The sequence below is a fragment of the Pelobates fuscus genome, chromosome 13 (assembly GCF_036172605.1).
Source record: "Pelobates fuscus isolate aPelFus1 chromosome 13, aPelFus1.pri, whole genome shotgun sequence".
NCBI classification, from domain to species: domain Eukaryota; kingdom Metazoa; phylum Chordata; class Amphibia; order Anura; family Pelobatidae; genus Pelobates; species Pelobates fuscus.
Genome location: NC_086329.1, coordinates 107,031,047 through 107,103,135, shown reverse-complemented (window position 1 = coordinate 107,103,135; position 72,089 = coordinate 107,031,047). Strand labels below are relative to the sequence as shown.

Below are 72,089 nucleotides of genomic sequence, written 5' to 3'. Positions count from 1 at the left end.
TTGGAAATATTGGTATCATTTTGAAGATCAAATGATACTGCCTCCACTCCTAGGTTGTGTTTTATAATTGTATACTGCCCCAAATCAGAACTTGCCAATTCTAGGGTAGTAGGGAGGTCTGCACAGGGAGACTGGGGCACCATAATCACTGCAGAAAGCAAACGTTTTTACATTCCTCATGGGCTATGTCCCTCCCACCCCCCCAATTACGCCCAACTCCCAATCACACTTTTCACCCCAATGCAGTGGGGGAACTAAAGTAGAGCGATTCAAAACATACTTACACAGCCATATACACTGACCGACATATTGACACAGCCATATACACAGACAGACATTGACACATACACACACAGACAGTCAGACATATTGACACATTCGCAGATACATACTGACACACACACACACTGACACAAATATATACTGACAGACATATTGACACACATTCAGACATACTGACACACACACACACACACACAGACACATACACTGACAGATATACTGACACACAAACGTATACTAATAGAAATACTGAAACACAAACAGAACCAAAAACTGACAGACATACAGAGACACACACACAGGCATACTGACATACACACAAACATACTGACACACACAGACATACTGACATACGGACACATACACTGACAGCTATACTAACACACAAACACACACAGGCATACTGACACACACACAGACATACTGACACACACACACACGTATACTGATATACACAGACATACTGACACACAGACATACGGACACATATGTCTCTATACTGACACACACACAGACATATGCTAACAGAAATACTGAAACATACAAATACACTGACACACACACAAACACACAGGTATACTGACATACACATACTGACATACTGACACTGACAGACATACTGACACACAGGCATACTGACATACACACACACACTGACATACACACACAGACTGACATACACAGAAACACTGACACACACAGGCATACTGACAGACACACACTGACATACAAACACAGACATACATACTAACACACGCAGACATACTAACAGACATACTGACACACAGGCATACTGACATACACACAGCCACACACACATGCATACTGACACACACAGACAGACATACTGACACACAGGTATGCTGACATACACACATACACACACTGACACACACAGACAGACATACTGACACACACACAGGCATACTGACACACACACACACGCGTGCACACACACAGACAGACATACTGACACACATGCTACATTTAGCCACCCTCCAGGTTCTTACCTTTTTCTGGAGGGTGGTTTCCCTGGGGTCCAGTGGCAGGCTGAGGTAGTTGTGAGTTATCTTCTGGAACTCCCCTCCTCAGTGCTTTCCTCCTCCCGCCCGGCTCTGATCTCCGATGGAAGGAAGTGACCCGCGGCACTCACTTCCTCCCAGCCGGCTGCCGAACAGGAAGGGGACCGGTCGCGCTGTTTAAGCGCCACAGCGCCGACCGGGCCCGTGCTGACACATGCCCACCGGGTGGCCCTTTGTGCATGGCGCCGCACCGCGGTCCATGGGAGCTACACAAATCGTGAGGCCCAAGGGGCACCTGCTCTAGGGACCCCCAGGAGTAACTGGGCCTGGGGCAGCTGTCCCGTTTGCCCTGCGTTAAAGACAGCCCTGATTATGTGGGGAATAAATGTCTTTCCAGGATACTCAAATACTTGGATACTGGTGGTGTTTTTTTGTTTGTTTTTTTTATTTTTTATTTTGCTTGGCAGTGAGGGGGTTAATAAACATACTCTGGGAGCCTTATTACGTTATAAGTGAAACGTGTTTGTGCTTAAGGCACACATTTCACTTCCTCTGTAACCAAGGAGATCTGGCAGAAAATGTGTCACATGAAATGTTCATAATCTGATTAATCTGATTGCAGTGTCATACATGTAAGGCAAATCATGTGCTGCAATAAATGTTTAGTTTACCTTACTTTGGAAACCGTAGAAACTGACCCTTATACACTGACCAGCCACAGCATTAAGACCACCGCATAATATCGTGTATGTCCCCCTCATGCTGCCAAAACAGCTCCACGAGCCCTCTGAAGGTGTCTTGTGGTATCTGACATCCAGACATTAGCAGCAGATCCTTTCAGGTGGGGCCTCCATGGATCACACTTGTTGTTCCAACACATCAGTCGGATTGAGATTTGGGGAATTTGGAGGACAGCACCTTGAACTCTCTGTCATGTTCCTCAAACCATTGCTGAACAATGTTTAGCAGTGTGGCAGGGTGCATTATCCTGCTAAAAAAGACCACTGCCACCAGGGTACACCATCGCATGTAAGCACGCATGTGGTCTGCAACAATCTCTAGGTAGTTTGTAATTAGAAGTGATATCCACATGAATCCTAGGACTCAAGGTTTCCCAGCAGAACATTGTTCAGAGTATAACACTGCATTCACCGGCCTGCCTTTTTCCCATACTGCATCCTGCTGCCATCTCTAACCTGGGTTAATTATGCACACGCCCCCGGCAATCCACCTGATCTACAAGAAAACATGATTCATCAGACTACTTCTTAAATTGCTCCATGGTCCAGTTCCAATACACAGCAAACTGTGATGCCCTGTCTGTTTTGGCATCTTTCTATCATCACCAGCATTACGTTTTTTTTCAGCAATTTGAGCTACAGTAGCTCTTCCGTGTGATCGGACCAGATGGGCTAGCCTTTGCTCCCCATGTACATTAATGAATCTTGGGTGCCCTTGATCCTGATGCCGGTTCAGCAATTGTCCTTCCTTGCAGCACTTATGGTAAGTACTAACCACTGCATACCGGGAACACCCCCAAAACGTGCTAACCTAGTCGTCTAGCCATCACAGATATTTTAACTTGCAACACATGAATTCAAGAATGTAATGGTCACTTGCTGTCTAATATATTCCACCCCTTAACAGGTGGCATTGTAACCATATAATCAATGTTATTCACTTCACCTATCAGTGGGTTTAATGTTCTGGCTGATCAGTGTATATGTCTGTTTTGGTGTTCATTATTGGGTTAGCTGACACAAAACCATTTAATATACATGTAGCGAAAGTAACCTTGCCACTTGTACTTGGAGGGGCCTGCTTGCCAGCCTCCTGCCCACAGACTATGGGCCCTGCAGGGAAACCTGTAAAAGACTACCGAACTTGACCGACTGTTAGCACTGATTTCCCTGGAACTGTTTTGGGCATAGGACCATGTGCACGGTCGGTCAAAGCTATGACTTCCAGGAAATTCCTGAACCCCTGAACCGATCTGGGTGATTTTTGGATATGTTGTTAACCTAGATCGGGGCTATTAGGGGATGTTTTATGGGATTTTATGTGTTTTTAAGGTACCGTATATACTCGAGTATAAGCCGAGTTTTTTAGCACATTTTTTGTGCTAAAAAACCCCAACTCGGCTTATACTCGAGTCAATAGTCTGTATTATGGCAATTTACATTGCCATAATACAGACAGGGGCTGTGGGGGCTGTAAGAGAGTTTACTTACCTCTCCTGCAGCTCCTGTCAGCTCTCTCCTCCTCCGCGCCGTCCGTTCAGCACCTCGGTCAGCTCCCAGTGTAAGTCTCGCGAGAGCCGCGGCTCTCGCGAGACTTACACTGGGAGCTGACAGAGGGAGCTGCACGGACGGCGCGGAGGAGGAGAGAGCTGACAGGAGCTGCAGGAGAGGTAAGTAAACTCTCTTACAGCCCCCACAGCCCCCCACTGAACTGCCAATGCTGGACCACCAGGGAAGGAGAGCCCCCCTCCCTGCCATGTATCAAGCAGGGAGGGGGGACGAAAAAAAAATAATTAGTAGTAATAAAAAAAAGACAAATTAAATAATAATACAAAAAAAATAAAAAAAATAATTAAATAAATAAAAATAATAAATAATAATAATAAAAAAATATTAAAATAATTATAAAAAAAAAATTGCCCATCCCCCACCAAGGCTCTGCAACACACACACACACACCACTCATACACACACACTGCATTCATACACACACACACTGCACTCATGCGCTCACACACTGCACTCATGCGCTCACACACTGCACTCATGCGCTCACACACTGCACTCATACGCTGCATTCATATACACACGCTGCACTCATACACACACGCTGCACTCATACACTCACGCTGCACTCATACACTCACGCTGCACTCATACACTCACGCTGCACTCATACACACACGCTGCACTCATACACACACGCTGCACTCATACACTCACGCTGCATTCATACACTCACGCTGCATTCATACACTCACGCTGCATTCATACACTCACGCTGCACTCATACACTCACACTGCATTCATACACTCACACTGCATTCATACACTCACACTGCATTCATACACTCACACTGCATTCATTATACACACACTGCATTCATTATACACACACTGCATTCATTATACACACACTGTAAATAAATATTCAATTAATATATTTTTTTTAGGATCTAATTTTATTTAGAAATTTACCAGTAGCTGCTGCATTTCTCACCCTAGTCTTATACTCGAGTCAATAAGTTTTCCCAGTTTTTTGGGGTAAAATTAGGGGCCTCGGCTTATATTCGGGTCGGCTTATACTCGAGTATATACGGTACTTTTTGGGGTTTCATAAAATGTTATGTTTTTCTGTGCTTGGAGATAATTGAGTTAGATTAGTACAGTTCCTGATTCAATTATCTCCCAAGCACAGAGGAGGGATTCTATTGTTTGTGTATGGGAGTGTCTCACTGTATGACTCTGTTTTTATTGGTTTATTCACTTTGTGTCCCTGTGCCCAACAAGGTCCACCTGGGTGTCACCCTTGTTGGGAAACTTGCATAAAAGGCCAGTGTGCCTCCATTAAAATTCTATTCCTGCTTACCCTCAACAGAGTCTCATTTTGTGTGTGGGGGAAACGGCTGTATCTATCCTGGGGATTGCAATATCACTATACTCCCCAGGTATTATAATCACTAGCTCTTATAAGAGCTGTTCCTGCTACGCTCTCTGGGAATAGGAGAGGTCTGCCCACTGGAAGCTGGATCCCGGGCTTGGGTCCAGGGTGGGTGAAGGACACAGAGACCCTGATGCAGCTGGTGGAGTGCACTAGGAGCATCAATTGGCGAAGGCACTCGGTCGGAGTGCCAGGCGGTCCATCACAATACATTTACAGCAAAAGGATGGTTCAGCACAATACGTGCAATATAGTTAACATTTATGTGAAAAAAACTTCCCAAGAATCAAATTCAGCTTATGGATGGGTCCCAAAAATAACCAGTCAACACATACCTGCTGTGATGGAGATAATGGGGTGTTTTTCATTTCAACAAATAAAAATATCTAGATAAAAATATCTATTGTATTGATATTATTTAAATATATATTTAAAAAAATAGTTTTGTTAATTTAATAGGACTTTAGAATGAAAAAGTGCAGCAAGGGGGTTCAATGCAGATCAAAATATTGTTTGATTGCAACACTCAGGAAATGTGGAAGAAGTGAGCAGATTTTATAAAGCGTAGAATGATTTGAACGTCATTCAAAATGGCAACATGCGTCTTGCTCCGTTTAGGTGGTACAAGAAGACTCGGTGTATAATATCCAATTCTTCATACATGACAAGACCATAAAGGTTACTAACATTTACAAGGACTATTTCATAAAACATGAAAACCACAAAGAGAGAATTCCACTTTTTTGATTCAATGATTCGTTGATTTTATGAGATTTTGCATATACACTATTTTTCAAGAAAAATTCCTCCGTATTGATCCTTTGACATCTTTGTTTCTTATGCTGTAGATAATGGGGTTCAGCATTGGAGTTACGGCTGTGTAGATAATGGACACTGTCTTGTCTATCTCTGGGGAGTAAATAGAACGAGGTCGCAGATACATGAACATGATGGTGCCGTAGTAGAGAGCTACCACTGTGAGGTGGGAAGCGCAGGTGGAGAAAGCTTTATGCCGACCTTGGGAAGAGCGGATCTTCAGTATGGTGGAAATAACATGAACATATGAAATTAAAGTTAAACAAAACGAGCACATTGCAATGATCCCAGCAGAGATATACATTGCAATCTCATTCATTTGAGTATCCCTGCAAGATATTCTAAAGAAAGGTGGCATCTCGCAGAAGAAGTGGGTAATGTGGTGGGACCTACAATATGGCAGCTGGAAAGTGAGGACAACATGGATGGCAGAGTTCATAAAACAGACAGTCCAAGAACCAGCAGCCAGAGACCAGCACAATCTCCTGTTCATGATAAGATTGTAGTGTAATGGTTTACAGATGGCTGCGTATCGATCATAAGCCATTACCGCTAGTATCACACATTCAGTTGCTCCCAACGCTAAATGGAAGTACATCTGAGCTGCACATCCCAGCAAGGAGATACTTCTATCTTGAGACAAGGTGTTTATCAGGATTTTGGGAACTATGGTGGAAGAGAAGCAGATATCAATCAATGAGAGGTTACTGAGGAAGAAGTACATCGGGGTCTGTAACTTTGTATTGATTCTTACCACTATGATCAACAGGAGGTTTCCAGACAATGTGATTACATACATCACCAGGAATACAGAGAAGCAGATAGCTTGTAAAAGAGGGATATTGGCGAGCCCGAGGAGGATGAATCTAGTCTTAATGGTTTGGGTGGAGTTCTCCATGACACTCAACTGTCCAATTGGGGAGAAGAAAGTTAGAATCTTAATTAGAAGATATTTTGATGATTTTTGTCAAGAAATAAATATATAATGTGTAGATCTCACTTCCCATAATATTTCAGACACTGCCCGCTCATATAGTGCGTTCTTATATAACATGATTTTGTAAAATGTCATATCCGGTCTAAAAGTGTTTACGTCACCTAAACAACCCTGTTCTTGTACTTTTTGAAGTCGCAGGGATAATGGAGACCAATCATAAGTTAAGCAAGCCAATATAATTACAAAAAGAGAAGTCCTGCGCTCACTCCCATCACCACTGGGACGGCAGCAAGGACCACCGTACACATCAGCCCCAACACACAGCAAAAACCAAAGAAAAGAAAAAGTTACCTGCGCTCTCTCCTTAATCCCTATGTATATTTAGACAAATGGAGGTCATTTAGTTGCTCCAATGGCCATTGGAGGGAATGCCCGCCTGCTAATGTCAAGGCAGACCCCCCTAAGCGGGTCTTAACACTGACCCTTCAGCCTGCTTCCTTGAGCTTCTGGCAAAGATATCTCTAATGAGACAGAGAGGGGTATTTTTTATATACACCCCTATATACTTATTAACCCTTAATAGGGAACACATGGGATGGGCAGCAGCATTGTAACCAGGCTGTGTGATACAAAGTAAATACAAATACAAAAAGAGAAGTCCTGCGCTTAAGCAGCAAGGACTACAATACACATCAGCCCCAATATATAGTAAAAACCAAAGAAAAGAAAAATGTTACCTGCGCTTTCTCCTTAATCCCTATGTATATTTAGACAAATGGAGGTCATTTAGTTGCTCCAATGGCCATTGGAGGGAATGCCCGCCTGCTAATGTCAAGGCAGACCCCCCTAAGCGGGTCCTAACACTGACCCATCAGCCTGCTTCCTTGAGCTTCTGGCAAAGATATCTCTAATGAGACAGAGAGGGGTGTTTTTTATATACACCCCTACATACTTATTAACCCTTAATAGGGAACACATGGGATGGGCGGCAGCATTGTAACTAGGCTGTGTGATACAAAGTAAATACTGATACAAAAAGAGAAGTCCTGCGCTCACTCCCATCACCACTGGGCTGGCAGCAAGGACCACAGTACACATCAGCCCCAGCACAGCCAATAAAATACTTGTTGAGGCCTTTGTTCAGTGTTCTATCTTGGTTTAAGTCTCTCAGTAAGTCTGTCTTTATTATATTGACCTTGACTTGTTTGTTTACTTTGTGTACTTCTGGAATCCTGACCCGGCTTATTTATTCGTACATGCGTATTTTCTTGGCTATTTGTGACTTTGTCTCTATCTATAACGTTCAGTTTGGCCACTCTGGTAATACATCGATCTCTAACACTGCGTTTGTGGGTTTCCTATATCCTGTAAGTTAGGCTAATCACCTGTGACACAATTTTCAAAGTTTGCAAAGTTTCTGATAATTTATAAACCCACCAAAAATGGGTCTTTTCCAGAACTTCTACTGGACTTCTTTTGTAAATGTATTGGACTTGATCTTCACGAAGCTCTTTGTTTAAACACACCCTCTAACAAACTTTTCAATCTTCCAGAAATATAACTTTTTTCAATTGGAAATTTGTGACCATTTAATTATAGAAATGTTGGAATGCTCCCTTGTAATATTTTTTTCCAAGCTTTTAAAATGATTTAGTATTCTTGAATAAACTTTTTTTGGAACGTGTTTTATTAAAATATATAAAAATATATAAAATATATATAAAAAAAAATCAACATATCAAATTGTATCAACTGTAAAATCTTTATAATAATAATTTGCAATTTTTATAGCGCTATTCTCCCTGTGAGACTCAAAGCACTTTACAAATATACAAACATAAAGATATAAAAGTTAGGAGTTTCTGAAGGTCAGCTGAGCGGACTGAATGCCTGATGGAAGAGGTGGGTCTTTAGCTTTTAAAAAAAAAAGTCTATAAGGACGGTGCCTCTCTGATTGCGCATGGTAAAGAGTTCCAGAAGGTAGGGGCAGCGTGGTTGAATGCCTTGGAACCTGAGTCTGTCTTTATTCTGGGCACTGACAGGAGGGATTTGACCGAAGTCAACGGGATGGAATGTAGGGTGTCAGGAGCTCTTTCACGTACTGTGGGCCTTGATTGTTTAAGGCTTTGAAGGTCAGCAGGCCAATTTAAAAATATGTTCGCCATTTAATTGGAAGCCAATGCAGGGAGTGGAGAACAGGTGTTATGTGGCAGGAGTGAGTTTGATTGGTCAGTAGTCTGACTGCTGCATTTTGTACCGTCGGAAGGCGATGGAGTTCTTTTTCAGATGAAAATAGGCAGATTTTATTACGGAGGAAATCTGCTCTTTATAGTCCAGAGTCAATCAGAACTCAGAGGTTTCGTACTTTTGATGAACTAATGATTTCAGAGTCTCCAAGCTCCAAGCCAGTTGAGTTTTTTTTAAATATTAAATCATTTTAAAAGTTTATACAAACATATGTATGAAATAATTTGAAAAACTTATCCAAACACATTAAATCGAGGTTAAATGTGACTTCAGAAGGAAACGGATAGCTCTAGAGTTTATTTCAATGTTACACACCGAGGGCGCTGAATACAACAACCAATAAATGTATTTTTTTTTTTTTTTTTTTTAACCGTAAAAAAATATTTTGTACCTTCAACATATTAGTGAACCAAACGATAATATGCCCTTTTCCAAATGTGGAAATTTCTAAAGAGGTACATTATTATTATTAGCTGTGTGTGCCGTAAAAAATGATTTAACTCCTATCAGAAAAATAAAAATATCACTAAAAGGCTTATTTTATACATAAACAAAATGTCATAAAGAATTGGGATTGATATACAGTATAATTAAACACAAATCACTGTAGTGTTGTGAAGTGGAAGCTGAGGAGGACAGCACGGGATAAGCTAAGTAGGTCCAGTAAACAAACTCCTCTACAAAATCCGTAGAGATTTGTATTCAGCGTTGGTAGAAGAGAAGCGGAAACTCACCCCATAAATATATACAGGGCTTAACTTTGTAGTTTTACATTACTTAGAGGGTTTCCATGGGGGGATTTCCACTTGTCTAAATTTTCACTCATCGGTGGCTAGGGAGAGTGGAAACGTTGAGACTGTTTGTTTGTAGAATATAATAGAATATATAACCAAAAGACCTGCACACATTATAGGTTGCTGCTGGGGCCAATTCATACAGCATACAAGATCTAGCGCACTCATTCACTAAACCGCAATCTCAAATCTTACAGATTGTAATAATTTAAAAAAACCTCGCCTAGGCAAAAAATAATGGGGGTTTAGTTACAGTATAGGATCATACAGTGCATAGGCCTGCCACAACACCAATGCACCCCATTCTTGGCAGGTCCTACTCTAGCAGCTTAATACCTGCTTTTATGATCTCGATCTCTTACTGAGGAAAGACCTTATACTGATGAAGGTTTTGTGGTAAAGCCAAAGTGTCGGCATTTTTATCTGCAAAGTTAAACAAATGCTAAGTTTTTTGTTTTTTTGTTTTTTTTTATCCTGAAAACAGGAGTGCTATAATTTTGTGCTTATTTTATTATTTGTGGATCAGCACTTTGCAGTTAAAGCTTTTCTACCCTGGAGTGCAGGTACTTTGAATTGCATAAATCTATATAAACACACAATAAATCACGGGAAAATAACTCTCTAGAAGAGTGGGAATACCAGGAGCTGGCTCGGTGACTAATGGCTAAAATACTACTAAATAAAGAATAAAAATATAAAAATATAAATATGTGGTACTATGCCTTTAAATCTGGAATAGACAAAGTATCCCTATAAATGTGCAAAAATGTGAATAAAGGTGCTATGAGTGGAGATCTCAAATAAACGTAATATCCCTTTAAATGTGCAAAAATACAAAGAGAATGCTGCTATACCTTTAAATATCCTTTAAGAATGTGCAAACATGCAAAGCAGTGCTATATAGGGGGGTGATAAATAGAAAAAAATCATATATATATATATATATATATATATATATATATATATATATAAATAGATACAAAAATACAAAAAGGAAAAAATGAGAGACCAAATTCTCTGCTGGATGACCAACAAATATGTATGAAACTGTATGTATGATTGTGATGATTCAATATACAGCTGCCGGTGAGGATGGCTTGTGTCTGTGAGCATGTCCCGAGCAGGAGCCTCACTTCAGGGGACGTGCAGGACAGATGCCTCCGGTGGCGGTACTTTCCAAACAGGTCCTGCGTATGGAGATTAGTGGTGCTGCTGGTACATGCGTCTGATCCCGTGTGTTGCTGGGACGCCTGTCTTACGCGTTTCGTAGGGAATGGGCCCTACTTCATCAGAGACATATGTGGGACGTGCTCACAGACACAAGCCATCCTCACCGGCAGCTGTATATTGAATCATCACAATCCGTATCCATCCTTAACAATCCGAAGGTCCTTGCTGTTATTTTTCTATGCATCAGTCTGGTAATGCACTTCTGAATCTAGTGTGACCTGTATTTTTATTATATTTAACTTTTTCCAAGTTATTTTAATATATTCAATAAACTGGCATTTTTTATATGAAGTGATCCAGTTTTATGCTTCAGTTTTCCAGCGATATATTGTTTCCATTTTTATTGCCTAAAGCTAACAGTTCCTTGTACTGTATAGCTTATTTGTTACTTCTATCTTTTACTAAGTATATTATTTGCAACAGGTATCATTTATCCCTCATGTTGTTTGGGATATAGACACCAGTTTCATACATATTTGTTGGTCATCCAGCAGAGAATTTGGTCTCTCATTTTTTCCTTTTTGTATTTTTGTATCTATTTATTTATATATATATATATATATATATATATATATATATATATATATATATATGATTTTTTCTATTTATCACCCCCCTATATAGCACTGCTTTGCATGTTTGCACATTCTTAAAGGATATTTAAAGGTATAGCAGCATTCTCTTTGTATTTTTGCACATTTAAAGGGATATTACGTTTATTTGAGATCTCCACTCATAGCACCTTTATTCACATTTTTGCACATTTATAGGGATACTTTGTCTATTCCAGATTTAAAGGCATAGTACCACATATTTATATTTTTATATTTTTATTCTTAGTAGTATTTTAGCCATTAGTCACCGAGCCAGCTCCTGGTATTCCCACTCTTCTAGAGAGTTATTTTCCCTTGCTTTATATAGGTTTTTAGTGAATCCCTATCATTACCAGTTTTCGAGCAGCTTAGTGCTAGTCCGTCTCCCTCTCTCCTGTGTGGTACATTAGGTACACCAGAACCGTTCTACTTACACAATAAATCACCCACATCATGCAGCTACTAAACCGGTCCCTATTGTGCCTTCAAGTACATGATCATTGCACTAAATCTATAAAATACTCTGTTTATGTTGTGCCTTCGAAGAGACCTAGGAGTAAAAAGAAAAAAATTCAAGACAAAAAACAATCACTGTAAATTGGATGCTGACAAAAGCCCCAGCATACTTTTTGGCGGACAGTAAGCTTTCCTCCCAACTCTCACTTGTCAACGCGAGAGTAGTTTATTGTTTCTATTTAGATATCAATCCCAATTCTTTATGATATACCGGGGATTAGTCAATGATACATTGCTTTTTTTTTTTCTTTTTTAAATTGTGTAAATAAAAGTTGTCTTAAATTTAGGCTGGTTGTCTTTTTTTAATTTAATCAATATTTTATACAAACCCAACTTAATTTAACATCAATAATCTTAATATTCCCTCAGTAGTGGTCTGTAAACATTAAAGTAGGCATTAAAAAAATTCGAAAATAAATGGTTTACCTCCGAGATGGAATTTTCAGTAGAACTCCTGAGCCATACGTGCAGAATTGATCATTATTATATTATTTTTTTGATTGCGTTGGACATTTTGTGAATTCGATTCGTGACAATGGCTTGATGTTTTTGTTTTTTTTCTCCTTTGTCTCAAAATATCATGCAATCTTCTCGCTTGTTTGGCTCGATGTGCGAGCAAATTTTACCACTGCTACTCCATATTTTAAATAGGATGTGATAAACAAAATCATCGATCCCAGGTGTAACCGGTGTCACAAGAGCCTGGGCTGAAATTCGATTAAAGATGTTATTGTCAGAAGAAGCGAAATGCTAAGTCGTTTATTTTTGGATGTTTTCAGTAGTTTGACTCTGGCTTTTTACATTTTTGAAAGTTTTTTTTTTTTAAATGTTTTAATAAAGTGACAATGTGGTGCTTCTTACAAAATCATTTCAAGACACAATTGCAACTTCTTAAAATTTGATATATTGGGGTGATGACGTTCTCCCCCTAGGGAAAAAAAATGTAACCTGTGTAGTCAGAAAAAGTAGATTTTACGAATATACAAAAGTTAGTGGAGCTTTTTTTTTTGTTCAAAATACTTTCTTAAATGTGAGTTTTTATTCAAACTTGCAGATTTCTGTGTCCTTGAGGTGGAAGCAAAACCTTCTTTAATGATGGTGTAATAAAACCTTAAACATAAAAAATATTAAATCTAAAAAAGGAGAGCCGAATGATGCAATATTGTTTGGTTTAAAAAAACACTTAAAACAAATAATCTCGATAAATTCCTGCTCACCTTAGTTAGGAGCCCATAAAAGGCTCCAAGTTTGTAGACTTCCTGTCAGATTTAGGGTGACTATGCCCTTTCAGGAACCCAGGGTGCTGTTTCCAGGAAGGCGTCACTAGTAGATGTTCATTTCTGCAAAGATTTATTAACTAATAGTTACAAAGTCATTATTTAAAAATAGTAATAAAATCAATAATAAATGCTGAAATCCTCCCTCCAAGACGCGCATCATCTGTCCACCAGGCTTCAATCGGTAACCTGCTTGTTCTGGGTTTCGCCTCTTGTAGGATTAAACTAAGTGGCCCACCAATCAGGGCACTCCTTTGGGGGCGTGGATGTGGGGCTGTGTTCTGTTGTCATCCACCTCGCTTCCGAGTGTCTCTATCCACTTCTCCGAACCGGAAGTGACATATTGGGAAGAGTCCCATTGCGTCACATCCGGAAATTTGAAAAATTAGATTTTTGTTAGATTGTTTTTTTTTTTTGTTTTTTGTTTTTTTAAACCTTATTAATCCTCAAAGGCTTCTTTGTTTATTTTTACTTTTTTTAAATGTGATAATGGTCTAGAAAGCTAACAGCCAGTTTTTTTTAACCCAGGCTTAGATTTGAAGCATTGGGGTCCAGATTTAGCTATCTGGAGATGTTCACTTCGAGTAAAATCCGGATCTAATTCGGGCTCATTTAGATCCTGAATGATAAAATCTGGACATTATTAAATAGTGTGAATGTCTAGATTTTACATTCCGAATGGCCCCATAGGTGGTGGATGGTTTTTCCCCGTTTGGAGTTCGGAGTTTAGGGAATTACCCTAAACACTATTATCACTGGCTATTGCTAGGGACTGGATCTCCAAGTAGGACCCTGAAAGACCTTTCTTCTCAATTCTTAGTCTTCCTTTTTTCATGCGATGTGGGACTTTCTGGAGTGGTTGCACTAAAAAGCCAAGATTTAGCAACAGAAGGGGATTTCCAATTCTTATTGAGGTCTTCTACTGAACATTGGGTATTTGTGGCCTTTATAATATGTAAGGAGAGCTGAGCACATGATTTGAGGTTAAACTGGGGTTTTTGTTGAGCAATCTGTAAGACAACAGACAAAAGGAGAAATGTGATTGTCTGAAATTAGATAAATATTTGAATCCAGAATCAGCAGTTTTATCTTTGTTTTATAGAAATATGGTCTCGAAAACCCACAGGCTTGTCTTTGTGAGAGAAAAGTGATAAAAAAATGTAATAAATTATAACTATTTATATTTTCTTAAAATGTTATTCCGGTATTTGTATTTAAAGCCTAGGAGCTAGTATTACGTATTTTTATATTTTTGGCGTTTTTCGATGTGTTTCTGTAATAATTTATATTATTATGGGAAGAAGGAACATCTGTTATAATTGCCTTATCCGGGGCTAACCAATACAGGGTTAATAATAACAATCCTGATCTCGCAATTCAAAGTATTCATTCCAGCTACAAGATATCGATGACTTTATGAAGACAGTCTAGTCCTGATGCCATTAGAACAAAGAGTTTCTGGAAATTAAGTATTCAAACTTTTTTTATCGTCCCTGAACTAGCTAGAAAATAAAAAAGTAAATAAAAAATACTAAATAAATTATATGCACCTCACATTCGTAACCAGAAATTTTTTAAACTTTTCTTTATTGCTGAGTGTATTTCTCATGATGAATCAGTTGGGTAAAAGAAGAATGGTTCTCCCATATTTTGACCCCTCCTAACATTTCCTATAAAGTTTCTAGTATCATGTCAACACTGATTGCACACATCATGTATTTAAGTTCACATTGAAAACAAAAAAGACGGGCAGAAGGGGTTTCTTAATATGTGCTAACAGAGCCTCTGATAAGCCTTACTTGGCGATACACACATCTCAGAGGCTCATGGTGTATTCCCTTATTGCACTGAACATGAATTATATTACTTTTGTTTCTGTTTATGCAGTCCTAGCCCCACCTTCCCTGAGTTTGACTTACACAGCCAGCATGAAAGAATATATTTTAAATTTTCAGTCAGGTGTTAACTTGCTCTAAAAGTTTTAATCTCCTGATCTGTACGTTGAACTATAATCACACATAGGAGGCTCCTGCACGGTCTAGCAGGTTATTAACAAATTGCAAATTAAGCAGACTGTGCAATAAAGGAAGTGTAAAAAATTAGATCTCTTTACACAGGAAGTGCTTAGCGATAGACATGTGCAATTCGTTTCTGTCCTAATATGAATTCGGACGAATTTCGGGCAATTCGGACGAATTTCGGGCAATTCGGACATTCGGGTACTTCCGAATGTCCGAATTGCTGAAGTTCCGAAGTTGCCGAAGTGTCAAAGTTCCGAAGCACAGTATTGCCTAAGTACTAATATACTTACCCAGTTAAAGAAGAAAAAAGTTACATTGTATACAATTTTAAATAAAAAGTATACAAACCTAGCCAGGATTCAGCTGTATGCATTTGCAACACTTACAACAGTCAAGTAACATACATTCATATAAAATGTAAGTTACTTGGCCAGTCAATGTAATGACAGGAATGAATAAGTAGATAACTCCCTAATTCCCACGGCATTAGGGAGCTATCTACTAAAAGGTTACTTAGTGTTAGTAAATGATGCTCCTACTCGCTATACCGCAAGTAGGGGCATGTCTATTAAACAGTGAGCAGCCTGTGGGACCTAATGTCCTCCCCCTGGCCCCCACCCATGAGCGGCGGGTGGGGGCCCTAAATCCTAAAAAAGGGGGGGGACCTAAGGCCCTCCACCCTGGTCCCCACCACTGAGCGGCGGGTGGGGGCCCTAAATACTAATAAGGGGGGGACCTAATGTCCTCCCCCTGGCCCCCACCCCTGAGCGGCGGGTGGGGGCCCTAAATACTAATAAGGGGGGGACCTATTGTCCTCCCCCTGGCCCCCACCCTTGAGTGGCAGGTGGGGGCCGTAAATACCAATAGGGGAGACCTATTGTCCTCCCCCCTGCCCCCACCCCTGAGCGGCAGGTGGGGGCCCTAAATACTAATAAAGGGGGGGTACCTAATGTCCTCCCCCTGGCCCCCACCCCTGAGCGGTGGGTGCAGGCCCTATATACTAATAAAGGGGGGGACCTAATGTCCTTCCTCTTGGCCCCCACCCCTGAGCGGCGGGTGGGGGCCCTAAATACCAATGGGGAGGGACCTATTTTCCTCCCCCCCCGGCCCCCACCCCTGAGTGGCGGGTGGGGGCCCTAAAAAAATTTCCCCCCCAAGTGACTAGGGGTCCCCAAACCCCTAGTCACCCCCTCCCCGCCCCCAAAAAATTATCCCCCTACCTACCCCCCTCACCCTAAAAATAATGAGGGGGGACCTTTAACTAAGAACCTGTAAAAAAAAAACTTCCCATTCGATGTTTTCTTTCTTCTAAAATCTTATTTTTTCAGCCCCAAAAAAGGCCAAATAAAAAACTATAATAACCGACGCTATTTAAAAAAAAAAAAAAAAACGAGCGCAAAAAATAATAATCCTTCTTCACCCATGGAGGGCTCCGCACAGACTGAGCTCAGCAGGGCGGGGGAAGGCTTATAAAGCCTTGCCCCGCCCTGCAATTAGGCTCAGAGCACTCTGGTGGGTTTAAGCCATCCAATCAGAGGTAAGTCTCTACATTTACCTGTCACAGCACTCTGATTGGTTGGTTTGAAATCCACCAATCAGAGTGCTCTGTGTCATTTTACACAGCGTGGGAAAGTTCTTTGGAATTTTCCCACCCTGTGTAATTTGACTCATAACTCTGATTGGTTACTTAATCCACCAATCAGAGAGTTATGAGTCAGGGGTGGGGGCCAGGGGGAGGACATTAGGTCCCCCACCTGCCGCTCAGGGGTGGGGGCCAGGGGGGAGGACATTAGGTCCCCCCCCTTATACCAATTTAGGGCCCCCACCCGCCGCTCAGGTGTGGGGGCCAGGGGGAGGACATTAGGTCCCCCCCTTATTAGTATTTAGGGCCCCCACCCACCGCTCAGGGGTGGGGGCCGGGGGGAGGACAATAGGCCCCTCCCATCGTTTTACTTTAGGGCCCCCACCCGCCGGTTACAGGCTGCTTACTGTTTACTAGACATGCCCCTACTCGCGGTATAGCGAGTAGGGGCAAAATTTACTAATACTAAGTAATTTTTACTTAGTATTAGTACATTTGTCTGAAAGACCAATTTAGGTCTTTCAGCCTTCTGGTAGATGACTCCCTAATACCGTGGGAATTAGGGAGTTATCTACTAAGCGGCTGCAATAGAAGTGCCGAAGTCCCGAAATTCCGAAGTGCCGAAGATGCTGAAGTTCTGAAGTGTCGAAGTGCCAAAGTTCCGAAGATGCCGAAGTTCCAAAATGTCGAACTGCCGAAGTTCTGAAGTGCCGAATTGCGAAAATTCCGAATTTCGGAATGCCGAACCGAACCGAAAATTTTTCCCATGCACATGCCTACTTAGCAATGTGTAAGTCACATGCAGGGAGGTGTGGCTAGAGCTGCATAAACAAAGTGATTTAACTCCTAAATGGAAGATAATTGAGCAGTGAGACTGCAGGGGCATGATCTATACACCAAAACTGCTTTGTTAAACTAAAGTTGTATTGATGACTATAGTGTCCCTTTAAATCCTTTTTAGCATTACACTGTTTAACATATAGGGGAATCCTGGGCATACAATTTGTGTTTAACCCCTTAAGGACCAAACTTCTGGAATAAAAGGGAATCAGGACATGTCACACATGTCATGTGTCCTTAAGGGGTTAAATTGGTAGCTACAAGTCTGCTTGTTGCAACATTGTTGATTCCCTTGTCCTGAAGTAACTTCTATTCACTGAATTACTTCTGAATAATCAGAATTCTGTTTACTATTTTATTGCTAATGGCTTTGAGTTCTTAAAGAGGTAAATACCTTATTCTGTATCTATGTGACTGATCAGTGTCATATTGGCAAGAGCATTTGATTTTGAACATTCTATACTGAATATAGCTCTTTCTAATCAGTGAGGTAATTGGAAATGGTGATCCAATTATTTAATCTTATTATTAAAGGACCACTATAGTGCCAAGAAAACATACTCGTTTTCCTTGCACTTTAGTGTCCTGAGGGGGCCCCACCGGGCTCTAGGGGGAGGAAGGGGTTAAACTTACCTCTTTCTCCAGCGCCGGGCGGGGAGCTCTCCTCCTCCTCTTCGCCTCCTCTCCTCCTCCTCGGCTGAATGCGCATGCGCTGCAAGAGCCGCTCGCGCATTCAGCCAGCCTCATAGGAAAGCATTTACAATGCTTTCCTATGGACGCTGGCGTCTTATCACTGTGATTTTCACAGTGAGAAGCACGCTAGCGCCACTAGCGGCTGTCAATGAGACAGCCACTAGAGGCTGGATTTACCCTAATATAAACATAGCAGTTACTCTGAAACTGCTATGTTTATAGAAAAAAGGGTTAATCCTAGCTGGACCTGGCACCCAGACCACTTCATTAAGCTGAAGTGGTCTGGGTGCCTATAGTGGTCCTTTAATAAAAGTTGAGTTTTAACTTTAAATTGAAAAATTAACCTCTTCCACTCCCTTCACCTCTGTTAGCACATATTAAAGGGACTCTCCAGTGCCAGGAAAACAATCAGTTTTCCTGGCACTGCAGGTGCCCTCTCCCTCCCAATCCCCGGTTGCTGAAGGGGTGAAAACCCCTTCAGTCACTTATCTGAGACCCCTGCTGATGTCCCTCGGCGGTGGTTTCGGGTTGCCGCCGCTCCTCCTACTAATTACGTCAGCCGGTGGACGAGACTGATCACGCCCGCTGGCCGCGGAGACCTAATGCGCATTAGAGCTCTCCATAGAAAAGCATTGAAAATGCTTTTCAATGCTTTCCTATGGGGAATTGAGCGACGTTGGAGGTCCTCACACAGGTTTTCTCTGCTATGGACTAGGAAGTGCCCTCTAGTGGCTGTCTAGAGGTGGAGTTAACCCTGCAATGTAATTATTGCAGTTTATAAAAAAAACTGCAAACATTACAGTTGCAGGGTTAAGGGTAGTGGGAGTTGGCACCCAGACCACTCCAATGGGCAGAAGTGGTCTGAGTGCCTGGAGTGTCCCTTTAAGAAATACCTTCTTCTGTTCTGTTTTATTTTCAATTTAAAATGCCCCCCTCTTTTGTGTTTCTTGTAAAATTACAAAATAGCTTGAATTCTCCCTTTTTTTATTTATTTAATTTTTTTTATTTTAGTTTCTTTGTTTAACCCCTTAAGGACACATGACATGTGTGACATGTCATGATTCCCTTTTATTCCAGAAGTTTGGTCCTTAAGGGGTTAAGGTCACAGAGTTTTATATAATTATTCTCAATCGTTGTTCTGCAATATCTGGGTACCCGTGAATATATACTGGCCATGCAATTGTCCTCTGTTCTGGTGGACGTGTCATTTACATGTCAGTCAGTGTTCCTTTTGCTATTGTTTGGTTTATTAGATTAGAAAGCACAAAACAATGCAATATAGTTCTAACGGAAGGATGACGCAGCGCAAAGTGGCCAATTAATCTCATGCTTATGGACGAGTCGACTAAAATATCCATCCAATTTGTACCTGCCAGAGATTACAGTATTTTTTTTTAACGCAACAGATAGAAATAACTATTGTAATATTATTTGATTTTAAAATATTTATTTCAAAAATATTTTCATTGGTTCATTAGGGCTTTAGAGTGTAAAATAAATGAGCAGTGGGTTAAACACAAATCATACTAACATTTGGTTGCAACGTTCATGAATTGTGGACATAAAGAGTCGGACGTTTTGAACATGTGGACATTCAAAATGGCAGCATGCGTCTTGTCCAGTTTAGGAGGTGGTAGAAATCCGATTATATATTATCCACAGCGGGGGCGTGGCTTGGAGGCCGAGAGGAATGGCAGCTTAACCTGAGAGCTCCCCGCAGGCTTATCTAGAATCCTCGTCCATCCACTCCCTACAACTACAAAATGGGCAAAACGCACCGCTCATCACAAGCTGGTAAGCCCGCAGACACAACCAAGGGCACCCCGGCGTCCACATTACACAAATACCTGAAAACCCCGGCGGACCTGGCTTCACAGGCCTCGACGGATTCCGGGACCTCGTGCTCTCGCGCCCTCATTCCCCAAACACAGAACCATGCACGGAATCCCCCGACATCAACCCCCACCCAGAGCCCACACCGGACTGGGTGACCTTAATCCGGGCACTACCCACCAAGGCAGACCTCAAGGAGGCGAACTCTGAGCTCCGAAACTCCATCACGGCAGAGCTCCACTCCCTCCGAGAAGAACTGCAGGGCCTGCACCACAAGGTATCCCAGCTGGAAGCGGACAGTGACCATCTGACTGCCACACAAAACGCCACTACAAACACCCTGAAGGTACATGAGGCACAACTACGCCAGATGGCCTTGCACCTCGAAGACCTGGACAATAGGGGACGCAGACAAAATATCCGGATTAGGGGGATTCCGGAAGAACTGGATCAGACTACTCCGATCCGCGTAACGCTCACGGGACTATTTAACAGGCTCCTCGGACGGCCTGAAACCACGCACATCGAATTTGTACGGGCACACAGGGCCCTGAGACCCAGGGGCCCCCCGGAGTCCCCTCCCAGAGACACAATCTGCTGCCTAGCGAGCTACCAACTAAAGGAGGACATCCTGAGACAGGCCCGTGAAACAGACCGGGTCCTGTTGAACGGCACACCCCTACAACTGTACCCTGACCTGTCGCCAGCAACACTGGCCTACAGAAGGACACTTAAACCCCTGACTCGGGTCCTTCAATCTAACAAAATACGCTACCGATGGACTTATCCCTCAGGACTACAAGCTTCCACTCCCAGCGGCCTATTTGTGGTGAGAACCCCAGAGGACCTAGCAGACCTGGGGGAGGAGGGAGGGGGGGGGATGGGGGGAGGGAAGCTACATGCCCTGAGGCAGCCTGGGACCCCGCTAGAGGTACAACTCCGTGAGAGACAGGTAGCTCACATTCGAGCACATCCTAACCGGCCCACCATCACTACCCCCTAGTCCAGACACAAGACCTAAGTCGACTTTAGCGAGCCCCCCCCTGGCGGAGGGGCGAGGGGGGCGTCCCTGGCTGGACCGTACCGCGGAGGCGATACCGCCCTGTGAGGAACCGGTGGGGGAGCAGAGGCGGGGGCCGATGCTGGTGCGGTTCACCCGGGGCACGACCCCCCTCCTTGATAGCAATAGGGGAGTTAATCCGACACTAAAACCAGAGGACGGAGGACGAGTATAGGGCCTACCTCGACCTAGGGATGGGTGCAAGACACTAAGGAATGCAAACTTGGAATCTGAACCCACCCCCGGCAACCGCTAAAATCCCGGACGGGGTACCCCCTCCCACCCACACCATGAGAGTCGCATACTGTCCTAACCTCCACACGAAATCAGGGAACAAAATAGAACTTATAACCGTAGAGTAGCATGGGAAAGCCGAAACCAATCCTGAGGAATGGGGAAGCGGGACTTTTTCTAAGGTAGACAAATTGCTCAATATGCTTGTTTAATATGTTCATTTAAACTGTTATACTTGCTTAATGTGTTCATTTCACCTGCTATTGTTTGTTGATGCTCACCAAATTGCCCACCGGGCCACACGCCACACCAAAACCAAACGCCCAACGAAACAAACCCTACCCACTAAGAGCCTCAGGCCGATACGAGTTTAGGACGAGGATGAAACAAACAATCACTCACCCACCACCCACATTTGAAGACGCAGGGGAGTTGGAGGTTCCAGGCGAGACCCGACACACGAGAGCCAGGGGTGTGAGGGCACGGGAGGCCACACAACCCCGGGAATCCCGGGCGGGACTCGCACGGAGACCCTCGACCTCCTCCGCTTTCCCCAATAGGAATAGAGCGCCCACAGATAGGAGGACGGCACTTGGTGGACCACTGGTGGACCCCACCACTCCTTGTCCCCCGACGCTCGACCTTAAACAGCCACCACCGAGTGGCTGCTTGGTTCACTGTACATAGTTTCCCCTCCTAGTTTCCCTTCCCCTTCCTGCCCAGTACCTGTCCTCCCCCACCCCCCTTTTCCCCCTCCCTCCTTTCCCTCCTCTACCGGACGACCCGACTGACCCACGACACGCACGGACCGGACCCGACACAGACAAGTGCACACGCCCCGCGATGACCGACGGATCACTACTACCATACGACCTCACTGTCCTCTCCATAAATGCCAAAGGGCTTAACAAACCGGAGAAAAGGTCAGGAGCACTGAGAGACTTTCACTCGCAGAAAGCATCCGTAGTAATGATACAGGAGACCCACTTTAGAGATGGGGACAGGCCCAAGCTGACCAACCATCACTTCCCAACAGGGTACTACAGTGACTTCCACGAGGGGAAATCCAGGGGGGTGGCGATACTGTTTAATAAGAAAATACCGTTTGTGGAGAAGGCAAGCATGACCGACAGGGAAGGGAGATACCTCTTTGTAAAAGGCACAATATCCGACCACCTTTACACCTTTGCTACTTTGTACGCACCGAACTACAAACACCACCGCTACCTTAAAAGCACTCTGCGGAAACTTCACGCTTTCACTGAGGGGGTCCTCATAATAGGGGGCGACTTAAACGTTGCCATGGACCCAACCTGGGACAGCTCCACGGGCACCTCTCACCTTCCCAGACAACACCTTAGAGCAATAGCCTCCTTACTGAATAGACACAGACTAATTGACTGCTGGAGGGCACATCACCCGGACGAACGGGATTGCACATTCTACTCCCATCCCCACCAGACATACACTCGCATAGACTACTTTCTCACCACACACTATCACCTCTCCTTAATACGAGACGCAAAGATAGGAGTAGCGACTTGGCCGGACCACGCCCCAGTCCTTATCACCCTCCGATCCCCGCTTCTTAGACCCGCAATAGCCAAATGGAGACTGAACGAATACCTGCTGTCACGCCAAGACATGACCACACACTTTGACAGAGTTTTGACCGAATACTTCCAGGACAACGCACCAGAGGACACCTCACCGACAATCAGATGGGAAGCACACAAAAGCGTCATACGGGGACACTTCATACAAAAGGGTACAGAACTCAAGAAACAACAGGAAGCCCGAATCACAGAACTCATAACTGACATACACAAACACGACACGCTTCACAAACAAAAACAATCCCCAACCCATCACACACAACTCCTACAACTGCGACGAGACCTGACCTCCCTGATCCAGTCCAAACATCATAGAGAAGCCCTTAGACATAGGGCCTTTTTTTCCCTACACGGCAATAAGAGCGGCAAACTCTTAGCCAGGATGCTGGCGAAACGACGCCAAATGACATACATCGATAAAATACGAGACAAACAGGGAGTGACGCGCCGCCTACCGTCCGAAATCATGCAAACGATAAGAACCTACTACTCAGAACTCTACTCGCTTCCCCGACCGAAGTCGGAGATAGCGGCCGCCCACTTAAAAGACTCCATCCGACAATATTTGCTGACCCATAAACTACCCACACTAGATCAACAGGTGGCCGACCAGCTTGATGAACCCTTCTCAATTGAGGAGCTGTCGAGGGCGATTAAAGGAACTAAACCTGGCAAGAGTCCGGGCCCCGACGGCCTGCCTCTCTGCTACTACAAGCACTTCGCAGATAAATTGTACCAACCTATGCTGGCCTCCTTTAACGCGATTAGAGAAGGTCACCATTTCCCCAAACAGGCGTTGACAGCACACATTACTATCATTCCAAAGGAGGGCAAGGACGCGGAGCACTGCGGGAACTACAGGCCCATCTCCCTCATCAATTGCGACATTAAGTTGATGGCGAAGATGCTCGCCGGTCGCCTGCAACCACACATCCCCGCACTGGTGCACCCCGACCAAGTCGGATTTGTCACAGACCGTGAAGCGCGAGACAATACCATCCGAACCCTTGCCCTTATGCACAACAAGACCTGTGACACCGGAGGCCTTCTCCTTCTGTCCACGGACGCGGAGAAGGCCTTCGACAGAGTGAGATGGGAGTACCTATTCCAGATCCTGGGTCAAATAGGACTGGGACCCCACATGCAGGGCTGGATCACAGCCATGTATGATGGGCCCACGGCTCACGTCATAGTAAACGGGGCACTGACGGACGAATTTCCGATATACAACGGCACCCGCCAGGGTTGCCCACTTTCCCCACTGCTCTTCGTCCTTGCCCTTGAACCCATTATGATAGCCATCAGGGAGCACCACGACATAACGGGCATACGCACAAGAGACACACACCACAAGGTGGCCGCATACGCGGATGACCTCCTCTTTTACGTCACGAAACCAGAGATCTCTCTCCCCAACATTCTGCAAACCTTCAAGACATTCGGACACATCTCCAACCTTAAAATAAATTACTCCAAATCCCACATACTGAACGTGGACTTACCTGACAACAGAACTACCCCCATCCGCCCTAGCTTCCCATTCCAATGGGCAGAACATAAAATACGTTACCTAGGTACATGGCTAACTAGACAGAAAGAAGACATATACAGAGAAAACTTCTCCCCTATGCTGAACACTTTCAAAAGGGAATTAGCCGAATGGTCCCACCCACATATATCGTGGCTGGGAAGGGTTCAGGTAATTAAAATGAACCTTCTCCCACGATTACTCTACTTATTCCAGACACTCCCTATAACAATCCCTAAAAGATTCTTCACTGCCTTACGCACGCTGACTAGCACATATATATGGAACGGGAAAAGACCACGTCTCAAGTACCAGACCCTCACTCTACCTAAGGAGAGGGGGGGGTTGGCCATCCCCGACTTCTATCTATATTACACGGCAGGACACCTACGGAGGGTCCTAGACTGGACCAAGACAAATGTCCACAAACAATGGAAAACGGTGGAAGAGACGGAGACAGCAGGGCCGGTGTCGACCCTACCATGGTGCTCCGGAGGGGGCCTGGGCCGGGGATGCTCCTCTCTGGCACAACACACCCTACGGGTATGGCACATAGCGTCCCGGGTACATGGCCTCACCCGACACCCCTCACCCTTACTACCACTCATCCATGACCGAGACTTCCCACCCGGGCTGGATCCAAAGGCCTTCAGAGACCTCATACACCACCCCATCCCCAGACTACACCACATACACACACATAACGGACGGAAAACACTCACACAACTGACGGAACGTACACACTCCACATTCATGCAAACTTTCAAATACAAACAACTTTCGAACTACATTGACTCACTGCCCGGAGGACAGAACTACGCTAGGGAACCGACCACCTTCGAGGACTACTGTATCCAACCAGACCCCCTTCCCCACAGCATTTCTATCCTGTACTCACTGCTACAGAGGGAGACCCCCACAGAGACCCCGGCCTTTAAGGGAACATGGGAAACGATCCTGGGGAGAACATTTACAGAGACAGAATGGGACAAAATTTGCTATCTAACACACCACTGCTCCACCTTTTCAAAGACGCAAGAGACGGCATTTAAACTATTGAGCCACTGGTACCGCACCCCACACAGACTACATGCCATAGACCCCTCACACTCCGACCTGTGTTGGAGATGTGGAGAGGCTACAGGCACCACACTACATCTATGGTGGGACTGTCGTAAGATAACACCATTCTGGAAGTCTATCCACGATATCTTGTCGCGGCTGTCAGATGCACCACCACCGCTGGACCCAGCGGCGATGCTGTTACACCACACGACAACACCCAGATCTAGATATAAAAAATCCCTGACAATTAGGATCCTCAACGTAGCAAAGCAGATCATCCCTCAATATTGGAGACAGGACAGACCCCCTCCCCTAAGAGCCTGGTTCAACCAAATGGAGGACCTCAGGGCTATAGAAGAACTCCACTCAGGAGCCACCAATACCACTGTGAAATATATGGAGACCTGGACACACTGGATGGTATCCACCATACAGACAGACTTCACCACTCACCTGGAGACGGGAGACTCACACGACGGGACGGACTGACCCCACCACCCCACCTACCCAACCTACCTCAGAGCTCCTACCCCATCCACCTTCAGAATCCCCCCCACCCCCTCATTCCCCCCCCTCTAATGCTTCCCACATCCCCCATTAAGGCCGTAGGCAAATACCCCGACAGCATGGAGACACGTATGATTACTGCACGAAGGCCCAGGCGATCACGTAGACACACAATGCTCACCTGCGGTGACTTAGAGATGTTTGGAACACTTGGTTACCCAACCCCCTTATCCGATGAACAGCAGCCACATCCATTTTGTATCTAAACACCACAGGGCCGCCATCAGGGGGTGACAACCATGACGGTTGTCACGGGCCCGGCGGTCCTGGGGGGCCCGGACTGCACAGGTAATCCTCTGCATGCCCGGGCCCCCAGCCCTTCAATTTGCATATATACATAGCGAGTACCGCTATGTATATATGCCTCTGCGGTCTCTGCTGGCTTCCAAGCAGGGCCCAGGATATACTTACCTCCCCTCCAGCACTCTCGCAAGCCACAGCAGTAAAGCGTTGCCGCGGGTTGTCATGACAACGCTCCGCGGCGCGCAATGCATGCTGGGCTAGAGCAGTGGCTGGCAGGAGGGAGAACATGGAGGGAGTCTGCTGGGCTCCTCCTTGCTGCCCCAATAAGCGGAGCCAACGGACCACCAGGGAATCCAGTGTCCCCCCTCCCTGGCTACAGGTAAGAGGCAGGGAAGGGGGAATACATATTTTTTAATTATACAAATTCTACATAAAAAAAAAAAAAAAAAATCCCAGCAGCATTTGTCACACATCCAACACACACACACACACACCAAACAGACAAACTGCATCCACTACACAACCATACACTTCATCCACTACACAACCACACACATCATCCACTACACAACCACACACATCATCCACTACACAACCACACACATCATCCACTACACAACCACACACATCATCCACCACACAACCACACACATCATCCACTACACAACCACACACATCATCCCCTACACAACCACACACATCATCCACTACATAAACACACAGACTGCATCCACTACACAACCATACACATAATCCACTACACAACCATACACATCATCCACCACACAACCATACACATCATCCACTACACAGCCACACACATCATCCACTACACAGCCACACACATCATCCACTACACAACTACACACATCATCCACTACACAACTACACACATCATCCACTACACAACCACACACACATCATCCACTACACAACCACACACACATCATCCACTACACAACCACACACATCATACACTACACAACCACACACATCATACACTACATAAACACACAAACTGCATCCACTACACAACCATACACATAATCCACTACACAACCATACACATCATCCACCACACAACCATACACATCATCCACTACACAGCCACACACATCATCCACTACACAGCCACACACATCATCCACTACACAACTACACACATCATCCACTACACAACCACACACACATCATCCACTACACAACCACACACACATCATCCACTACACAACCACACACACATCATCCACTACACAACCACACACACATCATCCACTACACAACCACACACATCATCCACTACGCAACCACACACATCATCCACTACGCAACCATACACATCATCCACTACACAACCACACACATCATACACTACACAACCATACACATCATCCACTACACAACCACACACATCATCCACTACATAAACACACAAACTGCATCCACTACACAACCATACACATCATCCACTACATAAACACACAAACTGCATCCACTACATAAACGCACAAACTGCATCCACTACACAACCATACACATCATCCACCACACAACCATACACATCATCCACTACACAGCCACACACATCATCCACTACACAGCCACACACATCATCCACTACACAACTACACACATCATCCACTACACAACCACACACACATCATCCACTACACAACCACACACATCATCCACTACGCAACCACACACATCATCCACTACGCAACCATACACATCATCCACTACACAACCATACACATCATCCACTACACAACCATACACATCATCCACTACACAACCATACACATCATCCACTACACAACCACACACATCATCCACTACATAAACACACAAACTGCATCCACTACACAACCATACACATCATCCACTACATAAACACACAAACTGCATCCACTACATAAACGCACAAACTGCATCCACTACACAACCATACACATCATCCACTACACAGCCATACACATAATCCACTACGCAACCATACACAATACCTCCACTACACAAACATACACTCTGCATTAACTATACACACACACTACATAAACACACACTCTGCATTCACTATTCACATACTACATCCAGTACACAAACACACACTCTGCATTTACTATACATACACACTCTGTCCACTACACAAACATACAATCTGAATCCACTATAAACAGCGTATCCACTTTACTCACGCACTTTGTATCCACTACACACATTTTATAGCCACTATACACACACAAACAAATTCAGTACACAGACACCTCATCCTTGTGGGTAGACTTAAGATGGGCCCTGTGGGGGCATTTGGGGGCGGGTTATGTGGGCGGACTTGGGGCGGGTCATGTGGACTGACTTGGGGGCGGGCCCCGGGGGGCCCAGACCGTAGGCTGTGTCAGGGGCCCCAAAATTTCTGGTGGCAGCCCTGAAACACCATGACAATTACCAGTGGCAACCTCATATGAAGTTAAACCCAGAGGGACGCACGAATGTTTTATCAAAAACTTAACCAAGGTTCACCTTTCTTAGGACCTGCGTGTCCACCACTGTTGGGGGCCTGCGTGCTCCACTTCCTACTTATATTTTCTAGCACATGTTGTGCTCTGTTTTTGCCAATCTTAAGGAGACCTGCGAGTCTCGATTTGTATGTTGTTTACAGCGATTGAGACCTGTGAGTCTCACATTGAACATAAAAATGACAATAAAAATATATTTACAAATATATTATCCACAGCTTCGTACATGACAGAATCATAAACATTACTAATATTTATTGATGTCAATATTCTAAAAAACTTAAAAAATAGGAGGTGGTAGTTTGTCTTTAACATTTGACTCGATTTATTATTTGTCGATTTGTAGGAGTCTTTATTATGCATATATTTTGATTAGTGACTTTCTTTTGCATGGATTCTTTGACATCCTTGTTTCTCATGCTGTAGATAATGGGGTTCAGCATTGGAGTTACTGTTGTGTAGAGAATGGACACCGTCTTATCTGTTTCTGGGGAGTAAGTCAAACAAGGTCGCAGATACATGAACATAATGGTGCCTGTAGCGAAAGCCACTTCGCCACTGTGGTTTGGAGGGGGCTGCTTGCCCGCCTCTTACCCTGTGACTACGGTCCCTGGGCGATTTGGCCCTTTATGCATGGTATTTGGGCATACTGTGGGTTATTGGGCTGCCCCAGGATTATGGGCCCTCTCATCAGCCCATACGAAACTTAAACCCCATGGCGTTTGAACTGTATTTGTGGCATCTAAACGCTGTTTGGATATGTTGAGCGCTCAGATCCAAGCCATCTGGGGATGGGTTGAATGTGGGGGTTCTGTTTAGTATAACAGGAGTTATGTATTTTTATGTCTTTTGGTGGTTGCTGGTAACATGTGCTTAATGGAGGCTGTGTTTGTCCCTGGATATAATTAAATCAGCTTCTCCATTGTCTCCAGGATAGAGGATTCTGGGGAACTAGTTTGAGCTTCTAAAAACCATGCTTCCAGAAGGTCAAATGCACATTTGTACTAACTTTTGAACCCCTGGTCCAATTCGTATGAGTTTTGAGTATGTTGTTCCCCCGAATGGATTGATTGCGTATATGTATTTTTATGCGAATGTGATGTATATTTTGGGAGTTATGAATGTTGTGTAAAAACTGTATTTTCCCTACCTAGGATAATTGTATTTTCCTGTGTGTACAGATAATTAGTTTACAGGTAGAGGGGAGGGCTATGTGTGGGATGTAACTATTGTGTGATTGGTTAATGTACGTTACTGTGTGTGTCCCTCCCCTTCATGGGAGCACCTAATAAAAAGGGCTGCAAGCTAGCAGCCAGAGAGTTCTATTTTTACCCTCAACTTGAGTCCTGTCTCTTATTGGGGGAATCTGCTACAAGGGATTGCTATGCTAGACATATTCCCTTGCTATAATCACTGAGCTCTTGTAAGAGCTTGTTCCTGCTTCGTTCTGAAGGGAGATAGCTGCAGCCTGCGGTGCTTATGGTGTCTGGTGGAGTGCTTGGAGTCCTCTGGAAGCGCTAGGAGCATCTTTCAACGGAGGTACCCAGTCGGGGTGCCAGTGGATCCGTTACAGTGCCATAGTACACCGCCACCACTGTGAGGTGGCAAGCGCAGGTGGAGAAAGCTTTGTGACGTCCTTGGGAAGAGCGGATCTTCAGTATGGTGGAAATAACATGAACATATGAAATTAAAGTTAAACAAAACGAGCACATTGCAATGATCCCAGCAGAGATATACATTGCAATCTCATTCATTTGAGTATCCCTGCAAGATATTCTAAAGAAAGGTGGCATCTCGCAGAAGAAGTGGGTAATGTGGTGGGACCTACAATATGGCAGCTGGAAAGTGAGGACAACATGGATGGCAGAGTTCATAAAACAGACAGTCCAAGAACCAGCAGCCAGAGACCAGCACAATCTCCTGTTCATGATAAGATTGTAGTGTAATGGTTTACAGATGGCTGCGTATCGATCATAAGTAGTGTTGTCGCGAACCCAAAATTTTCGGTTCGCGAACGGCGAACGCGAACTTCCGCAAATGTTCGCGAACCGCCATTGACTTCAATGGGCAGGCGAATTTTAAAACCAACAGGGACTCTTTCTGGCCACAATAGTGATGGAAAAGTTGTTTCAAGGGGACTAACACCTGGACTGGGGCATGCCGGAGGGGGATCCAGGGCAAAACTCCCATGGAAAATTGCACAGTTGATGCAGAGTCTGCTTTTAATCCATAAAGGGCAGAAATCACCTAACATTGACACCTGTCCTCAAAGCCCCTGATACACACTGACACAGAGCAGAATAGAGACTGTTCCCCGTCCTCGGAGACCATGATACACACTGACACAAAGCAGAATAGAGACTGTTACCCCTACATAGGGTCACTTGGCAGATATGGCGGGGTCGTGGGAGGGGGAGGATGACTTTCACCTCTTCCCCTGTTACATTCCTGTTGTGCTGTGACATCACCCTTATACGCTGTGTAAAGCATACTATTTAATTTGATCAGCATGGCCACTTGAGTTTTTATAGTTTTCACGCTGCTTGTAGTTTATATATGGTTCACAAAAATCAAACAAACGATAAAGTAAACATGTAAGGATTCAGAATATTCTTTCAAACCCTTACACATTGTGTGTACGTATTTTTTGTCTTAAGTTTGTGGCTTTAAAGAGGTTTACGTTGTTTCTATGATGTGCATAACATGTTCTTGTAAATTTTGAGTGATTTGGCATCCATTGGGGTAACACGCTGTGACTCTGTATTCTTATTTTCATATTGTATTTACATCCTCTCTCAGAGCCAAGCGTTTATTGTGTACAAATGGCATTCCTGGAAAATAGGAATTACCGTATTGAGAATATTGACATGTGTTTTATAGGAAGGAAAGACAGTTCCCTAGCACAAGACTATAACAATGTTGATAAAAGTAAATATAATTTAGAAAAGACACTAATCAAGGAAATGAAAACAAAATGGGAGATAGAAACGTTAAATAAATACGTTAATGAGAGAATTACCCCGAGAGGGCTTAGATTCACAAAAGAACCAACCTCGGATAAAGACGATCCACACTTCATGACAGGTTGGAACCAAATGTTGGACGTTTTTTCTTTCAGCCTTATGGGCTACATTGCCATTCGGCACCTGCTGCACCATTCGGCACCTGCTGCACCATTCGGCACCTGCTGCACCATTCGGCACCTGCTGCACCATTCGGCACCTTCGGCTCCATTTGGCACCTTCGGCTCCATTTGGCACCTTCGGCTCCATTTGGCACCTTCGGCTCCATTTGGCACCTTCGGCACCTTTGGCAAAATTCGGCACCTTTGGCAAAATTCGGCACCATTCGGCACCATTTGGCACCTGCGGCACCATTTGGCACCTGCGGCACCATTTGGCACCTGCGGCACCATTTGGCACCTGCGGCACCATTTGGCACCTGCGGCACAATTTGGCACCTGCGGCACAATTTGGCACCTGCGGCACAATTTGGCACCTGCGGCACAATTTGGCACCTGCGGCACAATTTGGCACCTGCGGCACCATTTGGCACCTGCGGCACCATTTGGCACCTGCGGCACCATTTGGCACCTGCGGCACCATTTGGCACCTGCGGCACCATTTGGCACCTGCGGCACCATTTGGCACCTGCGGCACCATTTGGCACCTGCGGCACCATTTGGCACCTGCGGCACCATTTGGCACCTGCGGCACCATTTGGCACCTGCGGCACCATTTGGCACCTGCGGCACCATTTGGCACCTGCGGCACCATTTGGCACCTGCGGCACCATTTGGCACCTGCGGCACCATTTGGCACCTGCGGCACCATTTGGCACCTGCGGCACCATTTGGCACCTGCGGCACCATTTGGCACCTGCGGCACCATTTGGCACCTGCGGCACCATTTGGCACCTGCGGCACCATTTGGCACCTGCGGCACCATTTGGCACCTGCGGCACCATTTGGCACCTGCGGCACCATTTGGCACCTGCGGCACCATTTGGCACCTGCGGCACCATTTGGCACCTGCGGCACCATTTGGCACCTGCGGCACCATTTGGCACCTGCGGCACCATTTGGCACCTGCGGCACCATTTGGCACCTGCGGCACCATTTGGCACCTGCGGCACCATTTGGCACCTGCGGCACCTGCGGCACCTGCGGCACCATTTGGCACCTGCGGCAAAATTCTGCACCTTTGGCAAAATTCGCCACCTGCGGCACCATTCGGCACCTGCGGCACCATTCGGCACCTGCGGCACCATTTGGCACCTGCGGCACCATTTGGCACCCGCGGCACCATTTGGCACCCGCGGCACCATTTGGCACCTGCGGCACCATTTGGCACCTGCGGCACCATTTGGCACTATTCGGCACCTTTGGCAAAATTCTGCACCATTTGGCACCTGCGGCACCTGCGGCACCATTCGGCACCATTTGGCACCATCGGCACCTTTGGCAAAATTCGGCACCTGCGGCACCACTCGGCAACATTAGGCACCATTCTGCACCATTAGGCACCTTTGGCACCATTCTGCACCATTAGGCACCTTTGGCACCATCGGCACCTTTGGCAAAATTCGGCACCTTTGGCACCATTCGGCACCATCGGCACCTTTGGCAAAATTCGGCACCTTTGGCACCATTTGGCACCATTTGGCACCTGCGGCACCATTCGGCACCTGCGGCACCATTTGGCACCCTTTGGCACCCTGCGGCACCCTTTGGCACCCTTTGGCACCATTCGGGACCTGTGGCACCATTCGGCACCTGTGGCACCTGCGGCACCATTTGGCACCATTTGGCACAATTCGGCACTTTTGGCACAATTCGGCACCTTTGGCACCATTTGGCACCTTTGGCAAAATTCGGCACCTTTGGCACCATTCGGCACCATCGGCACCATTCGGCACCATTTGGCACCATTCGGCACCATTTGGCACCATCGGCACCATTTGGCACCATCGGCACCATTTGGCACCATCGGCACCATTTGGCACCATCGGCACCATTTGGCACCATCGGCACCATCTGGCACCATTTGGCACCATCTGGCACCATCGGCACCATCTGGCACCATCTGGCACCATCGGCACCATCGGCACCATCGGCACCATCGGCACCATCGGCACCATCGGCACCATCGGCACCATCGGCACCATCGGCACCATCGGCACCATCGGCACCATTTGGCACCATTTGGCACCATTTGGCACCATTTGGCACCATTTGGCACCATTTGGCACCATTTGGCACCATTTGGCACCATTCGTCACCTTTGGTACCATTTGGCACCATTCGTCACCTTTGGCACCATTTGGCACCATTTGGCACCATTTGGCACCATCGGCACCATCGGCACCATCGGCACCATCGGCACCATCGGCACCATCGGGCACCATTTGGCACCATTTGGCACCATTTGGCACCATTTGGCACCATTTGGCACCATCGGCACCATCGGCACCATTTGGCACCATTTGGCACCATTTGGCACCATTTGGCACCATTTGGCACCATTTGGCACCATTTGGCACCATTTGGCACCATCGGCACCATCGGCACCATCGGCACCATTTGGCACCATCGGCACCATCGGCACCATCGGCACCATCGGCACCATCGGCACCATCGGCACCATCGGCACCATCGGCACCATCGGCACCATCGGCACCATCGGCACCATTTGGCACCATTTGGCACCTGCGGCACCATCGGCACCTTTGGCAAAATTTGGCACCTTTGGCAAAATTCTGCACCTTTGGCAAAATTCGGCACCATTCGTCACCTTTGGCAAAATTCGTCACCTTTGGTACCATTTGGCACCATTCGTCACCTTTGGCAAAATTCGTCACCTTTGGCACCATTCGGCACCATTTGGCACCATTCGGCACCTGCGGCACCATCGGCACCTTTGGCAAAATTTGGCACCTTTGGCAAAATTCTGCACCTTTGGCAAAATTCGGCACCATTTGGCACCATTTGGCACCATTCGTCACCTTTGGCAAAATTCGTCACCTTTGGTACCATTCGGCACCATTCGTCACCATTTGGCACCATTTGGCACCATCGGCACCATTTGGCACCATTTGGCACCATCGGCACCATTTGGCACCATTTGGCACCATCGGCACCATTTGGCACCATCGGCACCATCGGCACCATCGGCACCATCGGCACCATCGGCACCATCGGCACCATCGGCACCATCGGGCACCATCGGGCACCATCGGGCACCATCCGGCACCATCCGGCACCATCCGGCACCATCCGGCACCATCCGGCACCATCCGGCACCATCCGGCACCATCCGGCACCATTTGGCACCATTTGGCACCATTTGGCACCATTCGGCACCATTCGGCACCATTCGGCAAAATTCGGCACCTTTGGCAAAATTCGGCACCTTTGGCAAAATTCGCCACCATTTGGCACCATTTGGCACCTTTGGCAAAATTCGGCACCATTTGGCACCATTTGGCACCATTCGTCACCATTCGTCACCATTTGGCACCATTTGGCACCATTTGGCACCATTTGGCACCATTTGGCACCATTTGGCACCATTTGGCACCATTTGGCACCATTTGGCACCATTTGGCACCATTCGGCACCATCGGCACCTTTGGCAAAATTTGGCACCTTTGGCAAAATTCTGCACCTTTGGCAAAATTCGGCACCATTTGGCACCATTTGGCACCATTCGTCACCTTTGGCAAAATTCGTCACCTTTGGTACCATTCGGCACCATTCGTCACCATTTGGCACCATTTGGCACCATTTGGCACCATTTGGCACCATTTGGCACCATTTGGCACCATTTGGCACCATTCGGCACCATTTGGCACCATTCGGCAAAATTCGGCACCTTTGGCAAAATTCGGCACCTTTGGCAAAATTCGCCACCATTTGGCACCATTTGGCACCTTTGGCAAAATTCGTCACCTTTGGCACCTGCGGCAACATTTGGCACCTGCGGCACCATTTGGCACCTGCGGCACCATTTGACACCATCGGCACCATTTTGCACCATTCGGCACCTGCGGCACCATCGGCACCTTTGGCAAAATTTGGCACCTTTGGCAAAATTCTGCACCTTTGGCAAAATTCGGCACCATTTGGCACCATTTGGCACCATTCGTCACCTTTGGCAAAATTCGTCACCTTTGGTACCATTCGGCACCATTCGTCACCATTTGGCACCATTTGGCACCATTTGGCACCATTTGGCACCATTCGGCACCATTCGGCACCATTCGGCACCATTCGGCACCATTCGGCACCATTCGGCACCATTCGGCACCATTCGGCACCATTCGGCACCATTCGGCACCATTCGGCACCATTCGGCACCATTCGGCACCATTCGGCACCATTCGGCACCATTCGGCACCATTCGGCACCATTCGGCAAAATTCGGCACCTTTGGCAAAATTCGGCACCTTTGGCAAAATTCGCCACCATTTGGCACCATTTGGCACCTTTGGCAAAATTCGTCACCTTTGGCACCATTCGGCACCATTCGGCACCATTCGGCACCTGCGGCAACATTTGGCACCTGCGGCACCATTTGGCACCTGCGGCACCATTTGACACCATCGGCACCATTTGGCACCATTTGGCACCATTCGGCACCATTCGGCACCATTCGGCACCATCGGCACCATTCGGCACCATTCGGCACCATTCGGCACCATTCGGCACCATTCGGCACCATTCGGCACCATTCGGCACCATTCGGCACCATTCGGCACCATTCGGCACCATTCGGCACCATTCGGCACCATTCGGCACCATTCGGCACCATTCGGCACCATTTGGCACCATTTGGCACCATTCGGCACCTTTGGCAAAATTCGGCACCTTTGGCAAAATTCGCCACCATTTGGCACCATTTGGCACCATTTGGCACCATTTGGCACCATTTGGCACCTTTGGCAAAATTCGTCACCTTTGGCACCATTCGGCACCATTCGGCACCATTCGGCACCTGCGGCAACATTTGGCACCTGCGGCACCATTTGGCACCTGCGGCACCATTTGACACCATCGGCACCATTTTGCACCATTCGGCACCTGCGGCACCATCGGCACCTTTGGCAAAATTTGGCACCTTTGGCAAAATTCTGCACCTTTGGCAAAATTCGGCACCATTTGGCACCATTTGGCACCATTCGTCACCTTTGGCAAAATTCGTCACCTTTGGTACCATTCGGCACCATTCGGCACCTGCGGCGCCATTTGGCACCTGCGGCACCATTTGGCACCTGCGGCACCATTTGGCACCTGCGGCACCATTTGGCACCATTTGGCACCATCGGCACTTTTGCCAAAATTCGGCACCTGCGGCACCATTTGTCACCTGCGGCACCATTTGGCACCATCGGCACCATTTGGCACCATCGGCACCATTTGGCACCATCGGCACCATTTGGCACCATCGGCACCATTTGGCACCATTCGGCACCATTCGGCACCATCGGCACCATTTGGCACCATTTGGCACCATCGGCACCATTTGGCACCATCGGCACCATTTGGCACCATCGGCACCATTTGGCACCATTTGGCACCATTTGGCACCATTTGGCACCATTTGGCACCATTTGGCACCATTTGGCACCATTTGGCACCATTTGGCACCATTTGGCACCATTCGGCACCATTCGGCACCATTCGGCACCATTCGGCACCATTCGGCACCATCGGCACCATTTGGCACCATCGGCACCATTTGGCACCATTTGGCACCATTTGGCACCATTTGGCACCATTTGGCACCATTTGGCACCATTTGGCACCATTTGGCACCATTTGGCACCATTTGGCACCATTTGGCACCATTTGGCACCATTCGGCACCATTCGGCACCATTTGGCACCATTTGGCACCATTTGGCACCATTTGGCACCATTTGGCACCATTCGGCACCATTTGGCACCATTTGGCACCATCGGCACCATTTGGCACCATCGGCACCATTTGGCACCATTTGGCACCATTCGGCACCATTTGGCACCATTCGGCACCATTTGGCACCATCGGCACCATTTGGCACCATTTGGCACCATTCGGCACCTTTGGCAAAATTCGGCACCTTTGGCAAAATTCGCCACCATTTGGCACCATTTGGCACCATTTGGCACCTTTGGCAAAATTCGTCACCTTTGGCACCATTCGGCACCATTCGGCACCTGCGGCAACATTTGGCACCTGCGGCACCATTTGGCACCTGCGGCACCATTTGGCACCTGCGGCACCATTTGACACCATCGGCACCATTTTGCACCATTCGGCACCTGCGGCACCATCGGCACCTTTGGCAAAATTCGGCACCTTTGGCAAAATTCGGCACCTTTGGCAAAATTCGGCACCTTTGGCAAAATTCGGCACCTTTGGCAAAATTCGGCAGCATTTGGCACCATTTGGCACCATTCGTCACCTTTGGCAAAATTCGTCACCTTTGGTACCATTCGGCACCATTCGGCACCTGCGGCACCATTTGGCACCTGCGGCACCATTTGGCACCTGCGGCACCATTTGGCACCATTTGGCACCATCGGCACTTTTGCCAAAATTCGGCACCTGCGGCACCATTTGTCACCTGCGGCACCATTTGGCACCATCGGCACATCGGCACCTTTGGCAAAATTCGGCACCTGCGGCACCATTTGTCACCTGCGGCACCATTCGGCACCATTTGGCACCATTTGGCACCTTTGGCAAAATTCGGCACCTTTGGCAAAATTCGGCACCTGCGGCACCATTCGGCACCTGCGGCACCATTTGGCACCATTCGGCACCATCGGCACCTTTGGCACAATTCGGCACCATTTGGCACAATTCGGCACCTTTGGCACAATTCGGCACCTTTGGCACCATTTGGCACCTTTGGCAAAATTCGTCACCTTTGGCACCATCGGCACCATTTGGCACCATCGGCACCATTTGGCACCATTCGGCACCTGCGGCACCATCGGCATCTTTGGCAAAATTCGGCACCTTTGGCAAAATTCGCCACCATTCGGCACCTGCGGCACCATTTGGCACCATTCGTCACCTTTGGCAAAATTCGTCACCTTTGGCAAAATTCGTCACCTTTGGCACCATTCGGCACCATTCGGCACCTTTTGGCACCATTCTGCACCATTCTGCACCATTCTGCACCATTCTGCACCATTCTGCACCATTCTGCACCATTCTGCACCATTCTGCACCATTCGGCACCATTCTGCACCATTCTGCACCATTTGGCACCTTTTGGCACCTTTTGGCACCATTTGGCACCATTTGGCACCATTTGGCACCTTTGGCACATTTGGCACCATCGGCACTTTTGCCAAAATTCGGCACCTGCGGCATCATTTGGCACCATTCGGCACCATTTGGCACCATTTGGCACCATCGGCACATCGGCACCTTTGGCAAAATTCGGCACCTGCGGCACCATTTGGCACCATTCGGCACCTTTGGCAAAATTCGGCACCTTTGGCAAAATTCGGCACCTGCGGCACCATTCGGCACCTGCGGCACCATTTGGCACCATTCGGCACCATCGGCACCTTTGGCAAAATTCGGCACCTTTGGCAAAATTCGGCACCTTTGGCAAAATTCACCACCTGCGGCGCCATTTGGCACCTGCGGCACCATTTGGCACCATTTGGCACAATTCGGCACCTTTGGCACAATTCGGCACATTTGGCACCATTCGGCACCTTTGGCACCATTTGGCACCTTTGGCAAAATTCGGCACCATCGGCACCATTTGGCACCATTTGGCACCATTTGGCACCTTTGGCAAAATTCGTCACCTTTGGCACCATTCGGCACCATTTGGCACCATCGGCACCATTTGGCACCATCGGCACCATTTGGCACCATTCGGCACCTGCGGCACCATCGGCACCTTTGGCAAAATTCGGCACCTTTGGCAAAATTCGGCACCTTTGGCAAAATTCGGCACCTTTGGCAAAATTCGGCACCTTTGGCAAAATTCGCCACCATTTGGCACCATTTGGCACCATTCGTCACCTTTGGCAAAATTCGTCACCTTTGGCACCATTCGGCACCATTTGGCACCTGCGGCACCATTTGGCACCTGCGGCACCATTTGGCACCATTTGGCACCATCGGCACTTTTGCCAAAATTCGGCACCTGCGGCACCATTTGTCACCTGCGGCACCATTTGGCACCATTCGGCACCATTTGGCACCATCGGCACATCGGCACCTTTGGCAAAATTCGGCACCTGCGGCACCATTTGGCACCATTTGGCACCATTCGGCACCTTTGGCAAAATTCGGCACCTGCGGCAAAATTCGGCACCTGCGGCAAAATTCGGCACCTGCGGCACCATTCGGCACCTGCGGCACCATTTGGCACCATTCTGCACCATCGGCACCTTTGGCAAAATTCGGCACCTTTGGCAAAATTCGGCACCTGCGGCGCCATTTGGCACCTGCGGCACCATTTGGCACCATTTGGCACCATTTGGCACAATTCGGCACCTTTGGCACAATTCGGCACCTTTGGCACCATTTGGCACCATTTGGCACCATTTGGCACCATTTGGCACCATTTGGCAAAATTCGTCACCTTTGGCACCATTCGGCACCTGCGGCACCATCGGCATCTTTGGCAAAATTCGGCACCTTTGGCAAAATTCGCCACCATTCGGCACCTGCGGCACCATTTGGCACCATTCGTCACCTTTGGCAAAATTCGTCACCTTTGGCACCATTCGGCACCATTCGGCACCATTCGGCACCTGCGGCACCATTCGGTAACATTTGGCACCATTCTGCACCATTGGCACCATTTGGCACCATTTGGCACCATTTGGCACCATTTGGCACCATTTGGCACCTTTGGCAAAATTCGGCACCTGCGGCACCATTCGGTAACATTTGGCACCATTCTGCACCATTGGCACCATTTGGCACCATTTGGCACCATTTGGCACCATTTGGCACCATCGGCACCTTTGGCAAAATTCGGCACCTGCGGCACCATTCGGCACCTGCTGCACCATTCGGCACCATTTGGCACCTTTGGCTCCATTCGGCACCTTTGGCACCATCGGCACCATCGGCACCATCGGCACCATCGGCACCATCGGCACCATCGGCACCATCGGCACCATCGGCACCATCGGCACCATCGGCCCATTTGGCACCATTTGGCACCATTTGGCACCATTCGGCACCTTTGGCACCATTCGGCACCATTCGTCACCTTTGGCACCATTCGGCACCATTCGGCACCTGCGGCACCATTTGGCCCCATTCGGCACCTTTGGCACCATTCGGCACCATTCGGCACCATTCGGCACCATTCGGCACCATTCGGCACCATTCGGCACCATCGGCACCATCGGCACCATCGGCACCATCGGCACCATCGGCACCATCGGCACCATTCGGCACCATTCGGCACCATTCGGCACCATTCGGCACCATCGGCACCATCGGCACCATCGGCAAAATTTGGCACCATTTGGCACCATTTGGCACCATTTGGCACCTTTGGCACCATTTGGCACCATTTGGCACATTTGGCACCATTTGGCACCATCGGCACATCGGCACCTTTGGCAAAATTCGGCACCATCGGCACCATTCGGCACCATCGGCACCATTTGGCACCATTTGGCACCATTTGGCACCTTTGGCAAAATTCGTCACCTTTGGCACCATTCGGCACCATCGGCACCATTTGGCACCATCGGCACCATTTGGCACCATTCGGCACCTTTGGCAAAATTCGGCACCTTTGGCAAAATTCGGCACCTTTGGCAAAATTCGCCACCATTTGGCACCATTTGGCACCATTCGTCACCTTTGGCAAAATTCGTCACCTTTGGCACCATTTGGCACCTGCGGCACCATTTGGCACCTGCGGCACCATTTGGCACCATTTGGCACCATCGGCACTTTTGCCAAAATTCGGCACCTGCGGCACCATTTGTCACCTGCGGCACCATTTGGCACCATTCGGCACCATTTGGCACCATCGGCACATCGGCACCTTTGGCAAAATTCGGCACCTGCGGCAAAATTTGGCACCATTCGGCACCATTTGGCACCATTCGGCACCTTTGGCAAAATTCGGCACCTTTGGCAAAATTCGGCACCTTTGGCAAAATTCGGCACCTGCGGCACCATTCGGCACCTGCGGCACCATTTGGCACCATTCTGCACCATCGGCACCTTTGGCAAAATTCGGCACCTTTGGCAAAATTCGGCACCTGCGGCGCCATTTGGCACCTGCGGCACCATTTGGCACCATTTGGCACCATTTGGCACAATTCGGCACCTTTGGCACAATTCGGCACCATTTGGCACCATTTGGCACCATTTGGCACCTTTGGCACCATTTGGCACCATTTGGCACCTTTGGCAAAATTCGTCACCTTTGGCACCATTCGGCACCATCGGCACCATTTGGCACCATTCGGCACCTGCGGCACCATCGGCATCTTTGGCAAAATTCGGCACCTTTGGCAAAATTCGCCACCATTCGGCACCTGCGGCACCATTTGGCACCATTCGTCACCTTTGGCAAAATTCGTCACCTTTGGCACCATTCGGCACCATTTGGCACCATTCGGCACCTTTGGCACCATTCGGCACCATTGGCACCATTCTGCACCATTGGCACCATTCTGCACCATTGGCACCATTCGGCACCATTGGCACCATTCGGCACCATTCGGCACCATTCGGCACCTTTGGCACCATTCGGCACCATTGGCACCATTCTGCACCATTGGCACCATTCGGCACCATTGGCACCATTCGGCACCATTCGGCACCATTCGGCACCATTCGGCACCATTCGGCACCATTCGGCACCATTCGGCACCATTCGGCACCATTCGGCACCATTTGGCACATTTGGCACATTCGGCACCATTCGGCACCTTTGGCACCATCGGCACCATCGGCACCATTCGGCACCATCGGCACCTTTGGCAAAATTCGGCACCTGCGGCACCATTCGGCACCTGCGGCACCATTCGGCACCTGCTGCACCATTGGCACCATTTGGCACCTTTGGCACCATCGGCACCATCGGCACCATCGGCACCATCGGCACCATCGGCACCATCGGCACCATCGGCACCATTTGGCACCATTCGGCACCTTTGGCACCATTCGGCACCTGCGGCTCCATTTGGCACCATTTGGCACCATTCGGCACCTTTGGCACCATTTGGCACCATTCGTCACCTTTGGCAAAATTCGTCACCTTTGGCACCATTCGGCACCATTCGGCACCTGCGGCACCATTTGGCCCCATTCGGCACCTTTGGCACCATTCGGCAACATTTGGCACCATTCTGCACCATTGGCACCATTCGGCACCATTCGGCACCATTCGGCACCATTTGGCACCATCGGCACCATCGGCAAAATTCGGCACCATTGGCACCATTCGGCACCTTTGGCACCATTCGGCACCTGCGGCTCCATTTGGCACCATTTGGCACCATTTGGCACCATCGGCACTTTTGCCAAAATTCGGCACCTGCGGCACCATTTGTCACCTGCGGCACCATTTGGCACCATTCGGCACCATTTGGCACCATCGGCACATCGGCACCTTTGGCAAAATTCGGCACCTGCGGCACCATTTGGCACCATTTGGCACCATCGGCACATCGGCACCTTTGGCAAAATTCGGCACCTGCGGCACCATTTGGCACCATTTGGCACCATTCGGCACCTTTGGCAAAATTCGGCACCTTTGGCAAAATTCGGCACCATTCGGCACCTGCGGCACCATTCGGCACCATCGGCACCTTTGGCAAAATTCGGCACCTTTGGCAAAATTCACCACCTGCGGCGCCATTTGGCACCTGCGGCACCATTTGGCACCATTTGGCACAATTCGGCACCTTTGGCACCATTCGGCACCTTTGGCACCATTTGGCACCATTTGGCACCTTTGGCAAAATTCGTCACCATCGGCACCATTCGGCACCATCGGCACCATTTGGCACCATTCGGCACCTGCGGCACCATCGGCATCTTTGGCAAAATTCGGCACCTTTGGCAAAATTCGCCACCATTCGGCACCTGCGGCACCATTTGGCACCATTCGGCACATTTGGCAAAATTCTGCACCTTTTGCAAAATTCGGCACCTTTGGCACCATTCGGCACCTTTGGCACCATTCGGCACCTTTGGCACCATTCGGCACCTTTGGCACCATTCGGCACCTGCGGCACCATTCGGCACCATTCGGCACCATTCGGCACCTTTGGCACCATTCGGCACCTTTGGCACCATTCGGCACAATTCGGCACCTTTGGCACCATTCGGCACCTTTGGCACCTTTGGCACCTTTGGCACCATTCGGCACCTTTGGCACCATCGGCACCATCGGCACCATTCGGCACCATCGGCACCTTTGGCAAAATTCGGCACCTGCGGCACCATTCGGCACCTGCTGCACCATTCGGCACCATTTGGCACCTTTGGCACCATTTGGCACATTTGGCACCTTTGGCTCCATTTGGCACCTTTGGCACCATCGGCACCATCGGCACCATCGGCACCATCGGCACCATCGGCACCATCGGCAAAATTCGGCACCTTTGGCACCATTTGGCACCATTCGGCACCTTTGGCACCATTCGGCACCTGCGGCTCCATTTGGCACCATTTGGCACCATTCGGCACCTTTGGCACCATTTGGCACCATTCGTCACCTTTGGCAAAATTCGTCACCTTTGGCACCATTCGGCACCATTCGGCACCTGCGGCACCATTTGGCCCCATTCGGCACCTTTGGCACCATTCGGCAACATTTGGCACCATTCGGCACCATTCGGCACCATTCGGCACCATTGGCACCATCGGCACCATCGGCAAAATTCGGCACCATTGGCACCATTCGGCACCTTTGGCACCATTCGGCACCTGCGGCTCCATTTGGCACCATTTGGCACCATTTGGCACCATCGGCACTTTTGCCAAAATTCGGCACCTGCGGCACCATTTGTCACCTGCGGCACCATTTGGCACCATTCGGCACCATTTGGCACCATCGGCACATCGGCACCTTTGGCAAAATTCGGCACCTGCGGCACCATTTGGCACCATTTGGCACCATTCGGCACCATTCGGCACCTTTGGCAAAATTCGGCACCTTTGGCAAAATTCGGCACCATTCGGCACCTGCGGCACCATTCGGCACCTGCGGCACCATTCGGCACCATCGGCACCTTTGGCAAAATTCGGCACCTTTGGCAAAATTCACCACCTGCGGCGCCATTTGGCACCTGCGGCACCATTTGGCACCATTTGGCACAATTCGGCACCTTTGGCACCATTCGGCACCTTTGGCACCATTTGGCACCATTTGGCACCTTTGGCAAAATTCGTCACCATCGGCACCATTCGGCACCATCGGCACCATTTGGCACCATCGGCACCATTTGGCACCATTCGGCACCTGCGGCACCATCGGCATCTTTGGCAAAATTCGGCACCTTTGGCAAAATTCGGCACCTTTGGCAAAATTCGCCACCATTCGGCACCTGCGGCACCATTTGGCACCATTCGGCACATTTGGCAAAATTCGGCACCTTTTGCAAAATTCGGCACCTTTGGCACCATTCGGCACCTTTGGCACCATTCGGCACCTTTGGCACCATTCGGCACCTTTGGCACCATTCGGCACCATTCGGCACCTGCGGCACCATTCGGCACCTTTGGCACCATTCGGCACCTTTGGCACCATTCGGCACAATTCGGCACCTTTGGCACCATTCGGCACCTTTGGCACCTTTGGCACCTTTGGCACCATTCGGCACCTTTGGCACCATTCGGCACCTGCGGCACCATTCGGCACCTGCTGCACCATTCGGCACCTGCTGCACCATTCGGCACCATTCGGCACCATCGGCAGCTTTGGCACCATTTGGCACCATCGGCACCATCGGCACTTTTGCCAAAATTCGGCACTTGCGGCACCATTTGGCACCATTCGGCACCATTTGGCACCATCGGCACATCGGCACCTTTGGCAAAATTCGGCACCTGCGGCACCATTTATCACCTGCGGCATCATTTGGCACCATTTGGCACCATTCGGCACCATCGGCACCTGCGGCAACATTCGGCACCTGCGGCAACATTCGGCACCTGCGGCAACATTCGGCACCTGCGGCAACATTCGGCACCTGCGGCACCATTTGGCACCTGCGGCACCATTTGGCACCATTCGGCACCATCGGCACCTTTGGCAAAATTCGGCACCTTTTGGCACAATTCGGCACCTGCGGCACCATTTGGCACCTTTGGCACCATTCGGCACCTTTGGCACCATTGTATCTGAATTGCCATTCACTTTCCTGTTCGGTAGTTTCAATTACCCAAACACCGCTTCTAGGCTGTAAGGTTGCCACCAATTGTAGCGGAGCTGCAATATTAAATCCCAAGATCTACGCTGGTATAGAAGGTAATCCAAAGTAAAGCGCTGGAAAAGAAGGCAATATCCCAAATCCCCCAGTAACCGGACGAAACACAGTTCAGGGAGTCAACTGACAATTTTTATTCACGGCTCCAGGAGTTAACTGACAATTTTATTCACGGCTGTTAGCCTATGCATGCTCTCTATTCTAAAACCCACAAATACATTTTTACACCAGATTAACACAGCTATTTCAGACAACCTTTAAATGTTCTGCAATATGACCTAAAGTGGCTAGGTTTGCCACAGCCAGCATGATTACTGACATCCCCCAAACCATCTGTGTACCTCCCTCTTACATTCCCCATACAGGCATTGTGTTTGACACTTTGATACCTGATGCCAATGTGTGAACTGAAACCATGTATAATACCCTATTAGAGTGCAACCATGGAAATAATGCATAGGATTAATGTCAATTCAACTAGAGTGCTTTTTATATTAAATTCACATTACAATTGCACAGGTTAAGTAACATATTCCTGCTATCAAGCACAGTAGAACAAATATTTATTTTCAGTTTGTTTGATTTGGTACATAAGTTAGAGCCAATCCCTCCACCTTATAAAATGCAGTCACTCACAGACTGGGAGACCCTACGCATTTCACACTGAGATATGATAGAGCTCATAGTAGGATAACAAAGAATGTATCATAAGAATGACATGTTTTATCCCAATTCTGGAATCATTCTTTCAAATAAGCCTATGTTTAAAACCATTTAATATCTCTCTCAGTAAAATGTATTTATTTAGCAGTTCTTTTATAGCAATCCTAATGAAATGAAAGATCTGGTAAAAAGAGAACTTTCTTCTATATGCATGATATATTTTAGAAGTTGAAATGACATTGCCGAGTTCATGTTTACGTTAACTTTTAAGTTCAGATATATGGAAGAAGAACTTGTCTTGTATGGCTTTTGGAAAATTCACAGATTGAATGGAATTGACAGATGCATGGAGAGAGAGATAAAGTTATAGATGGAAACCATAGGTTAATGGACAACTTAGATTCAGGGTTTATTGGTACTACAGAAGTTATTCTGGACAATATTTACCCTCCATCATTTTTCTTTCTCAAGGTGCCTTTAACTTCTTTATTCCTAATGCTGTAGATAATGGGATTTAACATGGGAGCCACCACTGTGTAGAGAATGGATAGAACTCTTTCTCTTTCAGGTGAGTAACTAGAGCGCGGACGCATGTATATAACCATTATAGTGACATAGTAGAGCGAGACCACAGTCAGATGAGAAGCACAGGTGGAAAATGCTTTGTGTCTCCCTTTGTTGGTGCGTATTTTTATGATGTTAGAGATAATATTGACATAAGACGTGAGTGTCAACACAAACGAGCAAAGACCAAGTATCCCACAAGATATGTACATTGCTATTTCATTGAACATAGTATCTCTGCAAGACAGTCGTAGGATTGGAGGCATCTCACAGAAATAGTGGTTAAGGTTATTGGACTTGCAAAATGGAAGATGGAAGGTGAGAGACGTATGAGCGATGGAGTTGATAAAGCTCACGGTCCATGATCCAATAGCCAAATATAGGCAGAGCTTTTTATCCATGATTGTATTATATTGTAAAGGTTTACAGATGGCGGCATATCTATCAAAGGCCATGACGGCCAGTATTACGGACTCTGTTGCTCCTAAGCCTAAATTGAAGCACATCTGGACTGCACATCCTACAAAGGAGATACTTTTGTCCTGAGACAATGTGTTTTTTAGTATCTCGGGCACAATGGCAGAGGAGAAACTCATGTCAATAAACGATAAGTTTGTGAGGAAGAAGTACATTGGGGTCTGAAGCTGAGTGTTCATTCTCACCACCGTGATCAGAAGAAGATTTCCAGCCAGAGTAAATGTGTACATCACCAGGAACAGGGCAAACCCAAGAACCTTCAGTTGAGGGATGGTGGTGAGTCCAAGAAGAATAAATTGCTTCACTGTTGTTTGATTGAAATCATCCATAACATTTTTCCTATACTGGAAGATAAAGAATTTTAGAGACTGTACTCAGTGGTATGAAAAAATGATTTATTTATTTATTTATTTTTTGGACGTGATATTATAATCTCTCCATATAACATTATATATATATTAATTAAATTAAATATTTTTGTTTTTTTTTTAATTTAATTTAAATGTTTAAATGGTTGCTCATACATATATAGATTATTGACTTACTAGAAGAATGTGAGTACTAAATAATTTGTTTGTTTTTTAAAAAAATGTTTTGTTTATTTTTTACATTATGGGTTTTTGCAGCCATATATATGTGGAATAACCTCTTGTAATCCATAAACCGTAAGTTTCGTTGCAGTATGAGCTTGATAGTAAGAGCTTGATACCAATAATACAGAGCTACAACAGTGTGGAGACGGACATCAAAATTTAATAAGAGGAATGGACAATTTTATTTACAGAAATATTTATTTGTATATATCAATAAGCAAATATATAATTAGTACAAACAGCTCTCTGTAAAGCTGTTCCATTACCAGGAATGTGCAAAATACAAGATGTCAACCACTGGGACGTAAAGAAATATTAAGACAGAGAAAGAGAGCGATATTGATCCGTGTAAAAGTCATAAAACATCAGAAAATAAGGTGACATTCTGTTATTTAAAAAAATTCTTATTAAAAATAAATATATTTTTAAAATTATATAAACTTTGTGTGGCTGTACCTTTTTTTTTTTTTAATATATGTATATATATATATATTTTTTTTTTTATAAGTGCACCTATTACTTAAAATATATTTGCAGCTGATCCAAAGTATAGCTAGCCAATTTTCATTCAAGTTTATAATAGTAGATAAGATCTTTAGCTCATATTATAGTTCTGATTTTTTTCTATGCACTATCTTAATTTTAATATGTCAAGTCCCGTATATATATATATATAGTGGCTACTTTGTTACAGTTTCTATTTCAGTAAGGCAATTAATGGCACAATCAGAATAATTCTGTAAAGCATGCTTTAAATCTTCCTCATTCGATGTACTTTGGATTTTAATTGTCCTCAGATTAACCTATACAGTATGGGAGCCAATTATTTAACAAACAGGAAGACTGACCCTTAAGGTAGAAGAATAATATTAAAGGGGTAAAGGTCTAGGATTGGGGCTTGACAGAGCTCCCACGTCCCGTCCCCTCACCCGAGAGGTCACCTAGACTGGGAAAATAGAGGGTAACCCAAAAAGATGCATAAATCTCGAATTAAACCTAAAGGGACCACTATCATAGAAAGTGACCACTAGGTTTAGAGCCCAGTCCAATCTAAAAAGGTCTTAGAAAAATATCAAAAGCTGTATTAATAACTCTTAAAATACAGAGGTAAAGCACATAGAAATGTAGCCTAATAAAAAGAGGCAGAAAAAATAGGAGAGGTACTATATGCCTAAGAAATAATAGTACACAGTACCACAGCTGATCAAAAGGATATAAATGTAGCAAAATAGGACCAAACAGCAAAAAACACTAGCTACCTGAACCTACCTAGATGCTGTTTTTAGATTGGACTGGGATCTAAACCTAGTGGTCACTTTCTATGACAGTGGTCCATTTAGGTTTAATTCTAGATTTATGATCCATAAGGTAACATGCTAAAGAACAAAAAAACGGAGTCCAGAGATAAAGGAACAAAAAAACAAATACTGTCTAAAAAAAAAAGCAAAAAAGCAAAAACCTTTATTTAAAAAGAAAACCAAACGATAGAATTATTAACAGAAGTGTGCAGTAGAAAACAATAATTTAATCAAACGCAAAACTGCAGCAGCTCTGCGAACAGAAACATGTTGATACATTTGCTCTTCTATGAAAAAATCTGACTTCTGATAATTAAATTATTCGAAACATTCAGACCAAATGAACATTTTTTTTTTTTTCCCCCCAGCGCTGCGATTTTGTTCCAAATCTTTGGCAATGGGTCATGAACTTGCTACAATTAACTATTACCTGAGCAAACCCCTCTTTAATTTCAAGCATTCCGGTTTAATTGCTAATCCCTAAGACATGAAATCTGCACTTGGTAAAAGAACACACAGTGGTGAAACATTCCGTATTAATTATCCTTGAAGAATTAAACAATTAACTGATTTGTGTGGCTGAAAACTCTGCCATAAATATTGAAATGAAAATCTCATATTATCTATTCCATAGTAGAAATATACCAGCTTTGTATACAGTTTTACACATCTTTACTGATAACCAAATCTGGATTTATATTAAAATGTACCAATAAAAAAATGAATTCTACAAGTGGAGGAGAGAGAGATAAACAGGCTATTTTGGGCAGATAATTCCGAATATTTAAACCTGTTGCAGACAAAGCATACAAATGTATAGTTATAGAATACCTGGCCTTAAATAGGGCAAAGCTAAATGACAAAACTCTGACTTTGTTTGGACAGTGGTCATTGTAGCTTGGCGTTCTTGAATCTAAAAATGTTTCTTTTGTGAACCATAACTTTGTCAATTCATTGTACCAGCACCTCAAATTATCATAATTCATTAATAGATATTCTCATATCACTTCTAATCAAATCTGTGTCTTTCTACGCAGACCGGTAAATGATGTCCCTATAAATAAATCAATTGCCCTTTTAGTTACGACCGAAAACGTCCTGTAAGGATTAAAATTGAAAGCTCGTATCTTTGATATTGCGTTTTGGAAGTGTAAGTATTTATGTATTTAGATTATTATTTTTGCCTTGGTTTTAATCCAGGAAATTAAGACTCTATAGCCATTCATTAGCGAAGTCATATCTTCTATTTACACGCTTTAACAAATAAAATAAACGACGCGTAACACGTATTAGATGACATTTTCGAATTACAGGTATTTTTCTACTTCCCTGCGTTGTATCTTGTATAACACAAAGGACCTTTCCTTTGTTGGTCTATGTGCACCTTGTATATAAAAAATGCAAGAGCAATTAAATGAACAAGGCTAATTCTACTAATGTTCAGTCTCACTGGAGTCCTTGCTTGATCATTCAAAGGAAATTCAGTGCCACTGCTAACACGTAGATTTTCTGAATGCATGATTACATTTCATGAAATCACAAAAAAATAACACTTTTGCCATCTTTTGTTATCTTACTTTATATCCGACTTGACTAACATTGGCCAGTAGAATATTGAAATTTTCTACAGACAATGAAAACAGATGTTGGAGGTGAGGTGACCATAAAGGTGATTACCGCCACATATGGTGGGACTGTTTTCCCATCAAATTGTTTTGGAATATGAACGAGAGTCAGATTTCAAAATTAACCTACACTCCCTTTTCTTTTGGTCCAGAGCTAGCGCTATTACAGCTTAATGTGAAACAAATGTTTGGTGTCTGTACCCCTTTAGTAACGCATATATTAATGGCTGCAAAAATGGAAAGTATCTATTACACCAATATGGCTCACGTTCAAGGAGCAAATTAAATATCAATTAAAAATGGAAATGGGCTTGAGGAGAGATTCTCAAGACACAGTAAATACATGGCTAACTCAAATAGAATATGTCTAGGGAGTGTTTATTGCATTTTAAGATATTCTCCTAGATGAAGGAAAATATAGGTGGTTTTATAGTAATCCAATGACCAGTTATGGAAAGACCATATACGTTCTCCACAGGTTTCGTAATGGGGAAAAGCCCAAGTCCACAAAAATAAATAGATAAGGATTGGCCATTGTGTATTGTGTAATGTTATATATGTCTTATGTTAGTCTGTCTATTGTCTGTATGCATAGCAAGAATACTGATAGGAACGTTCAATGCTAAAGTTGGATGCTATGAACTCTTTATTGTTTATAAAATAACACATTTGTAGGAATTGTTATGTATAGTGCAATGCTCTTGTGTCAATATGTTGATATGAACAAATATAGAAAATAGAAAAATATATATATATATATATAAAAAAAAAACATTGACCAACTCTGTTTACTTTATATTTTAACAAAAACGTTTTCTTGACATTACCGGTTACCTCTGTAATCTTTATTGGTAGTTCTGGTCCTCCATATGATGTCCATGCAAGCCTGCATGTATAACCCTGCATTGCTAAAATAAAGAATGTCAAAAAAATGAAATAAGATGTTTGAAAAACTTACCCAGAGAAATGTATTCCCAGCAAACACATTCATACAAATTTACCGAGTACAGCTTTGATAAACGTCACTTTTTATTTTCCTAACTGATATACTGTTGGTATCTAAGCACGCACGGTTCTAGTAAATTCTCCCCTGTCCACTGTCTGACATGATGGGGTTGATGAGATGTGCATGGTGAATGTGACAATCAGTGTATGATGTGAGGCTTTATATCTGGTAATAGATTCATGTTTATTATTCCCAACCGAACAAAGGTTGAGTAGAATAGATTACGTGGAGGCTCTGAAGATTTCCCTAAGCTTTTGGGACGATTGTAGTCAGTGATAAATGTGTCTCCATGGATGTAAAAGTTTTGAAGTGTTCTTTCCATGTTCACATAACTTTATATTAAAATATACATCATAAAACTGCATATCTGCAATGAGCTAGCAGAAATAATCAAATGTAGAGATGTTTAGCTACAACTGTTTGAATATTTGATCCCTCTGATTTCTCAAGTAATTCTAGACACGAGATATGGATCTGACAATAGGAGGCTGCTGTGCTGTGAGACATGAAATATCTCTGTAACTTCTATCAGTATGACATGAATAGTATTACTGAACATTGACCAAGATCTGTGCGGTATGACAGTGGGACATTGACCAAGATCTGAAAAAGAGGGAAACGAGTAGAGAAAGATTGTCAGGTTGCTAGTAGCTGTGGGGGTTAACACCTATAGAGAATAAATGCAAAAAGAAAGACAAAGATGAGTATTGGCAATCCAGAGAGGAGAAGGAGAAACACCAGAGAAAGTGTCTCATACTCAGCTCCCTACCTGGAGCCAATACAGTGTAGGCAACCCCTAGTCACTTAAATATCATAAATGTTAAAATATAACTTTTAATAGGAACATTAAAAAAAATGTTCCTATTAAAAGTTATATTTTAACATTTATGATATTTAAGTGACTAGGGGTTGCCTACACTGTATTGGCTCCAGGTAGGGAGCTGAGTATGAGACACTTTCTCTGGTGTTTCTCCTTCTCCTCTCTGGATTGCCAATACTTATCTTTGTCTTTTTTTTTTTTGCATTGACCAAGATCTGTACGGTATGACGGGACATTGGCCGAGATCTGTACGGTATGAGGGGACATTGGCTGAGATCTGTACGGTATGACGGGACATTGGGCGAGATCTGTACGGTATGACGGGACATTGGCCGAGATCTGTACGGTAGGACGGGACATTGACAGAGATCTTTGCGGTATGACAGTGGGACATTGACCCACTGTCAGTATGACGGAACATTGACCGAGATCTGTACAGTATGATGGAACATTGACCGAGATCTGTACGGTATGACGGAACATTGACCAAGATCTGTACGGTATGACGGAACATTGACCAAGATCTGTACGGTATGACGGGACATTGACAGAGATCTGTACATTATGACGGGACATTGACAGAGATCTGTATGGTATGACGGAACACTGACAGAGATCTATACAATATGAGGGACATTGACCGAGATCTGTACGGTATGATGGAACATTGACCGAGATTATAACTGCAGCTATAAGGTTATGGTGTAAGGAGGTTCCTCTGTCTCCCTGCACGCAGTGTATTATAACTGCAGCTACAAGGTTACGGTGTAAGGAGGTCCCCTGTCTCCCGCACACAGTGTATTATAACTGCAGCTATAAGGTTCTGGTGTAAGGAGGTCCCCTGTCTCCTCGCACACAGTGTATTATAACTGCAGCTATAAGGTTATGGTGTAAGGGGGTCCCCTGTCTCCCCGCACACAGTGTATTATAACTGCAGCTATAAGGTTATGATGTAAGGAGATCCCCTGTCTCCCAGCACACAGTGTATTATAACTGCAGCTATAAGGTTATGGTGTAAGGAGGTCCCCTGTCTCCCACACACACAGTGTATTATAACTGCAGCTATAAGGTTATGGTGTAAGGAGGTCCCCTGTCTCCTCGCACACAGTGTATTATAACTGCAGCTATAAGGTTATGGTGTAAGGAGGTCCCCTGTCTCCCTGCATATAGTGTATTATAACTGCAGCTATAAGGTTATGGTGTAAGGAGGTTCCCTGTCTCCCTGCACACAGTGTATTATAACTGTAGCTATAAGGTTATGGTGTAAGGAGGTCCCCTGTCTCCCTGCACACAGTGTATTATAACTGCAGCTATAAGGTTATGGTGTAAGGAGGTCCCCTGTCTCCTCGCACACAGTGTATTATAACTGCAGCTATAAGGTTATGGTGTAAGGAGGTCCCCTGTCTCCCTGCATATAGTGTATTATAACTGCAGCTATAAGGTTATGGTGTAAGGAGGTTCCCTGTCTCCCTGCACACAGTGTATTATAACTGTAGCTATAAGGTTATGGTGTAAGGAGGTCCCCTGTCTCCCTGCACACAGTGTATTATAACTGCAGCTATAAGGTAATGGTGTAAGGAGGTCCCCTGTCTCCCCGCACACGGTGTATTATAACTGCAGCTATAAGGTTATGGTGTAAGGAGGTCCCCTGTCTCCCCGCACACGGTGTATTATAACTGCAGCTATAAGGTTATGGTGTAAGGAGGTCCCCTGTCTCCCCGCACACAGTGTATTATAACTGCAGCTATAAGGTTATGGTGTACAGATGTTTAAATTTTACAAAACAAAAAAGGCACATTTTTTATTCAGTTTTTGGTCATCTTTTGAAATGGAAGTTCCTCCTGGAATTTACTTTGAAGAAAACCATCACTTTATTAAACAAAATGACGGAATTTAACTGCCACTGTTCAGAATATTTATTTAATATCCCCTGATGTGGTGTAACTATACTGATTTGCAGATATCTGTTATAGACGTTTGCTCAGAGAAGGAAAATCTGCTTTACTACTAGTGTACAGTTTGACTGACTCCTATAGATTTTAGTAAATTTGCTTTATGTGAACTATTGTGTGTAACCTGCATAACCTCTGATTGTTTCGTTAGCTAAATAATCTTCAAGCAATGACCAACAGGCCAGAAAAATGGTGACTTAAATAATAATAAAGAGATCTTCGGTACCCGATGAACGTGGAAGTCATTAACTCCGAGCCTCGCTGCATTTATATTTCTCTAACTTAACGCGGTTTTAGATTTTATTGGAGGGAACTTCTCATTTCATTCTAACTACTGGAATGAACTTACCGTTATTATTTTTACTGTTTTTTTTTCAGTTGAGAAGAACACAACAGTTTATGTATTTATGTTTAGAATGATGGGCCAAAACTATAAAAACAATCAATATTTTTATACTTATAGATTTTTATTCAAAATCATTTGTAGGTAAAGGAGAGAAGACCAACCCTTCCCAGTTGAAAAAGGTTAAAAATAATAAAAAAAATACATATAAAATAATGAAAATACTTTTTTAATTTTAATACTGAATTGTGAGAGAGGTTTCGAGCACACGTGGTTGTTGTTCTCACGTTTCCCATTTATAGTTATTTTATGTCCATGCAAGTGTGTGAACAGGTTCGTTGATTCCTTGTGTATAGTTAGATGGAGCCGTAGTGGGACATTTGGTGATGATTCTATTACACCGGCTGCTATCATGATGACAGTTATCCCTTATCCTTGCCTGTTTCTAGAGTTATTTTATCGCAAACATCGGGATTGTCTTATCTGGTCATCCTGTTGATTATCTGTATTTTAAAAGCCGTTACACAGATACACACTCACAGAGACACACACTCTCAGATGTGTATTCCCAGACACCCACATACTAAACAGGTAGATCCCCATCTGTTGTATAACTCGCACAATGCTTGCCCAGTGGGATCTACCATGTATTTATCGTGCCGGGTTTTATTTGTGAGCATTGTTTGTATTGGATTATAAGCATGTTTTTGTGTAGAGTGTGTGTGCTTGTAGGGGTGCATTTGTGTGTATTGCTGGGATTTGAATGCATGTTTGTATGTACTGTTGCTATTTAAAATCAGTTGTGTACTTGTGTGTAGTGTTGGTGTTCGTGTTTGTATATATAGTTGCTTTTTGATTGCAGGTGAGTGTATGTAACTTTGGTATTTTAATGAAACAAACTGAAACATGCTGACACATGCACACACATACTGAAAAACACAGTTACACACAAGTGCACACACTAACACATACACACAGATCACAATTTACATTTTTTTTAACCAACCCCCTTCTTCCATACCTTTTGGGTTGAGGAGGCTGGCTGAGACAGATGGGAGTATGGCCTGGTCCTCCCCTCTCTCCATCTCTCATGCGGCTTGTTGGTAAACAGGATGGACGTGACTTGTTCTCCCTCCCAGCACATTGGCTTCACATTAAACAAGGGTCTCCTAGCACTGTTAACGTGCTGCCGTGCCTGACCAGTCCCCTGATCAAAGTTGGCCATCGGATGACCCAACAGCACCCATCAGCTTGCGGCCCCGGTTCAGCACATACACAAACCACATTGCCAGACATGCACACAATCCCAGGCACACTCACTACAAGATACACATGTCAAAATACAAACTACACATGACTCTAGCTCCCCTCCATTTTCCGACCATTTTCTTGTAGGATGTTGGCTTCCCTGGGGTCTACCAGAGAGCAAGCTGGTATGTAGGGTGACTTTCAAGGTGTTTTTTAAGTGGCAGGAAAGTGAGGGGAGACAGTGTTTGTGACATTCATAGCACACACCTGGTGGTGTCATTGGTGGCACTGTTATGGTGTTCCGTCATGCCATACAAATCTCGGTCAATGTCCCGTCATACTGTACAGATCTCTGTGAATGTCCATCATACTGTACAGTTTTCTATCAATGTCCTGTCATGCCGTGCAGATCTCTGTCAATGTCCCACTGTTATATCTATATATTGTGTGGTCTGCCTGAGCAAGACCATCCACAGACTGCATAGTGTTAGAATCTACTAGCGAATCCCCTTACTTGAGCAGGCTCCAAACAGTGGCCCTGTTTTAAACCTTAAAGCATCCAAAAAAGTGGAAAATCTCTAAATGCCTAATCTGTCCTCCAAGCCAATGTACCTTCAACATTTTCAGGCATAGCAAAAGACTTGACAAAAGATCCCAAGGAGGAACAAAATAGAACTGTTTAACGTTTCAACCAGCAAGTTACAAACTCCTGCTAATCTGTAAATGGACTTTGTCACTATCAAAAATATGGGAAAAGTTATGATATATAAGAAAAAATAACAACATGTCTTATTAGCATGATTAACGAAGTGTATCAAGGATGGGCCATTTCCTCATATTTTATTAACCCAGATGATATGATATCTATCCATTTTGAGATGTTTTACTACTATGGTAAAAAGTAATTTCTTTTAATGGTCAGAGCCTTTCTCACAGTACTTTTGACCTGTTTATTTCTGATACTGTAGATAATTGGATTCAGCATGGGAGTCACAACTGTGTAGAGAATGGACACAATCTTGTCCCGGTTAGGTGAATAACTAGATTGTGGACGCATGTACATGAAGATAATGGCTCCATAATAAATAAAGACCACAATGAGGTGAGATGCACAAGTGGAGAAAGCCTTGTATCGCCCATTGTTGGAGTTAATTTTTAGGATGTTGGAGATTATATGGATATATGAACTGAAGGTCAGCAAGAATGAACAAAAGGCAAATAATCCACCAGCTATGTACACAGCTATTTCATTAAACAGAGTATCTCTGCATGAGAGTCGGAAGAGTGGAGGCATCTCACAGAAATAGTGGTTGACATGGTTCGACTTGCAGTAGGGAAGTTGGAAGGTGAAGGAAGTGTGGATTATAGAATTCAGAAAACACACGGTCCATGAACCAGTAGCCAGGCACAGGCAGAACCTATTGTCCATGATTGTATTGTACTGTAAAGGTTTACAGATAGCAGCGTATCTGTCTAAAGCCATGGCGGCCAATATTAAACATTCTGTGGCTCCAAGTGCAAGATGGAAGTACATCTGGGTGGCACATCCTAAAAATGAAATGCGCTTGTCCTGATCTAATGTGTTTTCTAGTATTTTTGGGACGATGGTTGAGGAGAAGGCAATGTCAATGATGGAGAGGTGAGTGAGGAAGAAGTACATTGGGGTCTGAAGCTGAGTGTTGACTCTCACCACTGTGATCAGAAGAAGGTTTCCCAGCAATGTGATTATGTACATGATCAGTAATAGGAGGAAGCAGAAAGCTTGCAGGTAGGGGGCAGCAGTACTGGCGAGACCAAGCAGGATAAAATCCCTCACGTTGGTTTGGTTTGAATTATCCATAACACTCTGCAAATTATAACTCAGTAGGAGGAAGATATTATCAACAGCAAAACGAATTACTGAATTATATGGGTCTGTACCATCACATATTGCCTGAACAAAAAAGAAAAACAAAACCCAAATCATTCTGACATTACACTTATATTAACAATGTTTTTTTCCATTTTAGCTTAAGTAGCAATATAATATTTAAATAGCAAGTTACTAGTGAAATATGCAAATGGTTTCTAAACCATGGCGTATTTCATATGCTGGCTGGATAGATGTTCACAGCGATATTTTATTTTTGCCATTTTATGTAAGTCATATTTTCTGTGTGCATTTTAATGGCAATTACAGTTTTGGCATAGTGCAATCATAACTTTTTGTTGTTTTGAAAGCAAATATCTTAACAATAAAATGGAGCAAAAATATTGCAAATTGTTTATTCCTTCCACTTAATTTTTAGGACTAATTTTCAGTTGTGTTTGATTAGTAGATACCTCCAGTATTCACCACTCCTGGCCTACAGCCTGAAGTAGAGACATCATCATTCTGTTTGGCCTCCTAGAACTCTTCTGATCTTAGCTTCCCCAGCTTATTGTTATTATTTTTGTTGTCTCCAGGTGTCCTACTGTCCATATCCCATTATGGATTCTTCATGCTTCTTCTAATAAAACAAACACACAGAATACTCTAGTGATGGCCTTGTAGAGAACCCCATTGTGTGTTGTCGTATTTTTTCTCTCTCTGTTGTCTTAGCCTCTTTTCTAGCATACCTAGTTGCTAGTTGTCGGATACCACATTCCAGGTGCTATTTACAGAGTTTCACCTCAAACCGATCTCCATTTTCTATATATGAATTTCTCCTATTCCTTTGTAACCTTTTAACACTGTGGTATACAGATCTTTCCGATCTTTGCTTAATCCCATGTTCTTGCCACTTTGTTCCAGGGTCCAACTTGCCCAGATGATCTCTGTGGATTCCTCTTCTGCTGTTATACTATGTATATCTGCCACACCACTTCCAAACCTGCATAGTGTGACCAAGTCTCACGCATGTCCAGTAGTCATACCAACTATCAGAAAAGTCCCAGTGGCTATTGGCATCCTATAACTGAGCAGTGGGCATCGTAAATATGTTGTAGGTAGAGATTTACAAACTGAATTCCACCCCAAAACATCTGCACAAAGTACTTGCAGGATAGACCAAAAATGACAGACTTTATTTTTTTTAACCATTGAATAAAATTGCCTTTCTTTGGGCGACTACTTAAGTATCCAATGATCTACTCACTGCAAAATCTCATGGTCACTACTCTATCCTAATTCTCCTTGACCTGTCTGCGGCTTTTGACACTGTTGATAATCAACAGCTTCTTCTCATCCTCCTCAATATCGGTCTACAAGATATTGCTCTCTCCTGGTGCTCCTCCTACCTCTCCCAGCGCTTTTTCAGTGTTTCTTTCTCTGGCTCTTTTCTCCCTAACTCCTCTCTCATGGTGTCCTCTAAGGTTCAGTCCTTGGTCCCCTACTGTTCTCCATCTATACTGCCTCCCTTGGTATAGATGGAGAATAGATTTGGCTTCCAATATCATTTCTATGCAGATGACACGCAAATCTACCTGTCCTCTCCTGATCTCTCCTCGTCCCTCTTGACTAGTGTCTCTGACTGCCTCTCTGCTGTTTCTAACTGGATGGCTGCCAACTTCCTTAAACTAAACTTGACCAAAACGGAGTGTTGTTACTCCTGTGTCTGTCTCCCTCCAAGTCAACGGTGCTACTATCAGCTCCACCACGCAGGCTCGCTGCCTAGGTGTTCTCTTTGACTCCGGCCCCTCATGTTCAATTTATCGCCAAATCCTGTCATTTCCATCTCAAAAACATTGTGCACATCCGCCCCTACTTAGCGCCAGATGTGAATAAGGTGTTGGTCCATTCCACTGTCCTTTCTCGCCTTGACTACTGTAATCCGCTTCTCAGTGGTCTTACGTGCTCCCAACTTGCGTCGTTACAGTCCATAATAAATGCAGCAGCGAGGCTCATCTTCCTGTCCGCCCACACCTCCCATGCCTCACCCTTCTGTCAGTCCCTACATTGGCTTCCTATAAAATATAGAGCTCAATTTAAAATTCTGGTTCTTGCTTACAAATCGCTACATAATGCTGCTTCCAGCTATCTATCCTCCCTTATACACAAGTATGTCCCGTCTAGGCCCTTACGCTCTGCTGATGACTAACGTCTATCTTCTGTACGTACTCCCACCTCTGATGCTCGCCTTCAAGATTTCTCGAGGGCTGCACCGTTCCTGTGGAACTCACTTCCCTCCACCGTTGGATGCTCACCCAGTCTCCACTCCTTCAAATAATCGTTAAAAACCCACTTCTTCATAAAAGCGTTTAAACTGTTAATCTGCTCCTGACTGATTCCTCTTCTGCCACTGTCACTAGTCTAATACTATCCTTACCTTTTTGTGTCACTTTACCCCACTCCCTCTAGCATGTAAGCTCATTAACCCCTTAACCCCTTAAGGACCGGACTTTTTTGCGATGTTGTACATTTGCGACCAGGCATCTTTTTACACTTTTGTGGTGTTTGTGTTTAGCTGTAATTTTCCACTCTCTCATTTACTGTTCCCATACAAATTATATATTGTTTTTTTTCAGGACAAAAGGGGCTTTCGTTACATACCATTATTTATATAATCTCATGTAATTTAATTTTTTAAAAATGAAAAAATATGATGAAAATTTTTAAAAAATACATGTTTTTTGACTTTTATGTGAAAAATCTTTTACTCATCTACAAAAGCGAATGAAAAAAACTGCTAAATAGATTCAAAATTTTGTCCTGAGTTTAAAAATACCCAGTGTTTACATGCTTTTTGCTATTTTTTTGCATGTTATAGGGCTAGAAGTACAAGTAGGATATTGCGGTTTCAAAACATACATTTTTAAAATGTATCAATAGTGACATTGTAACACTATTATCTGTCATAAATCTCTGAATAACATCCCACATGTACATATATTTTTTAAAGTAGACAACCCAGGGTATTCAATATGGGGTATGTCCATACTTTTTTAGTAGCCAGTTAGTCGCAAACACTGGCCAAAGTTAGCGTTCATATTTGTTTGTGTGTGAAAAAAGTAAAAAACTAAATTGAACGCTAATTTTGGCCAGTGTTTGTGACTAAGTGGTTACTAAAAAAGACTGGACATACCCCATTTGCAATACCTTGGGTTGTCTTCTTTTGCAAATGGTATGCCATCATGGGGGTAATTCTCATTCCTGGGCTACCATACGCTCTCAAAGGCACGTAACCAACCTGGCCATTTTCAATGTAAAAATATTTGACCCATATATTTGACCCTGTAACTTTCAAAAACGCTATAAAACCTGTACATGGGGGGTACTGTTATACTCAGGAGACTTTGCTGAACACAAATATTAGTGTTTCAAAACTGGAAAATGTATCACAACAATTATATCATCAGTAAAAGTGCTGTTTGTGTGTGAAAAATGCAAAAAAAGTCACTTTCACTGACAATATCATCGCTGTGATATGTTTTACTGTTTTGAATCACTAATATTTGTGTTCAGCGAAGTCTCCCGAGTAAAACAGTACCCCCCATGTACAGGTTTTAGGGTGTCGTAGAACGTTACAGGGTAAAATACAGTGATAGCAAATTAAATTCTCTGGACTTTCGGCCTGGGTTGGCAGGCAGGTCCCTTAAATTGCAATCATTTAAATATATATGCATATTTATATATTTGAAGTCTACGTGTATATTTATATAATTATTTATGTAATTTTTTATATGGACATATGAATAGTTCGTATTCTTTTTATTTATTTATATATACATAGATATATATACAATTTCATTCTAAGTGTATTTTGATATAAATATATATATTGTCAAAATACAGTTAGAATAAAATTTCGTATAGATATATCATTTTTTTTATTTTTTATTATTTTTAATTTTTTTTTATTTAATTTAATTTACTTATTATTTGTATTTTATAATATATATATATATATATATATACAATATATATAGTTATTATATATATTATATATATATACGTGTGTAATTTAATTATAAGTGTATTTTTATATTAATATATGTACATATTAATATAAAAATACACTTAGCATGACATTATATATATATGATATATAGACATATATTATAAAGGTATAATATATGTCTATATATATATATATATATATATATATATATATACACATATATAATAATATTTTTTTTTTTATTCACTTTAACCCCTTCAGGACCGGCCTGTTTTTGCGATGTTTGTACGTTAAGGACCAGAGCAGTTTTAACACTTTTGTGGTGTTTGTGTTTAGCTGTAATTTTCCGCTCTCTCATTTACGGTTCCCATACAAGTTATATACTGTTTTTTTCACGACAAGAAGGGCTTTCTTTACATACCAGTATATATATTATGTCATATATTGTATTTAAAAAAAATAATAAAATATGGTGAAAAATAAAAAAAAAACATGTTTTTGGACTTTTACTTGAAAAATCTTTTACTTATCTACAAAAGCTAATGAAAAAAACTGCTAAATAGATTCAAAATTTTGTCCCGAGTTTAAAAACACCCAGTGTTTACATGCTTTATTGCTTTTTTTTTGCAAGTTATAGGCCTATAAATACAAGTAGGAAATTGCTGTTTCAATATATATATATTTTAAATGTATCAATAGTGACATTGTTACACCGTTATCTGTCATAAATCCCCGAAACACACCTAACATGTACATATTTTTTAAAGTAGACAACCCAGGGTATTCAAAATGGGGTATGTCCAGTCTTTTTTAGTAGCCACCTAGTCACAAACACTGGCCAAAGTTAGCATTTATATTTGTTTGTGTGTTAAAAATGCAAAAAACGCTAACTTTGGCCGGTGTTTGTGACTAAGTGGCTACTAAAAAAAGCTGAACATACCCCATTTGCAATACCTTGGGTTGTCTTCTTTTGCAAATGGTATGCCATCATGGGGCTAATTCTCATTCCTTGGCTACCATACGCTCTCAAAGGCAACCTAACCAATCTGACAAATTTCAATAAAAAAAAAAAAAAGTAAAATCAAGCCTTATATTTGACCCTGTAACTTTCACAAACACTATAAAACCTCTACATGTGGGGTACTGTTATACTCAGGAGACTTCGCTGAACACAAATATTAGTGTATCAGAACAGTAAAATATATCACAGCAATAATATCCTCAGTGAAAGAGCTGTTTGTGTGTGAAAAATGCAAAAAACTTCACTTTCACTGACAATATCATCGCTGTGATATGTTTTACTGTTTTGAAACACTAATATTTGTGTTCAGCGAAGTCTCCCGAGTAAAACAGTACCCCCATGTACAGGATTTAGGGTGTCATAGAAAGTTACAGGGTTAAACACAGTGCTAGCAAATTAAATTATCTGGACTTTTGGCCTGGGTTGGCAGGCAGGTCCCTCGAATTGCAATCATTAAAATTACTTAATTAGGTAAAAATATTACATAAATATGCACGTAGAATTTTAATATATATACATATTTATATATTTGACGTCTACGTGTATATTTATGAAATTATTTATGTAATTATGTATGTGGACATATGTATATTTCGTATTATTTTTATTTATGTATACATAGATATATATATCATTACATTCTAAGTGTATTTTGATATAAATATATATATATCAATATCAAAATACTGTTAGAATAAAACTGAATATATATATATAATTTTTTTTTAATTATTAAAAATTATTTTTATTTTTTGTAATTTATTTTTATTAACATATTATTTGTATTTTATAATATATATATATATATACCATATATATAGTTATTATATATATTGTATATATTCGTGTGTAATTTAAATATAAGTGTATTTTTATAATTATATACGTATATATAAATATAAAAATACACTTAGTGTGACATTATATATATGATATATATACATATATTATATATAGGTATATATAGATATATTACATGTATATATAGCATATATATATACACATATTATTTTTTTTTTACACAAATTTTTTTTTACACTTTATTTTTGATTTTACAGATGCAGGGAGACTGCCTGTCAGCACAGACAGTCCCCCTGCAGGCAGATACACAGACCCCTATTGCGGTCATGTGATCGAGTGATCACATGGCCGTGGGGTCCTGATCTGCCGAGGGGGGACTGCCCGGGCAGACAGGCAGTCCCCCTGGACCGGGAGGAGAGCTGATCGCCGCCGTGGGACCGACGGCGATCAGGTAAGTAGCCCAAAACCGTTATGACGGTTCAGGACCGTCAGCGGTCCAAACGCACGTTTTACCGCTGACGGTCCTGAACCGTCAGCGGTCCTTAAGGGGTTAACTTCATTTTTTTTTTATTTTACACATGCAGGGAGACTGCCTGTCAGCACAGACAGTCCCCCTGCAGGCAGACACATGGACACCTATTGTGACCATGTGGTCGCCCTGTTGGGCGATCACATGGCCACAGGGGTCCTAATTCACCATGGGGAGACTGTCTGGGCTGCAGGCAGTCTCCCCACAACGGGAGCACCGCTGATCGCCGCCGGGGGAACGACGGCGATCGGGTAAGTACATTTTAAATTAAGGACGGTTCAGGACCGTCGTCGGTCGGCAATGAAAAAATGCCGATGACGGTCCTGAACCGTCCCGCGTCCTTAAGGGGTTAAGGACCAAACTTCTGGAATAAAAGGGAATCATGACATGCCACACATGTCATGTGTCCTTAAGGGGTTAAGCTGGGCCCTCAACCCCTCTGTCCCTGTGTGTCCAACTTGTCTGGTTACAACTACATGTCTGTTCGTCCACCCAGTGTAAAGCGCTGCGGAATTTGATGGCGCTATATAAATAACATAATAATAATAATATCCCATAAAAACTAATTTCTGATAAATGAGACTTTATAAATAGATAAATATGTTTAAGAGTAAATGTAAAAAAAAAAAAAAAAATTACATTAGCAAAAATATTTTCAAATTGGAAATTCTTACAATGGAACCATGTGCTATATATTCCTCCATTCATACATTAGTATTCAATATCTATATTTATGGGTTTGTGTTTTTCCTGTGCCTAAAAGGCAGGAGATAGAGAGCTGTTATCCCAAACTATGTAATAATAATAATCCTCCTACATTATTTAGTCAACATAAAGTGAGGTTATATAAGTATAAAGAGTAGACTTACAACATGGCAATGTCTGGGGCTAGTCAATCCAAAATGATGACTCCTGCTCACACAAATGTATTTCGGACCGTAAATGCAGCATCGCAATGAGCACCATAGAGCCCTCTCTGTGCGTGGAATAAAATCTACCGAGATCATATTATATTCACACCTTTCCAATTTAACACACACACCATATTTTGGTTGCAGATAATTTATAGTGGTTATTTTTTCCCCAACAATACTAATTATAAGTGTATTTTTCGAGTCATTTTGGTTTTTTTTTTTGTCATTTTGGTTTTTTTAGATGAAGTACAATCGAATTTATGATATCATTTCTTAATTGGAAAGGTTGATAATACCTGCATATTTTACTAATCTCAGAACCGATTTTATTAAAATGTCTTTTTCAGGTTGTTTAAAAGGATGTGTTTGGTAAAAAAATAAAAATAAACAAACAAAAATATATATAAGTATATATCAAATGAAGGCGCAGAAATGATGCTTTTGCAGTTCCTCTCTCTTCTTTGCCATTCGTTGTGCATTGTCAGACAGACATATCAATTTGTATTGTGAGCCTTTTTAAAGGGGACTCTCTGTCTCTTACCTTTGTTTAGACACCGTTTTATATAGCAGGTTATAGGCTTATTATTTAATCCTCCAGAGAAGCCGTGTTTGACTGGATTAATTGCTTGATGGCCAGAGGAATATGTTGTAAAATCCCAATGCATTTACAATTAAATCGTAGTAACTCTCCTATTGAATAACTGATTTCAAGAGTTTCATTTTGTAGTACGGAAATTTCATCTGATCTTTAAAAGTATGTTTCAAATCCGAATTGATGTATAAAGAATCTACTAAAGAATTCAGTGTTTTTAAACATTATAAAATCCCATCAACAATTGCAGAAAGCTTTTTAAAAATAATTCTATCAGACTTTAACTTTCAGTACACAAATTAGCCTTAACCAGACATTACACATAACCGGATAAACCCATAATTCTTTATTTTTTTTTCTCTCTGTTTTTATGGGTCTATGTCAGGGATAGGCAACCTTCGGCTCTCCAGATGTTGTGGACTACATCCCCCATAATGCTCTTACACACACAATGCTGGCAAAGCATCATGGGAGGTGTAGTCCAAAACATCTGGAGAGCCGAAGGTTCCCCACCCCTGGTCTATGTAATTCTTCCGCCAGCAGTGGATGTTTGTCGATTATTTTCTTTAATGAAGGTCCAGAATGTCCCATTATTCGAAGGAAAGTCTTTTTTAATAAGTCCTGGAGTTCTTTATGATATATTGATACTTATCCCCTTTAATTCTGAAATAGAAGAAACACGTGCCAGTTTAAAGTATTTTTAAACACATTTTGAAAAGCTTGCCTTGATCAATATGAACATCTATTTCTTTGTTAGCCTTGCCCGTGAGGCATCTAACTTTAAGAACAGTACAATGATGTCTACATCATTTCCACAGTCATGAGGCCTGAGATAACCTCTATTTTGTGCTAAATTCCATGTTTCTCTCTTGCCGTTTTAGCACCCATTGGGCTAAACGCTGTGAATGTACAGACAACTCCTCAGCATTATGCAAATGCTTTATTGGAGTGTGAGGTATCTGTACAATCAATTAGTTGAATCCCGCTATACGAGTCATAGACTGGACTAACAAACAGCTTATTACTTTTTGGATCATAGCAAACAACAGATGTGAGGAAGGCTGAACTTGATGGACACATGTCTCTTTTCAGCCTATGTAACTGTTTGAAACATTCCCTTATTCCACGAAGGACAATACCAAGGAAAAGTATCTAATCATTCTAAAATGCCACCCTGTACCTTCAGAAGAAAGGTCTAGATATATGTTGGTGCTGCATATGTCTGAATCATGAAATGGTGATCAGGATAGGGGAGGTTAACACAGAGGGTGAAATGATATCTCTCTTGAGTCCAGAAATACTCTTGCAATTCGGAATATTCCTAGATATAGTCATTTGCTCTCCATGTCCTCAATGAATTCCCTGCAAAATTTAACCAAGCCCAAGAATTTATGCAGATCTGAGAATGCATGTGGCCTAGGAAGTTTCCAAATGCCTGCATTATTTTGTGATAAGAGGTTTAACCCCCTACTCCTATCTGAATGCCCAAAAAGGATGTGATTATAGCAGAAAACCTGCTTCTGAAAGAGGTTGACACAGAAGAACACTGGGAAGTGCTGAAACATTCGTTTCTGTCTATATCAACATTTCACATGTTATCCACATATTGGAGGACTTTGTCCCTTAGAGACACTTGTGTAGCCTGGAGAGAGGTGGACACCTTGTGCCAATCTGGCAAATACATGTTGGACTTTTTTTTTAATGTTTATTATGTTTATAACAAAATAGGGAGGGGAATGGTATAGAAAAAAGAAAAGGGTGGTGTAGGGAGTAACCTCAATTCAGTTGCAATATCATCATACATGTTAGGAATACAGTGACTGACCTGCAGTTCACGATAGTAGACTTAGAATTGTAGTAGATATCCATTCGATAAAAGATGTCATGCAACTAAGCTTGTGCTATGTCTAGTACACTATACTGTAATAGGTAAGAATCATACAAAGAGCAACAATTGCTTGTGAGTGGCCATCGACAGGCATGCTTTAAATCACTTCCTGTATATGGAGACCCACGCGCTTTGATCAAAATAGTCTACCAAACACTATTTACGACTTCGGAATGTTTACCAATCTCCACGAGTCCCAAACTTTCCAGACCTCTATAGTATTCTTCGAGGGGGGAAATATGTCACAAAATTGGTGTTCATTAACGCGCTGTGCATCCATGTCTAACAGTAAGCCAGACGTGGAAGGGGCCACTTGACATTTCCATTCTCTTGCAATTAATCGATGAGCTGTCAGGATGTGATAAATTAGTTTTTGTAGATGTGTTGGTATGTCAACAGGCAGGCACATTATAAGGTATCTAAGAGGCGTAAAGAGCACTGAACAGGCGGTGGTCTCTAAAACTAAGTTTTTAATAAACGCCCAAAACGTATCCAGTAGCCTTCAGAGCCACCAAATGTGTTAAACAGAGCCAACGTGTGTTGCATCTCCAACATAGTGTGGAGGTTGAAGGGGAAATTTTGCGTAGTCTCTCTGGGGCCATGTACCACCTGTATAACATCTTTCACTGTTGTTCCAGGAGGACAGCGGATTTAATAAGTTGTTTAGTTGCACTAAGGGTTTTCTCCCTTTTTTTGGGGGAGGTCTCACAGTCTAGGTCTGATACCCACTGTTTCGCAGGCATTGAGTCTGTGAATGGTAGGAAATCCAGTAACAGTTTGTAACACATGGAGGTTGGCTTACAGGTAATAGGCGCACATCCTCATATGCAGAATAGTTCCCAAGGTGTAGGCTCCTGAGTCCTGATCTATGATGCCTGTAGTGTGTGTGTTTGCAGTATCATACCTTAAGAAAAAAAATTGTTGTATGTATGAGTAGTTTGAGGTTTGGGGCAAGTCACATTTGGTCATCAGGGAGTTGAAACCCATCAGCTTCTTTTGAGAGTACAGATGTTATAAGTGGGCAATCCCATGTTGTTTCCAAGGCTTGGCATGGAATGTGGGAATGCAAAGCAAGAGGGCCGTGATTGGGGTCACTAAGGAAAGGTGGGGAGACTCGGTGAGCTCAAAGTAATATTTATCCCAAATACGCATGGCTAATTCTATTTGAGCAGGTATGGATCACATATGTGGTCTGATTCTCTTGGACAGCCACACTAAGTTGTGGAAGTCATAGGGTCTCAAGAGGTTTGCCCGCAAGGTAACCCATTGTGGAGGGGATTTGGAGAGGAAGTGAGGCAGTTTTAAGGCTAGAATAGAGGCATGGTAGTATGTTCGTACGCCCGGAACTGCCATTCCCCTGAGGGAGGGTACTGGTGCTTTTAGTAATTTCATTGTAACCCTGGGTCTACCTCCTGCCCAAATAAACTTATTGAGGTCTTAAATTATGGTTTTGAAATAGGAGTAAAACATTTTAACTACCATTAACTAACATTTGGCTACCCTCTCTGTCCATGTCAATAACAGTGGGGCCCATCTTTTTAAGAGTTGTTTGCAATCATTCCATAGCTCAGTGTAATTTGCAGCCAAGAGATCTTACTTTTTTTGTAAAAACTATTCCCAGGTATTTAATATTGTCTGTTCTCCATTCAAAGTGATAGGATTTCCAAAGTGGGTCTAGGGTGTCTAGGGTGGGTTGGGTGCCTGAGTTTTACATTTGTGTTTAATGAGTAAAACAAATTTTGACTATAGTTTCAAATTAAGTCTAGTAGACGTGGCAAGGACACAGAAGGTTGTGAATTGTACCGCAAGATTCGTTCTCAGAGTGTAATACCATGAAATATGGGTGTTTGCTGATATAAAACTGGTTCGAGGGCGTATACAAGGGGGGACAAGGGGCAGCATTGACGCGTACCATTCAAGATGGTAAATGTGGGGGATAAAAACCCTGCTTGTAGGGCTTGGGCTGTAGGGCACGAATATAAGGCAAAGACTTGTCGTATAATTTGGAGGGAGGAACCCATAAGCTTCCAGAGTCGGCGTCAGAAAGGCCCAGATGAGGTGGTCAAATGCCTTTTCAGCATCTAAAGCTGACAAAATCCCCCCCCCCCAGCTGGAGCCCCGAAGACACCCTAGGATCAATGATGGCTTACGTGTATTGTCCTGCCCCTGCCTCCCTGTTACAAAGCCTGTTTGCTCAACGGTAATGAGACGTGGCAGAATGGGGCTAATTATATGTAATTCTTACATATATCTGGGGCCTCATCAGGCTTTGGGATAGTGATTATGAAGGCGAGCAGCATCTCAAGTGGGAGCGTTCCCTCACCTTTATGGCCTCCCTCACCTCCAACAAAGTGTTAGGTCGTAGTAAATCTCGTTGGTAGTTGAAAGCGAGCTAAGTAGTCAGAAATTGCATTCTCGTCTGGGGTATGGATATTTGTTTTATCTTGTAAATTATAATGTTTAGAAATGTTTTGCTAATTCTTTGCTGATCTAATTTGGGTCGAATTGTTTAGCACCTGTAGCGTTACGTACCTTATCCAGGGGCCGGCCGCGGTCCTCTCTTCGAGCCGCGCGCGGCTCATCCGACGGCTGCAACAAGAAGGCGGGCAGTGACCGCGAGAAACGGTCACGTGTCCCGCCTGAATCTAAGAGCGCGCTGCGAGTCTCGGGCGCACTCTTAAAGAAACAGTGGGAGCCTAAATTGGAAAAAGGCTCCCATTGGCCCCTGTCATGCCACACTCCCCATACACTTACCTTTTGGGGGTGTGGATATGACAGGAGCCAATCAAATTAATTTAGAAGGTACTTATACTCACCTTTTTCCCTTAGTCCTTGCCCTATCGTGGTTTCTGTTGCAGTTCCCTTTAGTGCTTGTTGTGTTCAGTTGTGTTCCTTCGTATTGACCTTGGCTATGTTTCTGACTACGCTATCTCTTTATCCTTATCTGTTCTGTTTGCCGGCTTGCTGTTTACTGTGTACCAGACCCCGGCTAGTCCTAGTTTACGCTGTCTCTCTGTGCCCTTGACCTCGGATCGTTCCTGACTCTGTCTCCTCTCATATACGTTGAGTCCGGCCATTCTTAGGTCCGGTAGACGTATCTCTCCTCTGTGTTGTCTTTTGTCGAGTTGAATCCTGCTAGTTGGGGTATATTTTCGTTACAGCACCATCCTCACCTACAATATTAGCTATTTTTGTTGACGTATGCTTATTACCGAGTCTGTTTGCCAAAAATGTTGTCACCTTTCCTCTCTACTGGTCCATGTTGCAG

At 44.2% G+C, this 72,089-nt stretch overlaps 4 protein-coding genes across 4 annotated transcripts; all 4 read right to left on the bottom strand.

The window, feature by feature from the left end:
* Positions 1 to 5,778: 5,778 nt before the first annotated feature.
* LOC134582692 (olfactory receptor 5AP2-like) lies at positions 5,779 to 6,699 on the bottom strand. Its single transcript, XM_063439339.1, has one exon. It carries the CDS (start codon positions 6,697 to 6,699, stop codon positions 5,779 to 5,781), a length of 921 nt encoding a protein of 306 aa, XP_063295409.1.
* Positions 6,700 to 29,504: 22,805 nt separating this feature from the next.
* On the bottom strand, positions 29,505 to 34,399 carry LOC134582691 (olfactory receptor 5V1-like). Its single transcript, XM_063439338.1, has 3 exons — positions 34,229 to 34,399; positions 30,773 to 31,172; positions 29,505 to 29,731 (listed from the first exon to the last, which is right to left on the bottom strand). The coding sequence occupies exons 1-3, from the start codon at positions 34,397 to 34,399 to the stop codon at positions 29,505 to 29,507; spliced, it is 798 nt and encodes a 265-aa protein (XP_063295408.1).
* Positions 34,400 to 47,735: 13,336 nt separating this feature from the next.
* Positions 47,736 to 52,879, bottom strand: LOC134582690 (olfactory receptor 5AR1-like). The gene is made up of 2 exons (XM_063439337.1): positions 52,808 to 52,879; positions 47,736 to 48,677 (listed from the first exon to the last, which is right to left on the bottom strand). Exons 1-2 carry the CDS (start codon positions 52,838 to 52,840, stop codon positions 47,736 to 47,738), a joined length of 975 nt encoding a protein of 324 aa, XP_063295407.1. The 5' UTR covers positions 52,841 to 52,879.
* Positions 52,880 to 56,449: 3,570 nt separating this feature from the next.
* Positions 56,450 to 59,058, bottom strand: LOC134582689 (olfactory receptor 8H1-like). Its single transcript, XM_063439336.1, has 2 exons — positions 58,153 to 59,058; positions 56,450 to 56,473 (listed from the first exon to the last, which is right to left on the bottom strand). Exons 1-2 carry the CDS (start codon positions 59,056 to 59,058, stop codon positions 56,450 to 56,452), a joined length of 930 nt encoding a protein of 309 aa, XP_063295406.1.
* Positions 59,059 to 72,089: the final 13,031 nt, after the last annotated feature.

Excerpts from the sequence above, each read along its gene's own strand:
- LOC134582692 (XM_063439339.1), bottom strand. The coding sequence starts at position 6,699 with ATGGAGAACTCCACCCAAACCATTAAGACTAGATTCATCCTCCTCGGG.
- LOC134582691 (XM_063439338.1), bottom strand. The coding sequence starts at position 34,399 with ATGGTGCCAAATGGTGCCGATGGTGCCGATGGTGCCGATGGTGCCGAT. Across the intron at positions 31,173-34,228 it reads GTGCCAAATGGTGCCAGATG|TATGATCGATACGCAGCCAT; the intron begins GTGCCGATGGTG and ends GACAACACTACT. Across the intron at positions 29,732-30,772 it reads AGTGGTGGCGGTGTACTATG|GCACCATTATGTTCATGTAT; the intron begins GCACTGTAACGG and ends CTTTCGCTACAG.
- LOC134582690 (XM_063439337.1), bottom strand. The coding sequence starts at position 52,840 with ATGAATGTGTTTGCTGGGAATACATTTCTCTGG. Across the intron at positions 48,678-52,807 it reads CTGGGAATACATTTCTCTGG|TATAGGAAAAATGTTATGGA; the intron begins GTAAGTTTTTCA and ends TTTATCTTCCAG.
- LOC134582689 (XM_063439336.1), bottom strand. The coding sequence starts at position 59,058 with ATGGATAATTCAAACCAAACCAACGTGAGGGATTTTATCCTGCTTGGT. Across the intron at positions 56,474-58,152 it reads ATAAACAGGTCAAAAGTACT|ATAATCAACAGGATGACCAG; the intron begins GTGAGAAAGGCT and ends TTTAAAATACAG.